Source organism: Pyrus communis, chromosome 1 (assembly GCF_963583255.1).
Source record: "Pyrus communis chromosome 1, drPyrComm1.1, whole genome shotgun sequence".
Classification (NCBI taxonomy): domain Eukaryota; kingdom Viridiplantae; phylum Streptophyta; class Magnoliopsida; order Rosales; family Rosaceae; genus Pyrus; species Pyrus communis.
This window is the reverse complement of record NC_084803.1, coordinates 26,726,522-26,798,610: the sequence shown is the minus strand read 5'-3', so window position 1 is coordinate 26,798,610 and position 72,089 is coordinate 26,726,522. Positions and strand designations below refer to the sequence as shown.

At 39.0% G+C, this 72,089-nt stretch overlaps 3 protein-coding genes and 1 pseudogene across 4 annotated transcripts; 2 read left to right on the top strand and 2 right to left on the bottom strand.

The window, feature by feature from the left end:
* Positions 1 to 25,697: 25,697 nt before the first annotated feature.
* LOC137730056 (uncharacterized) lies at positions 25,698 to 27,571 on the top strand. Of its 2 annotated transcripts, XM_068469125.1 has the most exons (5): positions 25,698 to 25,998; positions 26,114 to 26,160; positions 26,362 to 26,424; positions 26,941 to 27,073; positions 27,283 to 27,491. In XM_068469125.1, the coding sequence occupies exons 1-5, from the start codon at positions 25,842 to 25,844 to the stop codon at positions 27,297 to 27,299; spliced, it is 417 nt and encodes a 138-aa protein (XP_068325226.1). In that variant the 5' UTR covers positions 25,698 to 25,841; the 3' UTR covers positions 27,300 to 27,491. The 2 variants fall into 2 exon arrangements, with proteins under 2 accessions (XP_068325226.1, XP_068325234.1); XM_068469133.1 differs by lacking the exon at positions 26,362 to 26,424 and having other exon boundaries at positions 27,283 to 27,571.
* A 6,235-nt stretch (positions 27,572 to 33,806) lies between these two features.
* On the top strand, positions 33,807 to 37,330 carry LOC137725392 (cytochrome P450 71AU50-like; annotated as a pseudogene).
* A 2,261-nt stretch (positions 37,331 to 39,591) lies between these two features.
* Positions 39,592 to 42,927, bottom strand: LOC137725383 (transcription factor MYB90-like). Its single transcript, XM_068464048.1, has 3 exons — positions 42,801 to 42,927; positions 42,503 to 42,632; positions 39,592 to 40,177 (listed from the first exon to the last, which is right to left on the bottom strand). The coding sequence occupies exons 1-3, from the start codon at positions 42,925 to 42,927 to the stop codon at positions 39,592 to 39,594; spliced, it is 843 nt and encodes a 280-aa protein (XP_068320149.1).
* Positions 42,928 to 53,549: 10,622 nt separating this feature from the next.
* Positions 53,550 to 54,110, bottom strand: LOC137725374 (uncharacterized). Its single transcript, XM_068464037.1, has one exon. The coding sequence runs from the start codon at positions 54,108 to 54,110 to the stop codon at positions 53,550 to 53,552; it is 561 nt and encodes a 186-aa protein (XP_068320138.1).
* Positions 54,111 to 72,089: the final 17,979 nt, after the last annotated feature.

Below are 72,089 nucleotides of genomic sequence, written 5' to 3'. Positions count from 1 at the left end.
GAGATGGGAGATGCATGTGGCTGATTTGAATGTGTTTGCATGTGACTTAAAGCTAGGGTGAATGATGATAAATGCATGTGGATGGAAATAATGAAGGGTGAATGTGCATGTGCTGCAATGGGTTGGGAAAACATGTGAGGGAATGATTAAGGTGAATGAATAATGAAATGGGAAAGCATGTGCAAAAGGGGAATGCATGTGGCTGCAAGGTTTTGTGTTAGGTGATGGGTGCATGTTAAGTGATAAGTGATTATGATAAGTGATATGATAAGTGATGATGATAAGTGATATGATATGTGGTTATGATAAGTGATAAGTGGTGATGATAAGTGATAAGTGATATGATATGTGGTTATGATAAGTGATAAGTGGTGATGATAGGTGATGATATGTGTGAGTGTGGCTGAAATGAAGGAGTGGAATGTTGGAATGTTATGCACGGCTAAGGAAATTGGAAAGGTTTAAATGTCCTAAAACTAAAGGGAACAAGGTTCCAACACTTTGGTCTTCAATTAGGTCTTCAATTTCGTCCAACACTTTGGCGCTAAGCATAAGCTATCCATCCTTAGCCCAAAAGTGCTCCAAAAGTCTCCAAAATGCATCTTTTTGCTCCTTTAGCCCTTTGGACCTACAAACACACGAAAATAGCTTAAAGGACTAAAATAACTAAAGAAACATAACGTAAATGCACGAGAACAAGCCATTTAAGTCGCATGAATATGCTCCTATCATGGGCCAAAACTAACCTAAGGTTTATAACGAATATATTCGTTTGATTAATTAACATATTAATTAATCCTAGCCATAAATAATTAAACCATTTAATTATTCGCACTCATCTCCGTTGTTTCTTCAATCTCTACCTTACTCGATGTATGATCTATTAGGTTCCTTTTAGCGAGGCAGTGGGTGATTAGAACTCTTCAAATCGATTGTGAATTGAAACTTTTAGGGCTTCCATAAACCATGAGTGACACCTAGCAGTATGTCATGGCTACCTAAGTTAATCGGAAGAGGTGGAGAACCTATTTAGTTTAAGATTACAATGCAATACGGTCTTTCAATAATACAATACTCTTGACCACATCGTTTGGTTTAATCGAGGCATGCTTCATTCAAGAGGTGCAATACCCTAAGTGGATCTACAAAATCGTCATTGTCCTTAAGAAATCTGGACAAACACATGTTTGCGTAGACTTCCTATGAAGGAAGATTTGTGAAAAACAAGTTCATTTGAGCAACATCAACAACATGCAATTAACAATTAAAAGGCGGAATCATGTTTATATGCACTCAAAAACAAAACTTAACCCATGAACTTCAAAGCCTAGTAGATAGGTGAACCAAGACTCAACTCAAAACAAAGTGAGTTGAGAAATCAATACCTTTGTAGATTCCTCTTTGCATAAGCAAAGGCTAATCACCCAAAGAGAGGGCCTTCATTCCTTGCATCTTAGATCCATGGATTTGGATGGATGAAAAGGTTTCTCCAAGTTCCCAAAATTGAGAACCTCTAAGTCTCCACACCAAGGTAAGATTGGAGAAGAAATGAGTGACCTTGAGGAAGTAAGATTGCTAGATGTTTTCCTCAAGGGTGGCCGGCCATTTCTAGAGAGAAAGGAGAGTTTGTGTTTCTGCAATTTCCCCAAAAACAACCCTAAATGAATTTTGGCTATAAAGTCACACTTATACCTTAATTCATTTGAGTGGCAAACTTGTAAATAAGTCCAAAACCCACTCTTTCTCTAAATGGCCGGCCTTAGGTTATTCATTGGGCTATTTGGGCCTTTGTGAATCATTATTCATTAAGTTGTCACATAACTTAAGTCAATGGACTTGACGTTGGAAGCCCATTGGGCCTTAAGGTCCAAAACTATCCCGAGGTCTTTTAACGAACTTATTCGTTTGATTAATAATCATATTAATTAATCCTTGCCATAAATAATTAAACCATTTAATTATTCTTACTCATCTCCGTTGAATCTTCAATCTCTACCTTACACGGTGTACGATCCATTAGGTTCCTTTTAGCGAGGCAGTGGGCGATTAAAACTCTTTCAAATCGATTGTGAATTGAAACTTACTTTCAATTCTCCCGTTAGTGATAATACACTTTTAGGGCTTCCACAAACCATGGTTGACGCCTAGCAGCATGTCATGGTTACCCAAGCTAATCAGAAGAGGTGGAGAACCTATTCAGTTTTAGGATTACAAATGCAATACGGTCTTTCTCTAATACAATACTCTTGACCACATTGTTTGGTTTGATAGTTTATTCATGTCTACTATCCAATGTGAGTCTTGTGCTTATATGATTACCTTGAATGTGATTTGGAACACATTCCTAAATCTCATTCATACTTTGGCCAAAGATTCTTAATCATATCATAGAGTATTCTCCCTCAAACAGTTTGAAGGTTAGAGATCCCTTGTTGCGCATTCACTTGCCTCCATGGCTAAGTGGCTTAACCCCAACGATGCCGTGGACACCCTCCTGATGGAGTGACTTTGACATAATCAAAGATTAAGGACCTAACCACAAGACAACTGTGATGCCTCAGGTCAAAAGACTAATTTGCATTATCCCAACCATGAGTTCTCATGTGACATGAATAAGAGAACTCTTCGTTGATCGTGTTCAGTGAACTCATTCTCTATTGAGCACCTATGTACTTGTCTTGATGTCACACACACCAATGACTCGAGACTAGTCACTCTCCCTGAGAGAAGACATAGCACGTACTGATCTTAACGGACTGTCAATGCCCAATTGACAATCCTATGATCAGGAACGTTTAGGATGTGTCAACGAAAGAATGGTCTCATGAATCTAACTTCTTTAGATCGCATTCTTCCAATCACATATTCCTTGGACTTATCGTTTAAGCATATAACATTTATATGAGACGGCTCAAACAATAATCTTTGCCCTTTACATTTAAACTTCATTAGTTTAACTTTGTGAAATGTCCGTAAAGTATCATCATATGATTGGTTTTAGGGCACATTTCCAACAATCTCCCACTTGCACTAGAGCCAATCAGCTTGGTTATCAGTGATGATACCTCTTCTGTAATTCATTTCATAAATAGCTGAGTAGTAGGCCTAAACAAGATGGATATCTATATGTTATCCATAGAAGCAACCTTGAGAATAACGACGTCACCATTATTCATGATTCCTAATCATGTGGTTCAGTCTCTCATTTGAGTTCGGACCTTGATGAGACCTTGATTCCATGGCTTGAGCTATCGCCCCATTAGTGTCATACACTTTCTGGTTGGAACCGAATAGAGAGTTCATAAATGAACTTTCCCATCCAAACAACATTGTTGTAAACTTCTATATGGCAATATATTTTGCATTCATAATGGAACACACTAAAGTCATTACTTTAATGTTTCCATCCAAATATCCTTTTAGTCATAATAAAGAGATATCTGTTTATCTCTTCATTCATAATGAAGAAATATCCAATGATGGATTAGATTCATAATCTAATACATTTACGCTTCCATTACGTTACTCTAATTCTTTCTCAATTATTGAGTAATATATCCTTTAGTATTTCTCAAATACTTAAGGACTCACTTGACAGTTGCCATGGTTCTGATCCTGGGCTTGCACTGATATTGTCTTGTACCTTTCTAGGTACATCTTATATCAATGTTTTTCATACAATATGAAATACATAAATCACCTTTCTGCTTATGCATAAAGGATTCTATTTACGCATTATTTCTTTGGGAGTCAAAGGGTACATTCCCTTTGAGAAGAACAACTTCCTAGTCTCACTAGAATTGTCATTCTAATTGAAGTTTATCATCAAATGAGAAACTTCCTAGCATGTCTTGTCTATTTTAGGGATTGATATAATCCAATTATATCTTGAAATATATCATTATAGATTTCCATTCCATTATATAGACTATATCTCCCATATACATTCTATCGTTTATAGAATAACTTTAACGAAGAAGTACTCTTTTCATTTCCAAAAATTAATATATCATATATATATTTAAATTTAGGAATACGATTAACTCCCACTAATCTTTTGTTAACCTAGTAAACAAAAGATTCATTTACATCTTTATGAGAAATCAAACAATTGATCTTTTCTCATAAGACGCTTATAGCTCCCACTAGCTTGCTAAGATCCATGATGGATGGATCTCTACAACTAACCTGTCTTGTGATTTATAGTTTTAGACATATATTATCAAGACTATCTTAATAATGGTTTCGGAAACCCATATTATGTCCAAAAATTAAATCACCATTTAGTTGTAGCTAGCAATCTTCGAATTAATTGAAACCAAGACTACGTCAAAGATGGTTTCTTCAAAGTCAACCATTCTCTTTGAGTGTAGTCACCTTAAGCTACCAATTAGCTGTGAAGGTTTCATTATTTCGGGTCAAATGGTACTTTACCATTTCTTTGAGTATATATCGTATATACACTTAATGTAGTCATAAGGATTTTCATTCTTATTTCTTTCGAATTAAGAGGTGCAACTCTATGACATAGTCATAAAGTTCAAACCATTCAACTGAGACGGTTTATAAATCCTTCTGGACTACCTTGGAGCTTGTGGTATAGGAACTAGGTTGTCTTAGAAGTATATATCATATATATATGGGTAATTGATAATGTCCAACGAACTAAATCTTATTCATGTTCATTCTTCTCCTAATGGAGAAATTCATTATCTTACGATGCTACTTTCCTTGATATTTTTCAAGGAAATTAATCTAAAGTGTTACCTTTTCCTTGGATCAGATCTAAGGAGGTAAATACTTTAGACGTCTTACTCATCTACTTACATTTCTTGAATTCTTTGAAACCTTTTGCAAAGTATTCGGACTTGTGTTTATTCAAAATAAACTATAGTCCAACCGAGAGTGATCTTCGGTGAATGTCATACAACATGAGTAGTATTATGTTGTGGACAAGTGCCACTAACATCTAAGTGAATTAACCTCAACAACTTTGTGATTCTTTCTTCTTTCCAAAAGAATAAAGATTCGAACATTTCGCCTCTATACAATTTTAATAAGAAGGTATTGGATCCGGATCTAACGATCCAAAGCATCCATCTATGACCAACTCGTAACTTATGTTTTAGAGGTATCACAACTCAGTTGGGATTAGTCACTACCTTGCAACCTTTTGGGTTTTAAGCATCATCGTATTCTAAACAGTTAATACTACCATATCATCTCTACTATAGAGACAATTAATTTCCTTAAAATTGGAACATAAAGACAATCTTTGGTTTTTCCAATTTCTTTGGTAGTTCATATGAGGAAGTAAGTACAATCCGCTTTCGCAGAGATCTATATTCGATTCACGTTTGGAATGTAAAGTACTTTCTCTTCTCTCATTAATCTTCTACTTCTTATTAGCACACTTTTACAACAATTGTAAAACATAGTTACTAATACAAAATCATGCATTCAAGTAGAAGAACCAACTGTTATGAACTTTTCAAGAACATTTTACAACACCTTCAAAAAGGTGTGTTCTTGACACTTGCAAGACATTTCTTGCAAATACCCCTTCCAATGTCCATCCTTTCATAAAGAAAGTTTGTTCCCTTGGAGTTATTTTGCCTTCTTCATTTGACTTCTCCTTTGACTACAATAGTCATGGTCCCTAAACTCCCACTATCTCTCTTGAAACTTATTTCAATTATGTTATACACATCAAACAATTTGGAGAGGGTGTGGTTATTGTTCACTATATAGTTTACAATAAACTTAGTGAACCATTAGGATAGGGACACAAAGGTGAAGTCCTTGCCTAGTTTCCGTCTCGTTAAGTGTTTTGACACTTCAACATTCAATGATTCAAAATCATCATAAGTCCATGTTGATGGACTATTTTTGTCAACCAACCATTATGTTCTCAACATAATTACAAACTTTCAAGAGTTGTTCAAGGCAACTCTCATTTCTTCATACAACAATTTGTAAGTGAAGAATCATGGCACATAAAGTGTCCATGCCCTTGTGCTTTCTTCTCAAGTTCCTTGTTCATGTAACAAAGAAACAAGCACTAGTGTTTGCGTTGTCCTCTTTATGATAGACTTATCTAACATGTTCTTCCATTGATACATTATCAATAGGAAGATTGTGAGGATGAGACTACTTAGTTACATCTACAAGCCATTAAAGACAATCTATGGGATTGTAGAACTAAGTCCGGAAATTAAAGCATTCGGCTTTTCTTTGTCAAGTTTTGGATAGCGTTTGCAAATATATTGGTAAACAAATACATAACGAATATAAATTGATTGATATTAAGCCATTTGATTCGGGTCTTTAAATCAAATAGCACCACCCACTATTTTTGGCAAATTCCATATCCCTCATCGGAATTCGAGAGTTTTGTTGAACTCTTAGCGGGGTATGGGAGACTCACCATTACCAAGCCCACCTCACGATGATACGATATCGGTTAGCAAAAATAATGATGAGAGAATAACACTTTACTCATTTACAACTCTTGTAATTACCCATCTAGTTTGGCCTCTAGAGAATGTGGCCTCACGATGATACGATATCGGCACCATTGCACTTAGTTAAGTTATTCCCACCATGCTTAGTTCATGAAGGGGTTCAAGAATAGCCTCACAATGATATGATATCGGCCATCCTCGTTGCCTACACTTACCTCATCAAATGTAAATAAACTCCTCCTGAATATAAGCATGCACGATGCTCTTCCCCATGATAGGGTGAAGGTGGTGTACAAGTCATAAACGATTGGAGCCTATCACGGTGGAAGGCCACGAAGAGATATTCAAAGCATCTCTCGCTTATCAACTTAATAATGGTTTGTTGAGGGTTTTAGGTCTCATCACATATAAACATACATTTTAATCCAATTAAAACATTTTGGTCCTATTACAACTATTGGTCCATATGATTGATTTAGTAGTATATAATACTCCCACTATGCTTTTAAAACGGTTTTTAAAGCAAGACTATATGGTACTACTAACATAAGATTTGCATTCATTGATGGACTATATAGTTGCCTTAGGGCCTTAGGATGACTATGAACCTTTGATTAGATCCAACACGAGCCTTGTGTTGAATCTCGGTCTAGGGATGGTGATTGATTTTAGTTACGCGTTTAATCACATTAAGGCGTGTTGTCTTATTGGGCGTTGGACCCAACTACTCCAATTTCATGCATATCGAATAAAACAAGAAAGGAGTACTTCAAAGTAAATAAGAGCTTATGCTCTTTTACAACAATTGATCAAATCAAATTACTTTAAAGTAAAGAAGAGCTTATGCTCTTTTACAACAATTGATCATATCAAATTACAACCAAAATTTAATCTACACATTCCCATGGTTCAAACAAATTTGAAACGGCCTTTCACATAGCTCAATTATAGTAGGCTTAGGTTCATAATCACCCTTTCTTTAATTAATTAACGCTTTAACTAATTAAACTTGAATGCAACATTTTCATTTGGTTTTTGTATCCATAGAATTGATTTAAATGGAGCTAAATGAAATGAAAATCCAATTCTCATTTAAAGAGACAAAACAATTTTGTTCTCTACCTAATTTGGGCCAAAATGCTATGACCTCAACTTTTGGGCCATTTTGCAAAACTTAAACTTTTGGGGTCACTTTGTAAAAACACAAAAGTCCACTACTTCATGTAATTACAACTAGAACCCAAAAATTTCCACAAAAGCTAAAACTTCATTAAAGGAGCAAAACAATTTGTCTTTTTAGTGATTTTGGACCTTTACGTAAAAACGTAAACTTTTGGGTCAAAGTACAAATACACAAAAGTATCAAAACTTTATGTAATTGCATAAAAGCCCCACAAGGACCCTAATTGAGTAGGGTGGCCGGCCATTGAAGCAAAGTATATAAAAAAATTTCAAAGTTTTGTAAGTGGGGTGTGTGAAATGGAATAAATCATTACACACCTACCCACTAAAATTTCTTTAATTTTTCAAAACAAATATCTAAGATATTTAAACATAAGAAATATTTCAAAACAAAAACTTTATGAAATAAATCAAAACTTTGAATCAAAACACCAAACCTTTTGTTCTTGGCAAGAACATATCAAGAACAATGAAGAACATCCATGAAAACCCATAAGAGCTCCATGAACATTCTTCACCCAAAAACATACCAAAACCACTCAAACTTAAGGGAAATAACATACAACCATACTAGGGTACATAGGGGTTCCAAAAGTCACTTTAAAACACTTTTAACAAGTCAAACAAGAACCCAAAAATCCACCCTTTGGATTTGGCCGAATTTCCCAAAAAACATGGCACCAAAATTTAGCTCCAAAATTCATGCTCATATAAACTACATCTACAACATTTGAGATGGCAAATTTTCTAACAAAATTTACATTCAAAGAAGCAAGAATAAAGCTTGTAACAATTACAACATTCAAATCACAAACTATGAACTACAAAACCCAAAAGGATTCGCCAACTACTAGACTTAGGCTCTGATACCACTTGAAGGAAGATTTGTGAAAAACAAGTTCATTTGAGCAACATCAACAACATGCAATTAACAATTAAAAGGCGGAATCATGTTTATATGCACTCAAAAACAAAACTTAACCCATGAACTTCAAAGCCTAGTAGATAGGTGAACCAAGACTCAACTCAAAACAAAGTGAGTTGAGAAATCAATACCTTTGTAGATTCCTCTTTGCATAAGCAAAGGCTAATCACCCAAAGAGAGGGCCTTCATTCCTTGCATCTTAGATCCATGGATTTGGATGGATGAAAAGGTTTCTCCAAGTTCCCAAAATTGAGAACCTCTAAGTCTCCACACCAAGGTAAGATTGGAGAAGAAATGAGTGACCTTGAGGAAGTAAGATTGCTAGATGTTTTCCTCAAGGGTGGCCGGCCATTTCTAGAGAGAAAGGAGAGTTTGTGTTTCTGCAATTTCCCCAAAAACAACCCTAAATGAATTTTGGCTATAAAGTCACACTTATACCTTAATTCATTTGAGTGGCAAACTTGTAAATAAGTCCAAAACCCACTCTTTCTCTAAATGGCCGGCCTTAGGTTATTCATTGGGCTATTTGGGCCTTTGTGAATCATTATTCATTAAGTTGTCACATAACTTAAGTCAATGGACTTGACGTTGGAAGCCCATTGGGCCTTAAGGTCCAAAACTATCCCGAGGTCTTTTAACGAACTTATTCGTTTGATTAATAATCATATTAATTAATCCTTGCCATAAATAATTAAACCATTTAATTATTCTTACTCATCTCCGTTGAATCTTCAATCTCTACCTTACACGGTGTACGATCCATTAGGTTCCTTTTAGCGAGGCAGTGGGCGATTAAAACTCTTTCAAATCGATTGTGAATTGAAACTTACTTTCAATTCTCCCGTTAGTGATAATACACTTTTAGGGCTTCCACAAACCATGGTTGACGCCTAGCAGCATGTCATGGTTACCCAAGCTAATCAGAAGAGGTGGAGAACCTATTCAGTTTTAGGATTACAAATGCAATACGGTCTTTCTCTAATACAATACTCTTGACCACATTGTTTGGTTTGATAGTTTATTCATGTCTACTATCCAATGTGAGTCTTGTGCTTATATGATTACCTTGAATGTGATTTGGAACACATTCCTAAATCTCATTCATACTTTGGCCAAAGATTCTTAATCATATCATAGAGTATTCTCCCTCAAACAGTTTGAAGGTTAGAGATCCCTTGTTGCGCATTCACTTGCCTCCATGGCTAAGTGGCTTAACCCCAACGATGCCGTGGACACCCTCCTGATGGAGTGACTTTGACATAATCAAAGATTAAGGACCTAACCACAAGACAACTGTGATGCCTCAGGTCAAAAGACTAATTTGCATTATCCCAACCATGAGTTCTCATGTGACATGAATATGAGAACTCTTCGTTGATCGTGTTCAGTGAACTCATTCTCTATTGAGCACCTATGTACTTGTCTTGATGTCACACACACCAATGACTCGAGACTAGTCACTCTCCCTGAGAGAAGACATAGCACGTACTGATCTTAACGGACTGTCAATGCCCAATTGACAATCCTATGATCAGGAACGTTTAGGATGTGTCAACGAAAGAATGGTCTCATGAATCTAACTTCTTTAGATCGCATTCTTCCAATCACATATTCCTTGGACTTATCGTTTAAGCATATAACATTTATATGAGACGGCTCAAACAATAATCTTTGCCCTTTACATTTAAACTTCATTAGTTTAACTTTGTGAAATGTCCGTAAAGTATCATCATATGATTGGTTTTAGGGCACATTTCCAACATCCTAGACCTCAACGATGCTTGCCCGAAAGATGACTTTCCCTTGCTAATCATCGAAATCATGGCGGATGCTCTTGCTAACCTAGCCTCAAGTATGGCATTAGAAGAAGACAAAGTTATAGACGTGCCAGTTTGCCAAAGATGGGTGATCCCACTCGTTATTAAAATGCTACTAGACGACACAAACATCGTCTCACTACTTCCAGTCGACACTAGAGAATGGAGACAGCCACTGATCGACTGCTTGGAGTATGGAAAGCTTCCAGACTATCCTAGATGCCACTCTGAAATATGTCAAAGAACACCTCGCTTCCTCTACTACAAAGGAACACTCTACCGATGCTTTTTTTAATGAGTACTTCTAAGATGCCTAGGTGAGGAAGAAATCAATCAAGCCATAGAAGAAGCACACTTAAGCGTATGCGGAGCGTATCAGTCTGGACCAAAACTACACTTCTAGCTCAAGAGAATGGGTTACTACTGGCTCAGCATGGTGAAAGACTACCTGTAACACACCAAAATATGCCAAGCTTGCCAATTCCACGCTAACTTAATACATCAACCACCTGACCCATTACACCCTACAGTTGCTTCATGGGGATTGGACACAGTAAGACCAATTACACCAAAGTCATCTGCAGAAGAAGCTTACATCTTAGCTACAATAAATTACTTTTCCAAGTGGGCTGAAGCCATACCCCTAAAGGAAGTCAAGAAGGAAACTGTCGTCCGCTTCATGAAGGAGCATATCATCCACCAATATGGTATGCCTTGCTACATCATCATTGACAAGAAAAAATAGTTCTCCAACTGACTCATGGATGACCCATGTGAGAAATACAAGTTCAAGTAGCACAAGTCTTCCATGTATCATGCTCTGGCCAACGGTCTCGCAAAAACATTCAACAAAACGTTGTGCAACCTCTTGAAAAAGGTAATCAGCCGAACAAAAAGAGACTAGCACGAAAGAATAAGCGAAGCACTTTGGGCATATAGGACAACACATAGAACTCCTACCCAAGTTATGCTTTATTTTCTCGTATATGGCATGGAAGTTGTTTTACCACTCAAAACTCAAATCCCCTCACTAAGGATGGTTATACAAGAAGACTTGACTGAAGAGAAAAATACAAAGCTACAACTTCAAGAGTTAGAAGCACTCGATGAAAAAAAGCCCGAAGCTCAACAACACTTGGAATGCTACCAAGCACGGCTATCCAAGGCATTCAACAAAAAGGTCCACCCAAGGCCTTTCCAAACTGGAGATCTTGTCTTGGCATTACAAAGGCCTATCATAACAACTCACAAGATAAAAAGCATCACATCAAAGTAGGATGGACCTTACGTAATACAAGAGGTCTACACCAACAACGCCTACTTAATCATGGCAGACGACGGCTTAAAGATTGGCCCCATCAATGGCAGATTCTTGAAGTGCTACTACCCCTAAAACAAACACACAATGCTCCTCGCCTGCATGAACCTAAACTGAACATGGGACAATGCTCCTCGCCTGCATGAACCTAAATTGCACATGGCATAAAGCTGCTCGCATGCATGAGCCTAAATTGCACACAGCACAATGCTCTTTGTTCGCACGAGCTTAAAAGGCGACACTCAATGCACCTTGTTCGCACGAGCATAAAAGATGACACTCAATGCTCCCGACCCACAAGAGCATAAACTGTGTACAGAAAAACAAAAACAAAAACACCATCAAAATCGCCAAAACCCATCACTTATTTAAACTACGTCATGACTTGATCCTTTCTCAACCGAGGGTATGTAGGCAACTTGAAACTTCAAAAAAACTTCAAGTACAGTCACATCACCAACAAAACGCAAACACTTTGAAGAATAAAGAGCAAATTTAAAATGTGAATACTTTATTTCTTTAAAGGAAGAATTTGGCTACAAAACCTTATTACAAAGTAAGAAAAAAAAAAGAAGACTTAAAGCATAAAAATGGAACACACTACCCTAAAACTACAACGATGGCTTTCAAGCAAGTCGTCCAAAGTCTTCAAAGTCTCCATATCGGTGGGAGACAAGGTGGGCACTTTCATAGCCACGTACGCCTTTCCCTTGTTCTAGGCATAAAATCTCCTCTTAATGCCGGGAAAATGTAGATTCCTGCTCTGAGAGAACCCCTTGAAGTCATGATGCTTTGATTTCTAACTACTCTCGCTCTTGCGCTAACGCTTCCAGACACGCTTAGACGGAAGCTAAATAAGTCTTTGTGGCTTGGTAACCCTCTAAAGTAGCTTGCTGAGAATACCAAACTTAGGCAATTGATAAGTCTATTGCTGTAAGTTGCTGAGCTCTAACCTCTGGATTAAACTTCTTTAAAGAAACAACATGCAAAGAAGAATACTCAGTTGAGGTAGCCATAAGTTCGACAATCTTAACTCTCAAGAGTGAGGAATCAACATTAAGGTTTTCGATCGCAAAAATGAGTTTTGATAAGTCTTCCTTAAGCAATGCAAGGTCCTCAAATGGGCAATTCGCAATCTTCTTCCCAATATGGCTTTTGATATCTATAGTCGCGCGAAGGTTAATACGATAGATAAGCTGCTCAGTGCCACTAAGTTTCAGCCCTCTAAAAGAGATCTCGAAGCTAGCTAGCAAAGGTATTGGACGCATGAGGGGCTCCTGTATACCCACATCTACACACGGCAAACTTGGGTGACTTGGCGTATTTGTAGCAAATTTTGCACCAGGTGGATCCCCAATCTCCTCGTCCGTAGGTAGGTTGCCTCCAAATAACATCTCCATAAAGGAATGAATGTCCATGTTCGCCAAATCAAAGGAACAAGAGAGCCCAACCTAAATAAGACAAAGAAAGGTTTTAGAAACAAAAGCTAAACCAATGAAAGTAGAAAAAATCACAAGAAATAAGGAAATACATACATCTTTCTCAAGTGACACACGACCATCAAACTAAGAAGGCCTAAACACTTTCTTCTTCTTATGATGGAAATTAATGTCGCTGTCATCCAGAGCACCTTCATGCTGTCGCTTGTTCAAAATTTATGGACGCTACCACCAAACAAGTTCATCCTCGTGTGAATCAAGTTCGTCACCCGCCTCTTTAGAAGCATCCAAATGTTGAGAAGACAAGCATATGTGTTGAAGAGCTACACTCGCACAATCAAAAGATGCTAGCTGCGTAGGAACCATATAACAACCCTCTCTCGACGCATCAATGAGTGAATGAGAAGAATTGATGTCACTTGCCGTCCCCAAGTCTTCACAATGTACCTTTGACCACTAACCTACATAGGCACGAGTCACTGGATTACTCTTGAACTCGTTCTTGGCCAGTAGGGTGATAAAAGCATTTGTACATGCGCGGGTGCAAGACTCTCAATGCATATACATAGCTTGCAAGGATTCCAATTGTGCGTTTTCCTTTAGCTTGCCTAGCACATGTTGGACAAAACCAAACTGCCTGCTGAAATGGTGAAGACTATATGGCTGCCCTTGCAAATCATCAAGGCTCTACGGCCCTTGAAGAAAAATTTCATTTCATTCAAGATCAAGCCTCTACGACCTTTGAAGAAATTTTTCGTCCAAGAAATACACCTCAATGGCTCTTGATGAAATTCATCACTTCAACTCAAGATCAAGCCTCAACGGCCCGTGAAGAAATGTTTCGTTCAAGAAACACATCTCTACAACCCTTGAAGAAGCAAACTAATTCAAGATCAAGTCTCGACAACCATTGAGTTAGAACATTCACATTGCAGGACTTCAAAACACGTTTCCTACATGTGACAAACACATGCCTACAACGCACCTTGAAGTGCGGGCATTTGTAGACATGTAAATTTTGTTGCATACAAATGATGCATCACAAAGCTCCACGTGGCATATGATTCATCACAAATACACAAGTCATCAATGACATATGACACAAATCAAGCAAAGGAATTACAAAACCTTCCCCAAATTCGACAAAAGGGAGAAAATATCTTTTAAAATCAGCAAGGAGTCCAAAATCTCTCAAAAACCAGAAAGAAAGCGAAAGCATCTTCACAAAACAAGCAAGAATTGAAGATTGCTCACAAAATAGGCAACAAGCCCTATAGATTTCGGCCAAGCAAGGGAAAATGGCTGAAATTAAGACACAAAGCATGCCTAAATTCTCCCATGGATGAATCATGACACAAATCAAAGCCAAATCCATCCATAGGCAAGCTTTGAGAAGTCAATAAATACAAGGTCCCAAGACAAGCATAAGGTCGACAATTTCTACAATCAAGGCCGAAATTCTCACATTGAGAAGAGCCTCTGCCAAATCTTTGAAGACTAATACGCTGTCAAAGCTTTCTTTGAAGAACGTATAACCAAAGCCGAACCTTTCTATTGACCAAAGTTGAAGCATTCCCTTGAAGAAGTCAACAAGCACTTGTGCCAATTCCTTTAAGACTTTGCTGCAAGCCAAAAACTTGTAACGACGTTCGATTCAAGATCAAGTCATCAAGACCCTTTAATCAACAAAGTCCTACATCAACTCTACCTTTGCTGCAACCCTAAATCTAAGGTGAAGAATATCCACTCATTGTTTCAAGCTCAAAACTTGAATTCAATCATTTGTCTGAGATTAAGTCATCACGACCCTTGTCAATAATCTACACCATCTACATCAAATTTAAAGACTGAATCAAAGGAAAATTGTAAACAGAGATTGTAACCCTACAAATTCATCAATACAAATATACTTTGTACACGTGTTCTCATTTCATTCATTACAGAATTTTTGTGTATACAAGCCTTCTACTTAAGACATGCTTAAATAAGCCTTGGTGGCAATTGGCTTCCCTTTCCCATGAAGACTTTATTTCCAAATAAGGTGGAAAAACTACATCAATTGGGAAACAACTCTTTACACACCTAAGCAGCTTAGAATTTCTACACTTACTACTATTTTCTGCTTGCCCCTCAATAGGTAGGGCACTTGTGGAGCAAAAAATAATCCAAAAATCCAGAAGACGACATGTGGAGACCTTATCTCAAGAATGAAAAAAATTGCTCATTAAATGGGTAGGACTCTTAAATACTCCCATGCGCAACTCAGCATCCTTGAAGGTCCAAGCAGCTGTCTACGACTACTTAAGGCTCCCCTACTCATGGCATGGAAAAGTCAAAGGCATTAAAGATAGTTAATCACCAAATCCTATCTTTAATACATTCTTGATTGAAGAACAACTCAAACAAGTAAGAAATCCCCATCACAATCAGTTAGGGATACTTCCACCATTATCCCTAGATATTTTCTCCTAATTAATATCTTGGGAATATTCTTTTCTTATTCATCCAATGGATGACACACCTTGGCCAATAGATTGTCACCATTTGCAGGGCGAAAGCTTACCCCATGGCCAACCACCTCCTCCTATAAATACCTCAATCTCCACCAAATTTTGGTAAGCTTTTGCTATGCATACAAGCCCTAAACACTCACTCTTTTCAGAGATACTGACTTAGGCATCAGAAGATCCATTGGCCAACCCCTCCCCCTCATGAGCTCGTGAGGATTTGGTCTTTAATCAAAGGTGTTAAATGTTTTGTAGGTACAAATTTGTCAAGACTGAAGATGATGAATTTTTGCTTCCATAATCTCGATACACTTCTAAGTTCAAAGCCAATTTTCAGATGGCTTAAGTGCGAATGACCACTTATATCAATTTTTAGGATGTATTTTACGTATATTTTGTTTCTCTGTTAGATAACTTTGTTGAGTTTAATGTATTTTGTGCAAATTTTCTAGAAAATATGAATTGAGGACAAAACATGGATTATTATAATACATGCAAACCCAAAGAGTTGAAGAGGTGGAAACCTGAAGAGTTCAAGAGGTGGGCTGCTAGAAATATTAGAAATGCACTACTAATAATTTGGGCCATTGAAATCAGCCCAATTAATGGACATTGCCTAATCCAATTGATGTGGTGATACTTAACACTATGTTTGGATGATGGAAATAAACTTGAAATTTGGATAAAAATCAGAATTTATAAATTAACATGCTCTAATTTTCTTGTTTGGATTCATAAATATAGAAATTTAGAATTTCAGTGTGGAAAAAAAAAATTCGAACTTGAGACCTCCCATTATCAAGTTTAAATTCCATGTAAATAGGTGTCATTTCCCAATTTCTATGATTGAGAGTTTAAAAATAACAAATTCCGTATTCAATTCCATTGTTTATTAGGTTAACCGAACAAGAAAATTCAAAAATTCTAGAAAATAAAATCTTTCAAGTTCCGACAATTTAAAATTCCTTAGTAATCTTAAATTTCTTCATCCAAACATAGTGTAATATTTCCAGAAGGTTGGGTTATAAATTCTCCTATTTTTGGATTAAGGAAGGAAAAGATGTGTAAATAGGAAAGCAGAGGCACAAGTTAAAGTAGAGACCTCCCAGCACATTCATTCATATCATACACAGGGAGAGAGAAGCTGAGAGCAAGGAGGAAGGAATTGGAGAATTCAAGTTTTACTGTGGAGCGGAAATTGGAATTTCAGTTGTTTCTTTCTATGTTTTTGTGTATTTTAATTTTAAGAAAAACTAATGAAAAGGGTTTTAAAACTTTGCATTTTAATAAAAAATCATCTACTAACTTTATTTGATGATGAGGATAAACAAAATAAAAAATAAAAATAAAACACAAAAAATCCAACTCGCGCCAGACGCATCCCCCCACCTAGGTGTGGGTTCAAAAAACCAAAAAGCTGAAAAGAAAAAAAAAAAAAAGGGACCTAACACCAAATCGAAAGTGAAAACCCGAAAACTGAAAAAAGAACCGAACCGAAAAAGAAAAAACCAAACCAAACTAAACCTCATTGGTTTGGTTTCGGTATTGGAGGTTCGAAAACCAAACCGAACTGAATCCCTTTACACTTTATGAATATATGCCCATGATACTTTTTGTGAAACTTTGTGGCCAAGTTTGAAACTAACCTAGGGCTTTTTCAAGGAGCATACTTGGTTCAATTAGGGAGTATATTTCATTGGTTATAGAGGAAAGTTTTGGAAGGTTTTTGAACTTGGAAGAGCTTCTCTATTTGTTTGCTTTTTGAATGGATATGGTGATCATTTTTCTTTGCAATTGAGGTTGTTAATAGAATATGATTGGGTTATACAATCTTGTTTATATACAACTAACTTCACACTTTCCACTTTCCCCATTTTATTATTATTAGTCTACCAATGCAAGCCTCTTTTATAAAATTCCATATTAAAAAAGGATCAAGTTTTATAAAATAAACAAATCGAAACCGAACCGAACAAAACCAAACTGAAAAAAAAAAATGAATCGAAAAAACTGAAAGAAAATTGAACCGAATGAAATCAAACCCACCCCAACTCCCCCTTTCCACGCTTCCCTCTTTTCTCCCATTGTCAGTTGCATTAACATTTTTCTTTTTTTGCTTAGAATAAGAAAAAAAAACTTTAAATTAAATTACATTCCCCATTTTTATTTTTTTTGTGGTGTTGTGTCCCAATAGTAGTCAGGGACGAGAGATTTTTCAATGTGCCCATAACACAAGTACATAATAACATGTGGTGTACCACTTATGTTACGTCCACAAGGAAAAATTTCTCCAGGATGACACCTAAGATCAAGAAATTAGATGGAGAGCTACATTTATTATTGTAGGTATGTAAAAAATGTGAGGGAATTTTAATTTGGTAATTGAAAGCAGCTTTTTAAATATAATTACTAAGAACATAATCTTCTCAAGATTTTGATCTAAAGGATCACTTCTGGGTTCATCGTTTTCGGTGTAATAGGTGCTTTTTTAGGACCAAAAAGGGTCTAAGTTTCAAACCTTATAAAACTGAACCAAGAATTAGACACTATTTATAAAACTTGACCAATAAGTAGACACTATTTATGAAACTGGACCAATAAGTAGACATTATTTATGAAACGAAACCAAGAATTAGGCACTATTTCTAAAAATAAACCAATAGGTTGAAACTATTTATGAAACTGGACTATACACTATTTATGAAATTGGACTAAGAGTTAAACATTATTTATGAAACATGATGAAGAACTAGACACTATTTATGAAAGTGAACCAATAACTAGGCATTATTTATGAAACCAGACCAAAAAAGAGACACTATTTATGAAACTGTACCAATTACTATACACTTTTATGAAACTAGACCCAATAACTAGACACTATTTATGAAAATGGACCAAAAACTAGGCACGGTTTATGAAACTGGACCAATAAATAGTGTAGTACCGTTCAATTTTATAAATAGTGATAAGTCTCATAAATAGTGTCTATGATGGGCCCCGACCGTTATTTTTTTTTTAAAAAAAAATTTATATTAAAATTGTGTCATTTTATTTAAATTTTAAGTTCTTTTGTCCTTTTTATTAAAATTTAAGGGTTTTTCATTAATATTTAATTCTTTTTCATTAAATAAAGTTATAGCATGGTTTTTGGTTAAAATAAACTTAACCCAAGCCTTTTTCATGAAAGTTCTCTTAATTTTATCATGAACTAAATTCTTTTGCTTGGGCTAGGTTTACTCTTATCATGAACATCTACTACTCTTTATTTTACATTAATCTCATTTATTTTCCTAGTTGAGCAATTGTTATTGTGGTTTATTATTGTCAAATAACTAGCCATTATTTGTGTGATGAACAAAATTATGACTGACAGGTTGAGTTTAGTAAATGGCTTCTCATAACAATTACCATGAATTACATAGTCGAGTAGAATGTTGAGTATGATTTGTGTAGTTTCTTATAATGATTCAATTTGTGCAATTTCTTAATTATTCATTAAGCGTAAGGAGTTTCGATTATCTAAATCTTTGGCTAGACTTAATGTGGGTTGATGGTTAGGAACATAATTAGTATATTCTTACAGAAATTATTGGTAAACTAAGGGATAATTGCGAACAACATGAGAATAATTTGATATCAACATAAAAAAAGGGTTAGATAAGATTGAGAATGAGGAACTGATGTCCTAGTGCTTTCATACATTAATCTTTCATAATTTATTCACTTTTAATTTTTCTTTCATTCAATTGTTATATTAAAATTGCACATTTAATTTAATCATTAATTCTCATTTAGTTTATTTTTAAAGTTGAAATTGTTGCAACAATAAATTAAAATTAATCCAATTCTTGTTAGAGCAACATTGTACTTATCATTATATTAGTTGAGCTTGTCACAACAACGTAGTGAACGAGAATTTACAGTAAGAGATTGGGTCTTTTTGCACCTTTAACCATATTAACAATTAGGGACGAAGGGACCATAGGACCACTGTAGTCCTAAGCCTACCTTGCTTTTGTTTATTTAAAAAAAAAAATAGTACTACTTATTTTTTTTTTATTATTTGTATCACTTGTCCATGACTATTTCACTTAACCCATTCTAATTTCCAAGACAAAAGATCAGGCCCTCTTTAAATATTATAAGGAGATTTATGCAATATAATCTAACCCTAAAGCCTGCCAATTCCAACACTTCTATTCCTCTTCCCAATACTAAAAATTAGTAGTTTATTATTCCTCAAGTTTCTATAGGCTTTGCCGACTGCATTTTGCCTCTGCCAGTTTGGGTTAGGGTTGATATATGTGTATTGCTTTTTGGTCAATCTTCAATTTCCATGATCCTCAAATAGGATGAACTTCGAATCTCCAAAGTTGTCATCTTCAATCTTTTTTGCAATTTGCTAATTGATATATGTTGTCATCTACAATTGTAAATTAATTTAACAAATAATATTCTTTTGCAAATTAAAGAATTCCATTATTCCATCATTCCATCAAAGAAAAGACATTGAAGTTTAGTTAATTGGCCAACAACCCAAAGTATGCATTTTACTCTCAATTCCTCTTACAATTTTTTGTTTATAAATTATGATTAAATTGATGTCTTGCAATTTCTTTTAACTATTGCCTAATTTGTTTTAGTTTGTAAAATTAGCATATATGTTTACATTTCTTTTAATTAAAAGTTAGTCAATCTATGTTTTTTACTTTTCAGTTATGGAAAGATATTTCAAAAGAAAAACACAACCTGAGATATTAGAGCCGTCTTCAAAGAGTCCAAAGAATAATGAAAGTAGTTCAAAACAAACTTGTGTGGATTCTATGGAAATTAACTTGGAAACTCTCCAATATGGTCTTGGATTGCGTAGACCGATTTTGAGTTATCATCCTAATGTCTAAGACCAAGTTCGCAGAGCCTATCTCCAAAATAAACCTTGTCAACGACAAACCCATACATTTCTCTACACAAATTTTGGGACAAAGCCTAGAAGGTTCAATCCTGCTTGGTTTACTCAGTTTCCTAATTGGTTGGAGTATAGCACATCACTGGATGCTACCTATTGTTTATGTTGTTATCTCTTCAAACCCGATATTGGAGATCAATTTGGTGGGGATACTTTTGTTGGAGTCGGAAATTCACTCAACCAAGGAAATTTTCTTGAAATTGTATAGTGGCTATGTCACTATAATGAGGTATAAAGGCTGTCATGCTAGAAAATGCTCTTGAAAATTTGAAATTGACATCACATTATATTCAGAAGGACATATCAAGTGCTATTTCATATGAAATCATTAGTGCAATCACTAGTGATATTAATGATTCTTTATTTTCCATTCTTGTTGATGAATCACGAGACATGTCTTCAAAAGAGCAAATGGCCTTTGTATTGTGCTATGTGGATAAGAGTCATGTGATAAAGCGCTTTGTAGGTATTAAGCATGTACCTATTATATTGCGCTACTGTGGATGAACGATTGTTTGGTTGCTTATATTGAAAAGGATATTTTTAATAGTATAGAGGACGAGGCTATCATGCAATGGTTTCAAAATATGAAAACTCATTGAGGATAATTATTTTAATTATGGGGAATATGTAATATTTTCAATGCTATGTTATTTTGAATTTTGGTTACTTTTCATATGCATACTATGATGTTTTGGTTAACAATTTTGTAACTACTATCAATTTAATTTTTTTAATATTTGTGAGAAACCCCTCCTAACCCGAAATCTTGGCTCTGCCACTATTGACAGTGAGGACAACCGACAATGCCACAAACTCTCACCCAAGTACTATGCCCTTTTGAGATAATCAAGTGCATTGGAGTTGTGGCATACACAGTCAACCTACTCTCCTCCGCACGAATTCACCGTTCCTTCCATGTCTCTTTGCTCAAGAAGAAAGTGGATGCTTAAGCTGTAAATTCGGTAAACAGAGAAGGTGTTGGACAGCGGAATGATCAAACGAAAGAATGCTCCTGTAGTTCGCTGATTAAATCAATGGCGGGGTCTTCCTCAGGAGGATGATACGAGGGGTGAGAAGATGCTAATGACATTGAGAAGCAATTTCCAGATTTTTAGGTTTGAGGTCAAGCTTTAACTGATGGCGGCATGAGTTGTTGATGAAGCCTATTTTTGGTAAGGTCAATGTTAGTACTATATATTTCCTCACGTTTTTCCATCGTATTGTAGTTTAGTGATGTTTACCTTCACTTGTAAACAAACAGTATTAGCTTGAATATCGTAAATGACGAGTTTGACACAAAATTCTCCCACCCCTAGTGTAAACATATTGTTATATTAAAAATGAGAAATTAAGTTATCATCCTCCCTTTTGCTATTCCATTGATTAAAATCATTTTCCTTTTTATTTTTTGATCAACGTCCTTGGGTATTAATAACATCATTAATTATTTGAACAATAATTTTTTTTATTTCTAAATATATTCATTTAATGTTAAAAATGTTACAATTAGTATATTTATATTTATGACTAATTTTTTTATCAAATATTTTTAGTTTTAGTTTGTACCCATTTTTAATTTGTAATTCTTTTTTAATTTGTACCAATTTTCTTTTTCAGTTTTAATTTGTACCCATATATTAATTTCATTTTGTGCCCATATTTTTTAAAGTTTATTTGTATTTGTACCCATATATTTTTTTTATTTGTACTTTTTATTTTTGCTAAATGTACCCATGCTAATTATATGTACCTATTGTCACATTCCAGCCCGGGGCGAACCACTTCCCGGGCCCGCTTCACCACCGTAGCACGATATTGTCCTCTTTGGGCTTACCATTCCCTCACGGTTTTGTTTTTGGGAACTCACGAGCAACTTCCCAGTGGGTCACCCATTATGGGATTGCTCTAGCCCCCTTCTCGCTTAAGTTCAGAGTTCCTACGAAACCCGAAGCCAGTGAGCTCCCAAAAGGCCTCGTGCTAGGTAGGGATGGGAATATATATTTAAGGATCACTCCCCTGGGTGATGTGGGATGTCACAATCCACCCCCCTTAGGGGCCCGACGTCCTTGTCGGCACACACGAGACCAGGGTTAGGCTCTGATACCAAATTGTCACATCCCGGCCCGGGGCGGACCATTTCCGGGGCCCGCTCCACCACCGTAGCACGATATTGTCTGCTTTGAGCTTACCATTCCCTCACGGTTTTGTTTTTGGGAACTCGCGAGCAACTTCTCAATGGGTCACCCATCATGGGATTACTCTAGCCCCCTTCTTGCTTAACTTCGGAGTTCCTACGAAACCCGAAGCCAATGAGCTCCCAAAAGGCCTCGTGCTAGGTAGGGATGAGAATATATATTTAAGGATCACTCCCCTGGGCGATGTGGGATGTCACACCTATTCATGTAAAACTTTTTATTTTGTTATATTAAATTGTACCATTTTGTTTTATATAAAATCTATTCAATTTTTTTTAATCCATTTTTAAACTTATATGGGTACAATCTTTTTTCTTTGATTTTAAAATGTATGTCAAGTGTAATCAAAGAAATTTACTAATGTTATTAAGCCTAATATCTTTTTTATTTATTTTTTATTTTTTTTATTTTTTTTATTTTGAAGAATGTACCCATGTTTTGATACAATAAATTTTTTTGGTTAATTTTGATGAATGTACCCATGTTTATATATATATATAAACACACAGTAGTATATTTATATTTTAATATTTTTAATCCCAAAAATTATGGTTTTTTATTTAAAATCTCATTTATAAAAACAACTAAAATTTCTAATTTTTAATTTAAAAAATATAGTAACATATATAGAAATAAATTATCACATTGATTTCAAGGACCTCGATAAAAAATTAAAAACCAACAAGGTTTCAATCAAAGAATATTCATAGCTAAGGACCGCATTCAAAGTCTCCCTATTAAAAAGAGTAATGCTAAACTCATCATCAAGTTGTACCATTATTTGTGCTTAACTAGATGGTAAGAATATTATTTTTTTATTAATAAAAAAAAGGAAATAATGAAAATAGTTATAAATTAATACTATAGTTTAGTGATATTTTAAGTAAGATCTTAAATTCGACTATTAGACCAAACCCAACCCTAGGCTATTTGCCAAATTTCTCCATTTATTCCACCCCAAACCCAACCCAACCCAAGCCAAATGCTAAACTAAAGCCAAATACCCCCTAAGAATTAGCCCTGAAATGCGTGGACTCGCCTAAACCTAGCCCACTTTTGGCCCGATCACGCGCCCAACTCGCCCTATGTGGGCTGAGGCCTTCAGCGCCCAACAGGATGGGACCCACTATCAGGGCCACTGTCGGCGACCATCATGAGCCTAATGGCTCTTTTTATCATCCGATGGCTAAGATTTTTGGATTGTTGGTTGATCCAATGGTCTAGATTCAAATTTTGTTTTTTTTGTTTTTTTAAATGTAATTTTAAAATAGATTGAATCCAACGGCTGAGATAGAGTATAATCAAATATAACAGTAAAAAAAAAAGATCAAACGACCCAAATTTAAATCCATCGGCTAAAATAATTAAAAAAATTATTTAACTCAAAATTCACCCAAAAACTCTATAAATACCTATGTATGTGTTATGTGTGTTTTATGTATTTTTTGTTTATATGTAACATCCCACATCGTCCAGGGGAGTGATCCTTATATGCATATTCCCATCCTTACCTAGTACGAGGCCTTTTGGGAGCTCACTGGCTTCGGGTTCCATCGGAACTCCGAAGTTACGCGAGTAGTGCGCGAGAGCACTCCCATGATGGGTGACCCACTGGGAAGTTCTCGTGTGAGTTCTCAGAAACAAAACCGTGAGGGCATGGTCGGGGCCTAAAGCGGACAATATCGTGCTACGGTGGAGTCGGGCCCGGGAAGTGGTCCCGCCCGGGCCGGGATGTGTCATTATACATCTCTATTATGATTTTCATATTCTTCCATGTATTTATTTAGTGATTTTTCAATATTTATCGGAATTTAAATATTTTTGAATTAAGATGTTCATAAAATTAATTTACGATAGTCTACATAATTTTTTTTTTAAAAAGTAAATTTAAGGGAAAAAAAATTAGTCTAAGTTGATTATTTAATAATCTGAGGCTAAAATTTTATGCCAGAAAAGTTGGAGTAGAAAAGTTGTTTCTGAGTTAAAAACTAAATTTTTCAGGCTAAAAATGGTTTTTAGCCCAAAAATTAGAGATGATCTTATAAATGACAAATATCATCTAAATTATTATAACAAACTCATTGTATAACTTAATTCAGGTGGTCACACCATGATTGTATTTGTACCTAATAATTTTGTATTCATAAATAAGAAAAAAAATTTATCCTCTTTTTGTACAAACTACGTGTCGTATTGGAACAAGACGTCAATATCAAAATTCACAATCCGCCCATACAAATTTCTTTACCACCACAATCCCAGCATTCAAATTCGTTTGAAAAGTGGTCCCGCCCAGCGCAGCGCTGCAACTGCAACCGTGCAAGCTTCGGTCAACCCAATCGCCGACGGACTGCCAGTGGTTAGTACCCTGACTTTTCTTACTTTCATCAGCACTTCGATCTTCTAAATTGCAACTTCTGCCACTTCTCCTTCGTTTTCACTTGTAAGAATCTTTTGTTTTCTGCATTTTCAACTCACATTCTTCCTATTTTACTCTCGTTGTTATACCGCGTGCATGAAGTTTTTGGAGTTGTTGGATATAATAGCAGGCAAAATTTACCACTTCATCATCATTTATATGGCAAGGAAAAGAGGTAGAAAACCTGTAAAGCAGGTTGCCTCGTCGCTGGGGAACGATTTCAACCTTGCTGATGAAAAGGAGCCCCAGATTGAGAAGCAAGAAGCTCAATTCACAGACCTAGATGGTATAATTTGTGCATTTGATTGTGTTGCAAAATTATGTTTTAGATCTCAAATTTCATTGAATTTGTGTTTGTACTAATAAGCTCTGGTGATTACCAACTGTGGTGACCAAATGCTCCTATTGTTCGTTTCTTTTTTCGCAGTTGACCGACAAATATCAACCATTAGGGCTATGCGTGATGTGGAGATTGAACATCTGTTGACTAAATTGCGTTTGCTTCGCTCCTATTTCACCAAGGAACAGCTGCAAACCCCTTTATTGCATTTTTTAAAACACAACTATCAAAACCTGTCTATTGTAACAAATGGAGAAAATGGAATGATGGAAGTCCAATGGCTTGAAAAAGACGGAAATGTGTCCATCAATGATGGAATAGATTTATATGGGACTCTTTTCCGTAGATTGTCCATGGCTTATTCTGGTTGCTCAGCTGCAATCCTGTCTTTAGGTGGCCTTGAGTTTTCTAGTAAAGCAGGTATTAGCAAATTCTAATCTTTCGACATAAAGAACAAGAATCAGAAGACTTATTTTTGTATCCTCAATGTTCTTGCTTTGTTTATATCTCGCCTGACTCAGTTGATTTGTGGCAGCGAGAACAAGCATTCTGGGAGCTGATAATCTTCAGACCAGGGACCTTGTATGTTCTCTTATAACTGATGTCCCTCTAAAAATTTAGGGTATCATTTTTTTAATGTGTTGTGATATGCTTATGTTGCATTCACACGCTGGTAAAATTTCACTTTCGTATGGCACATACACACGCACATAAATTGATACTGACATCCATACATTCAGACATAGGCATACGTACGTAACCTTTTTAAACTATCTGTTGTAGGTTTCAGAGGAGCCATATAATTCTCTGATGCTAGGGAAGCAAGATACTCTCCAAACTCTTGGGGTTTGTGCCTTATTGATTGATTTTTCATATTTGGCTTATATTGAGCCACACTTGGTCTGATTACAATAAATGTGTAGTTCTGTTGATAGCTTTTAGTTTGACTCCATATTCTTCCATACCTGGGATTATTAGAAGCCCTAGACAGCTTATGAAATGCATGAGTTTCAAAAGTATCGGTGTGTCTATCTTCAGGACCTAAAAGAAGCGTTAAACTGATTATCTGTTTGTGGTAACAAACTACAAGGGAAACTTGTTGCTTTGGTGAATGTACGTGGATGTGCTGAAGAGATCTGGACTTAAAAAGTTCCTGTAAAAATAAACACTAATGATTTGTAAAGGGGAAAATTGGAGAAGAGTATCGTAATAATGTTTTAGTGACTTTAATCGTGTGAAGAATATAATAAATTGTTAGTAAAGATTTTGAGTTATGACTAGAGTACACGATAGTTGGTAGTTAGCTGTTTTTTAGCCAATAAGGTTGCTGAGTGCTCTTAAAAACTCTGGTTTATGCTACAGGTTAGTAGCCAAAGGCTGTCCATTGGGATGACACCCAAAACGGTAAGGTTCCCAAAGCCTGGGGAGATGCTCATATCTGTCCATGGCTCGCCTCTTGGTGTTTACAAGGAAGACAACATGGAAGCAATACATGGTATGAATTCCTTTTTCATGAACCTTAAACCCTAAACCCCAAGCCTTTGAATCTTCAGATTTACCTTTTCTCCTTCTGGTACACTATGTCACATTTAATCATTTTCGATGGACTAATCATATTTACGGGAGAGAATAATCTGTCCCTTAAACTTAATGCGTTCATCTTTTCTGGTGTCGTTCTAATTTATGGTCTGGTCTGATACACAGAGTTGGAAGAGGGATGACTGGCTTCAAATTGCTCAAGTAGTGAATCATTATTCAAGACTCCGCATTACTTGTCAATCTAAGGTTCTTTAGTTTACTTTCTAGTGTGTGCTAACAATCACTACTGTAATACCTCGTGAGCGCGTGAGGCTTTGGTCTTTGATCAAAGGTGTTGACTAGGGAATCATTTTAATTTGTGGAGTGAGTTGGAAGTTGTTCGACTGACAAGCCTAGCAAAAAGGTTTGGTGGAATAAATCAAATATGTCTATGCCTGCCTGCCGGCTTAATATACTTCAATCATAAGGACATCGTATCTCAATTTTGCCTTGTTAATTACATCCCTTCGAATATAACTAATTAACTACTTATTCACTAATCACAGGAAAACAAAGATTCCGACCCTTATTTATGTCCATTGAACGTTGATCGTGTGTTTATTTCCTTATATTTTGTTTGTTACAAACAAAAGTAGGGTTTCAAACTCTGTACCTAGCCTACTGCTATTCATCCCTCTGCCCACCGTCCCCACTGGGCGAACCACAGTGGCTGTTTTTAATTTCTTTTTCATTGCCGGATAAATGGTCAAGGAATGGTTGGCTTGTTAGATTTAAGCATTTAGTCCCAAACTAAGGTTACAATATAAACAATAAGATCATGAATCAGTGTGTATATATATATATATATACATACCTGCAGAAGCCATGAGGTAATGAAGTTAACAGAAAGTCTTCTACTCACACAGTCCTTATGTCCAATACTAGCGATAGTCTAGTGATCGAGTGAACTAGTTTTCTGGTGAGCAGGGACGTTCAGATTTATAGGCTATATTCCTAACATGATCCCAGCTATCATGGGATCAGTTAATACCTATTATAATTACATCAAATGAGACAAGGTTTAACTGTCCCACAATCCCTCAATTTCAGGAGATTAGTCTCCCACACTCCCTCAAAACCAGGAGACATGTTGCAACATGGTCATGACTTCCAATTGATTCAATCCACGTTTTTAGGTATCCTTATCATGAAAACGGGAGTTCAAAACCTAACATTCTCCCACTTTTGAACTTCCGCTTATCATGTTCCTTGTCCAACGCATTAAACCAATCCCTTCAGTGATCACTTGAATCATTTCAACCATACAACAATTCATATCTCCCATGAAGAGTTTCAAAGAGTTGAACCCCAGAAAATTTGTACGTTATAATTTGTACTAACACTCTGAGATCACATCCCCCAAAACTGCTCATGCATGATATTCACAGAGCAAGCAGACATATTCAACATGTCATTCATTCACACTCCCACTGATCAAGCCAAACATCATTGTCAAGCTTTTATTTAGCTCCAACGATAAGCCTTTTATAACGACCAGCTCATTAAACCTTGGTTTGATCAGTAATTCATCATTTCATAGAACTGCACATATATATTTGTACATATACACAGTAGTCGAAACAATCATATTGAATTCATTGTCATAAAATAAACCAACATATGAATACAATAACTCATGCTTATTAAGCTTTCATGAAAACAGAAAATGATGAGAGAAGTTAACCTTCATTCACGCATCAGATAAGCATCAAAAGATTCCACAACACCCATGCACGTAACATGATCTTTAAACACTCCAACTCCAAGAGGTTTTGTGAGAGAATCTGCCAGCATTTCCGATGTATTAATGTGCTCAATGGAAACTATCCCAGCCTTCACCTTTTCTTTCACTGACTGATATTTCACGTCCATCAACCTCGCTGCATAAGATTTTTTATTGTTTTTGGAGAAGAACACGGCTGCCTTATTGTCACAGAAAATGACAATTGGTCTTCTTATGCATTCAACAACCTGCATTCCAGTGATGAGATTCCTCAAGAAGCTAGCTTGTTGTGAGGCTTCAAAACATGAAATATACTCAGCTTGCATTGTTGAAGTGGCCAAGGTTTTTTGTTTTGCACTTCTCCAAGATATTGCACCGCCAGCCAACAGGAAAATAAAACCACTCGTGGATCTCCTGTCATCCTCACAACCTGCGAAATCAGAATCACAGTAGCCAACCAATTCTAATTTCTCAGATTTCCCATACACCAACATGTAATCTTTTGTCCTTTGCAGGTATCTCATAACCTTTTTAGCTGCTGTCCAATGCTTTTCTCCTGGATTTGCTTGAAATCTTCCAAGCATACTTATGGCAAAGGCTAAATCCGGTCTAGTGCACACTTGAGCATACAATAGACTGCCAACGATAGACGCATATGGCCTGTTAGCCATCCCTCGCATTTCAATCTCATTACTAGGGCATTGAGACTTGTTTAATTTATCTCCTTTGCTCACTGGTGCTTCACCCTTTGAACAGTCTTGCATGTTGTACCTCTTGAGCATTTTCTCAATATAGGTCTTCTGTGAAAGACCCAAAAGGCATCTGCTTCTATCACGAATAATTTCTATACCCAAAACGAAGGAAGCCTCACCCATATCTTTCATTTCAAACGTTCGTGACAGTAGTTTCTTTGTTTCCAGCAGGAGATTAAGATCATTACTTGCTAATAAAATGTCGTCAACATATAGAATTAGAAAGATAAACCTCGAGCCACATACCTTGAGATACAAACAATCATCAATTTTGTTTTCAACAAAACCAAAACTGGTTATTTTCTCATCAAACTTTAAGAACCACTGCCTGGAAGCTTGTTTCAGCCCATAAATCGACTTTCTCAGTTTGCACACCATTTGTTCTTGCCCCATTTCAACAAAACCAGGTGGCTGGACCATGTAAATCTCCTCATCTAACACTCCATTTAGGAACGCAGTTTTCACGTCCATTTGGTGGAGTTCTAGATTGTAGTGAGCAACTAGAGCAAGGATGATTCTGAGAGAATCCTTTGAAGAAACAGGTGAGAATGTCTCAGAATAATCCAATCCTTCCCTTTGAGTATACCCCTTTGCAACTAGTCTTGCTTTATGCCTCTGAACCTTTCCTTTTAAGTCTTTCTTTGTTTTGTATACCCATTTGCATCCAATGGGTTTTATGGACTCATTTGCTTCTGTCAAGACCCACACTCCATTCGAATACATGGAGTCCAGTTCTTCTTGCATTGCTATCTTCCATTGCTCAGCCTTTTCACTTGTCATCGCTTGCTTGAAGGTGACTGGATCAATCTCTATGCCTTCCTCATGTTCAGTTCTATCTTCATTTGCTTGCTGAAAATCAAGTGAGTCATCGACAGTCTTCTCTAGTTTCTCAGCTTCTCCCACATAAACAAGAAAATCTCCTGAAATTGGAGACTTTCTTGTACGTTGAGGCTGCCTCCTTGTTGCAGGAACCATTACTGATTGCATGGTAGTTGTACCATGATTTTCATCTCCATTATATTCCATGTTGCAGACTTGTGTATTGCTGCTGCTTGATGCATGCTGGAAACCAGTAGCCCTACCAAAATCACTTTGATAAAAATCTTCATGGACTTGGTTTTGCGTGTCAAGAGTTGCAAAATCAATTTTGGTTGATGACATTGGGGAAATTGTTGTCACAGCCTCTTCTTCTTCTTCAAAAATAAAATCACGAGCCTTATCTCCATTTGATTCTTCCGCTTCAATAAACCTTGCACTATTTGTTTCAAATATTCTCGTATGTAAGGTTGGAGCATAAAACCTGTACCCTTTTGATCTCTCGGGAAAACCAATAAAACTGCAGCTTACAGTCTTAGAGTCAAGTTTCTTTGCCTCTGGATTGTACATTTTTGCTTCTGCCTTACATCCCCATACATGAAGGTGATTCAAACTAGGTTTTCTTGAAGTCCAAAGTTCAAATGGAGTCTTGTGCACAGATTTACTTGGGACTCTATTCGATATATAATTTGCCATTTTAAGAGCCTCACCCCATAGAAACATAGGAAGATCAGTCCTACTCATCATGCATCTCACCATTTCGATCAAGGTCCTATTCTTTCTCTCGGCTACACCATTTTGCTGTGGTGTTCCGGGAGTAGTATACTGAGCTTGAATCCCGTTTTCTTCCAAGAACATGGCCATTGGACCCTTTTGTTGACCTTTCTCTGTGTACCTACCATAATACTCCCCTCCACGGTCCGATCTCAAGATTTTAATTTTCTTTTCTTGTTGTCTTTCCACTTCATTTTTGAAAATTTTAAAACAATCAAACACTTGATTTTTCTCGGATATTAGATATACATATGCATATCGAGAAAAATCATCAATGAAAGACACAAAATAGGCATTTTTGCAGATTGTTTGCGTGGAGAAAGGTCCACAAACATCTGAATGGATGACTTCTAAGAGGTTAAGACTTCTTGTGGAACCAATTTTCTTTGTGTTTGTTAATTTCCCTTTCCAACAGTCAACACAATTTTGCATATCATTAAAATCCAACGTTGGAAGCATTTGTTCTTTAACTAAAATTTCTAATCTTTGCTTGTTAATATGTCCAAGCCTTCTATGCCAAAGCATTGAAGACCCTTCATTAGTCAGAGACCTTTTCAAAGATAAATTTGATTCCACTGTCAAACATTTTGAATTTAACATTACTTGACAATTCAACCTCCAAAGATCATTGTTTAAAAAACAAAAACCAAGCAAAAGATTCAAATTACCTTTCTTATAAATCCTTACACTTTCATCATCCCCAACAAAAACATAACCGTCTTTTACAAGCTTTGAAGCAGAAATTAAACTTCTAGTTAACCTAGGAACATAAAGAACATCTAGCAACTGTAAAACGAAACCACTTGACAATTTGAGCTTTAGGGTGCCTATTGCCTTCACAGCTACTTTATTCCCATCCCCAACGTGAACATCATAGACCTCATTTCTTGAAAATTCTTTTCTTGTGAACCCCTGCAAGGAATTGGTAATATGCACCGAACAACCAGTGTCAAACCACCAAGAATTTGGAGGGATTTCAACAAGATTAACATTAACACAGACAAAAACATTTTCAATTTTATTACCTTTCTTAGGTGCCCATTTCTTTCGTTTATCACAGTCCCTCTTCAAGTGACCAAATTCTTTGCAGAAATAACATTTTATATTTTCAATGTTGCCTTTAAAACCTTGAGATCCCTTGGAGGATGATGGAGTATCATTTCCAGCAGCATGAGAATAGGAAAAAGGTTTATATGGCTTACCAGATGTCGAGATAGTTTTTCTCGTAGTCTCTGCCTTTATGAAATTCACTGTTTCATTTGACACCCTTTTGATCCTGCTTTCTTCTTGAACACATATGGAAATGAGATCATTCAGACTCCACTTCTCCTTTTGTGTGTTGTATGACGTCTTCAGTTGTTCATATGCATCTGGGAGGGAATTAAGGGCCATATGAACAACAAAAGCATCATCAATGGGAACCTCCAGGTCTGTGAGCTTCGCAGCAGCCTCCACTAGCTTCAGAATATGTTCTCTGACAGTGCCTTTCCCATTATATTTCAGAGTTGTCAAGGTAGTCATGAGGTTTCCCATCTCTCCCTTCTCTGAAACCTTAAATTTTGCCTCAATTGCCTCCAGGAAATCCTTCGCTTTGTCAGTTGCAGGAATGCCTCCTCTAACAGCTTCACTAATGGATCGTTTAATCACCAATAGTGCCATGCGATTCGCTTTCTCCCATTTTTCAAGTTTCAGCCTTTGTTCAACGGTGCTATTGTTATCCAGTGCTTGTGGTTCATCTTCCCTCAGTGCCAGATCGTAGTCCATTAGTCCAAGAATAATCTCCACATCCTGTCTCCATTTTTTGTAATTTCCTCCACTTAAAGGCTCAATAGAGGAAAAATTCATTGAAGTGGGATTCACTGCAGAAGCCATGAGGTTATGAAAAACAATGAAGTAGGGAAAACACAGTAAGATACAACACCTTTGGGTGAGGAACATTCACTGTAGGAACTTAATCCATGCATAGCCATTTAGTTATTTGTTAAAAAATATTTCAAAACTCAAGTCTTTAGACAAGAATCCGAAACACAGTTAACCATTCACCAAACTATGCCCTATTCCATTAATCGAACCATTCATACGTTGCCTTCTTTAGAAGATCTTATATGCATGTTATGATTAAATGAACTACGAATTCCCATACTTCTGATTTCTTAGTTTAACATTTCAGTATGAACCCATTTTGATGTAGTTCATACGATCAATTATACTAAGAAAACAAATCCACACACAATCCTCCTTTATTCTGCTGTTACTGCAGAATACTGCAGAAGCCATGATACATATATACAAAAACTTGAATCTCAGTGAGACTAAAAAGGCTCTGATACCAATTGTTAGATTTAAGCATTTAGTCCCAAACTAAGGTTACAATATAAACAATAAGATCATGAATCAGTGTGTATATATATATATATATACATACCTGCAGAAGCCATGAGGTAATGAAGTTAACAGAAAGTCTTCTACTCACACAGTCCTTATGTCCAATACTAGCGATAGTCTAGTGATCGAGTGAACTAGTTTTCTGGTGAGCAGGGACGTTCAGATTTATAGGCTATATTCCTAACATGATCCCAGCTATCATGGGATCAGTTAATACCTATTATAATTACATCAAATGAGACAAGGTTTAACTGTCCCACAATCCCTCGCATTTCAGGAGATTAGTCTCCCACACTCCCTCAAAACCAGGAGACATGTTGCAACATGGTCATGACTTCCAATTGATTCAATCCACGTTTTTAGGTATCCTTATCATGAAAACGGGAGTTCAAAACCTAACATGGCTCCCTACATAAGAGCTTGAACTTGCTCCTACTCAAGTCAAATATTATAAACAAACACAACCAAGAAAAAGAAGGAAAAAGAACAAAAAAGAACAAGAAAAAGAAAAGCATGTCATTGATGCTGTAAATATTTGCACTGCTATCGAACCAGCACACTAGCGAGTATCATTTGAGTACTCCGCCGTGTATTGGGTTAGGGCAGTTGTTGGGTTGCTAGCACTTGTTTATGTGCTGCAAGCATGGACCAAAAGCAACAACAAAAAGAAGATACGGCCTCCCGGTCCTAGAGGGTTTCCGCTGCTTCGGGAACCTGCATATGCTAGGGGAGTTCCCTCATCGGGATCTGCATTGACTAGCTCAAAAGCACGGCGGCATCATGTACCAGCGCTTAGGGCTTCCACCTGTCATTGTTGTCACATCCCCTCAGGCTGCTGATCAGCTGTTTCTGAAAACACATGACCTTAATTTTGCAAGTAGGCGAACACTTGAAGCTCCGAAGTTTCTTGGTGGAAAAGGAACTTGTCCTTCGGCGAGTATGGCTCTTATAGGTGAACAATACGTAAGATGTATACCCTCGAATTGCTTAGCGCCCATCAGTTCTTTCAAATCGATGAGGAAAGAAGAGCTTGCCCTTTTGATTAACTTTATTCAAGAGGCTGCTTGCGGTCGTCTTACTGTCGATCTCAGTGCCAAGCTTTCGTCTCTCAGAGCAGATATTAGTTGCCTGATGGTGTTTGGGAAGGAGTACAAGGACAAAGAAATGGATGAGAGGGTTTTCAAGGCTGTGGTACAAGAGGGCATGCATTTAGTTGCCACCCCTAATTTTGGTGTTTACATCCCTGGTCTTGCTCAACTGACCTCCAGGGTGCTTATTCTGGACAACAATTTCGTTGCAGGACTTGCTCGCAGGATGGGCACTACAGCAACAGCAACTGAGTGGACACTCTTTGAACTCATCAAGCATCCGCAGGTGATGAAGAGGGTCCAGAAGGAGATAGAAAATGTAGTCGGCATGGAGAGAATGGTGGAGGAATCAGACCTGGAGAAGTTGGAGTATTTGGACATGGTATTGAAGGAAACAGTGAGGCTTCATCCAGTGGCACCATTGCTGCTTCTCCACTCAGCCATCGAGGACTGCAACGCTAATGGCTTCCACATACCCGGAAAATCCCGTGTTATGATCAACATATGGGCAATTGGGAGGGATCCTAATGTCTGGACTGATGAAGGAAAGTTTGTACCGGAAAGGTTTGATGGAAGAAGTATAGATTTCTGCGGACGTGACTTTCATTTTATTCCGTTTGGCTCCGGTCGAAGAGGTTGCCCCGCAATGCAGTTAGGCATAACGATGCTACAGCTATTGGCGGCACAACTTGTGCATTGTTTTGATTGGGAACTTCCAAATAATATGTTGCCAACTGAGTTGGACATGAAGGAGGAGTTCGATCCAACATTTCTACTTATCGCCTTCGTCAGCTCAGCAGATATATATATATATATATATATATATATATATATATATATATATATAATTTTCAATTAATTAACTGTTGGCAGAACAATATACGCAAGTTTGGGAATAATTGTACACTGATCAACTTGTTTCAGAGAGGCCCAAAACCTAACAACTATATTTCTCTGTTGAATGAGTGTAACGTACGTACATAGTTATGTGTCAGTCTATTACTCTATTTTGTTGTCTAGGTGAAGAAACTCTATGTTGGAAAGGATAATCTTTAGAGATACTCTAAACGAGATGTTATAAAGTTTATATGGGCAGTAATGGTAAAAAATATAATATTAGAGTATGTTTGTTTGGTCTTGTTGAGGGAAACTGAACTGGACTACTTCCTAGTGTAGTCTCATGTTTGATCCGTGTCGGAACTAAGTTAAATGAGATTAAACGGGATTCACGTGGACTATCGGCCTCGCTAGCAGTTCTTAGCGAGACCCTGCCCCAACCATGGGACTCGCTAAGACCATCTCTGCTTCGCTCTTTCCGCTTGGTCCCTTCCGCTTCGCCCCTCCCATCTACTTCTTCTTCCCCACAGCTTGCATACAGACAAAGAGAGAGAAAGAGTAGAAGGAGAAGAAGAAGAGCCGCAGAAAGAGGGCAAGGGGGAAAAGGTTTTGTTATGGGCTACTTGGTGAGAAGAAGATGGAGGTCTGATTCTCCAATTTTCCAATTTGTTTTTTTTTTTTATTTATGGGAAATTTATTAATATTTTTGGATTCTGAGAAATCATTCAACCCTTTTCGCTAAAGTTCTAATCCTCTGTTTGTTTACACCCATATGAAATTGCAGAATCTAGGGCAAGCAAGGACAGCCGTCATCGATGGATCTAAAGTCGAACTGGGTGACCTCGAAAATAACTTCATGGGTATGTTTATTTTTTGTTTTGGTGAAATGGGTATGTTTTGAATAGTTGTTTTCGTGTTTGATTACTGTTTTTTCAGTGTTTTATGCATTTTGGTTGTCAGATTTTTGGTAGTTGATGAATCCAGTGTTGGGAAATCGAAAGTGAACTGTGTTCGCCAATTTCTCCAAGAATTGCTTAAATTTAGCTTTGTATCTCGATTTTTCGATTGTGTTCTACCACGAAGATCGTGAATTTTGTGTGTAATTTTAGTTTTCTTGGGTCAGTAGTGGCTAAGCGGTACGAGCGGGTGGTAGGTGATTAGCGCCGTTGAAATTGTTTATGTACTTTGCAATGGCAGTAGTCTGGTGTACTGAGCTGCACATTTTATTCATATTATTATCAATAATAATTCGGTGTCCTATGAGAAAAGTAAAATGATAATTGAGGTGCAAATTTTGATTAGAAAAGTAGTATGAAAGACAGAATTGTGTGCCTCAGCATGCTCGTCTATTTCCTATCAAGTGTTTTTCCTAATGTTACTACTTTGTGAAGTGATCAGTTGAGGATTACTTCCTAATGTTATTACTTTTAATACACTTATAAGTGGTCTTTGCAAAGAAGGAAAATTAAAGGAGGCTTGCTACGTCCATGAAAGTATGCCAAAAATGAAAGTTACTCCAAATCAAATTTCATACAAAATAATTATTTAGGGCCTGTGTATTAAAGGAGATTTTTAGAGCTAACAAGTTTCTTTTTCGTATGCTAGAGAAATCAGTGGTGCCTGAGCCCCTGCTTTGGAATTGTACTATTGATAGTTATGGAAGATATGAGGATCTTAGTACTGCACTCTCCGTAAAGGATCAATATGTTCGCTTCTGGTGTGCGTTGATCCATGCACAAGAAGTAAATGGAGGAAACATTGATCATGCTCTTGCTCTAAAAAAGGAGATGGTTATCTGATCTCTGTTCTGACGTGGTCTCGTATAATTTGTTGTTGGGTGCTGCTTTTAAGTTAGGGCTCCGGTTATGTGATGAAATTCTGAGAATAGGATTTGATCCAGATATATTTACTTACACTGCACTAATCAGAGGGCACTGCGTGAGAGGTGACATGAAGGAGGCAGGAGAGCTTTTTACAAAGATACATAAGTCTGGTTTACCTATCGATCATGTTCCATATCGTATATTTTTCAAGGAGTACTGCTAAATTAAGGAGCCTGACATGGCATTTGGTGTTTACCAGAAGTGGCTGGGAAGGGGATGCAAATATCTGGAGCTGAACATGAGGTTGATTCAAAAGTGATATCAAAGCTGAAAATGATGTTTCCCCAATTAACTAGCTTTTTGTGAATCATGGGAATCTAATTTTGAATGATAATATTGTAGCTAGCTATTGCAAGTACGTTGCAGATTATTGTAACTAGCGTATATTGTAGTTATTGTAAGTATGTTGCAGATTATTACTTGTTTTCTTGAATTATGGTATTTCTTTTGTGCCAAGAAATTTGGTTTGTCTTTTTATTGAGTCTTGCTCATCCAATAATATTAATTTTGATAATATTTTTAATAGAAGAAATTAAAATTTAACATAAATTTAGTCCATGTCCGAGCAAACACCAGACTGAATATAGTATTATTTTCATTATCCAGCATTTTAGTCTGACACTGCACCAAATGTTTCACTAAGTTAGTCCAGCTTAGTCTAGTCTAAGCCATTCAAGCTTAGTCCCTAAAATTAGTCCAGTTCGAGATTGTTCAGTGCAACAAACATATCCTTAGTGTTTTCTAACCGAAATGTTAATTCTTATGTGTCATGACGTGGATTGGCAGTAAAGTTGGTTGCTGTTAAATTTAATAGCAACTTTAAATTCGTTTTTAATTCATTAATAAATGCTTTTATCATTTTTATTATTGTTGTTAGTTCAAACAAATATTTATTACAATTATAAAAAGTAAATAATAAAATAAATAATAATTTAATTTGATACATCGGATAGAGAACAAAATTTAAAAAATATCAAAATGTCACATAGTCTTTTAAAATTAAATTTTATATTTACAATTTGAGAAGATGCTCCGATTATAATTGGCTCCTTATAAGTTGTAACTGGGTCACTTGAAGCATGGTGGTCAGTTCTTTAGGCCTCAGATAGAGAGAAGGTCTCTCACGCGGAGAGAAAAGTTTGATGACTTGTTTTTCGGTTCAAGATAGACCTTTGTTTGGAGATATGTATGCTGGAATATTTACCGAATGCCACACTTATTGGGAGAAATATCATAGAGTTAATGTGGGGCATGAAATTTTCTGGGCTAGAATAAGGCAAATTGGAATACAAACACCTCGTAAGTATGGTCATGGACTAACCAATTATGATTGAGCTGAGCCATACAAACGGACCAACGGTACCACTAAAAATTTGGATGACTAAATAATTTCTGATTCGAATAATTTTTTTTGTAAAGATGATTTTCAAATGAAGATTAAATAATTAAACGTTATGGATTATGAAATTTATATGGTGCATTATTTGAAAGAAGTGGGATATATGCATTTCTTATGAAAGAACCCAAGTATTTTCCTAAACTAGAAGAAATGGAAAAATACTTGCTTTCTCCCTTTGAGGCCTCTTTGGGAGATGAGCTCATTTTTCTATTTGCAAAAACGCATTTTAACCGTAGAAATCTACAATCAAAATCGTTCAACATCTTCATCTTCATTTGAAGATTATTCCTACAAAAAATAATTCGAACTGAAGATCATTTGTTCATTCAAATGTATCAAATAAATCAACAATATAGATATCAAGTAACATATTAATAATGAACCGTCTATTTATTTGATATATTTGGATGACTAAACGGTCTCTGTTTTAAATGATTTTTTGTAAGAATGATCTTCAAATAACGATTAATATAAAAAACTATTATGATTATGAAATTTTTACGCTAAAAATACGTTATTTACAAGTGGAGGAATGAGCTCAAACCCTAAAGAAGATGTAAGTATCATTCTAAAAAATGATAGTACATACAATAAGGAAAAAAAAAAACATATGATTAGAATAAATTATTTATTCAACCACCATACTGAAAAATGATAGTACATAACACACTACAATACAAACAAAAACAAAAGAAAAACACACTACGATACAATGTAAAAATTTCCAAATAATAAAAAGCAGGAAAAAAAAAAGGCCATACACAAATAGTTTCAATATTCAAATACATGCTTTTAAGTTATTCCAAATATCCATATCATCAAAGGAGGAGAAGTAGTGATTCCTACTCATCAAGCCTCCTTCTTCATGTTGAGTACTACTACAATTGACACCTATTGTTGTTGCTGTTGTCGTCGTATCTGCCATAACATCATATTCTTCATCCCAGAAGTTTGTGAAGAGATCATGTTCCTTCTCTAACTGCAAACCATAACATAATAGTGCTCTTTCAACACTACTTCTGTCTTTATTTTTATCACTTAACGAGGTTTCCGTATTTCCATTAATTTCCGTAGGCGTTGATGAAGATGGCATTGGCGACGGGTCTTGTAATAGTACTTGAAAATTATGTTGTTGTAAATTAGTTGTAGCTAATTTACGGCCCAAACAATTCAAATTTTTGGAGAAGGTTCGTGGTCGAGGTCGTAGTATGACGGTCTTTATTGCTTCTACTTGTATTTGTTGTAAGGGTTTCTGATCTTTTTCCCTGTCACCAGAAGCTAACTTCTTCCTTAATCGAGTACTCCAGTAATTTTTCACATCATTTGCTGTTCTTCCTGGAAGTCTTCCAGCAATCAACGACCAACTAAATTACGTACATAATATGGAGAAAAATTAGAAATTCATTCTATATATCCATCCGAAAAATTGCTGTTCCACAATTAAAAGAACATTGCATTTGCTTCTAATACATACATACATACATACATACATACACACATACTGAATTTTAATGTGTCTCACAACCTAAAGAATTCAGAATCAAAATAAGGACGTACACACACACACATGCATACACGAATGCATGCATACATACATACATATGCCCTTCAACAAAGGGATCTCAATTTGCCGAAAGTTGGGATCGTTGTGGAACCCCTCCGCCTTGTTATTGATACAATTGTTCCACCACCAACATCATCGATATTGTACTCAACTTAACCTTCTGTTACTAGGTGCGATGTTTTTACAAAAAATCTAGGTGATATTAGGAGTGGAGTCTCTTATCCATATTTTTTCTACTCCATTGATTAAAACCTTATTCATTTTCAATTTTTAATCAAGGTCCTTAGGTTTTATTAACCTCATTAATTATTTCAATAATAAAATATTTACATGTCAAGATAATTAAATTGTATTTCTAAATATATTCATTTAGTGTTAGAAACTTTACATTTGGTATATTTATATTTATGGCTAAACTTTGTATAATATATTTCTATTTTTAGTTTGTACCCATTTTTAATTTGCAACCTTTTTTTTTATTTTTAAATTATACCAATTTTCTTTTCAGTTTCAATTTGTATCCATATATTAATTTTCTTTTGTGCTCATATTTTTTAAACTTTTATTTGTAATCATGAATTTTTAAACTTTTATTTGTACCCATAATTTATTTATAATCTACCCATTTTTATTTAAAAATGTATCCCTTTGCTATATGCAAAATGTACCTTTTTTTTTTTTGTAAGTACCATTCGTTTTATGTAAAATGTATCCATTTTTAATATAAAATCTATCTATTTTTTCAATCTAAGATATACCATTGTTTTTTTTAATAAAATGTACCCATTTAATATAAAATGTGCCCATTTTTTTGTATAAAATGTACCATTTTTTTGTATGTGCAATGTACCCACATTTTTATATAAACGTACCAATTTTTTATATGTAAAATGTACCCAAAATTTTATTATATAAATGTACTCACATTATAAAAATCTAAAATTCACCCATAAGCAATTTGTTTTTGTTGTGGAAACCCATAAGAAAATTTCAATAATTAAATTGGTGGTGTAAATTAAAGAAAAATAACGTTTCAGTATTTATTGATATTATTATGTAACATCCCACATCGTCCAAGGGAGTGGATCATGTAAGCCTTATATGTATATTCTCATCTCTACCTAGCACGATGCCTTTTGGTAGTTGGTAATTGAATTATTACTTGAGTGTTAATTAAGGTAGTTATTTCCTATTGGTTAAATATCATTTGGTTTACAAATTTGATTCCCTAGCAGTATCCCCCAACTTAACACCTATTAGTAGGCCTTGGTAATATTAAAAGTTGAATATCACATATATAAATTGTACATATTTTGTTATATTTCCAACATAAGACCATTATCTTACCATTATATATTCAATCCAAACCTTCTATTTGTTCAAGTCTCGTTTCAAAAGAAAATCGAATATTAACATCCAGATAATATGACAATGATTATATATGTTAAAAAGTTACTAACGGATGTACATGTTCTAAAGCAAAAGAAACTATATATTGTAACAGAAGAAAGTGCCATAAGAATCTTTATGTATGTACTGGAAGATCTATCGGTCTTTGGCATGGTGGATATTAATCTATTAAGTTTACTTGTCAAGCTTAGACAAATTTAAGTCCAAGAAAAACAACAGAGGTCCGGCCGGTTTTCATTCCTATTATATGGATAATACATACATTCCTTTTGCACATATCCCTATTTGCATTTAATTTATTTTAATTGAATAAAATCAGCAATGGGAAAAGTTTATTTTATTAATCTTCATTTAAAGATCAGTCTTATAAAAAAAATCATTTAAATTGGAGATCATTCAAATGTATCAAATAAATAGACGATCATTATGAATAAGTTACTTGGTACCTACACCATCGATATTTTTTATACATTTGAATTAAATGATCATCGATTGAATTAATGTTCTGTAGGGGTGATCTTCAAATGAAGATTAAGAAATTGAATGGTTCCGATTATAAATTTGTACAATCAAAATGCGTTATTTACAAAGGAAGAATGAGCTCATCTCCAGATGGAGAATGCAAGTATTGTCCTATATATATAGGAAGGGAAAATTAATTAACTACTAGAAATAATCATCAAACTAGAATATATATGTAATATTGCATGCTTGCCTGTTTCCTAAGAGCATCCGAAGCCTGATCATTAGATCTATTTCATCCTCTCTAAAGTTTCCTCTCTTGATACTTGGCTTCAAGTAGTTTAACCACCTCTGTCTGCAGCTTTTCCTGCATCTGTTTAAATCTGCATACAGACATACATACACGTTTATACTGCAAATTAAAACCCTAAAGCCCTCTCTCTCTGTATAAAACAAATACGTAAGTTGTAGGAGTATGAATCTAAATAAGCAAGCTGACTCTCTCAACCGATTACTCTATACACTTAAGTATATGGTTGTTTAATAATTACCCACTTTGAGGGGAGCCTGGTGCCATTTTCCTTCTCCATTTTGTTGAACGAAGTGCCTGAGACGATCGTCTTCCTCTTTAGTCCATGCACCTTTTCTCACTATTCCAAACGAATTACCCTCCTCCATCCCTTAATTTTTAATTTGGTGGTACTGTTACGTCTGCGGTTGCTTGCTTCCAAACACGACTTCCTGTCCGTCTAATAAAGGGCATCTAAAACCCAGGTATGCACGTGCATTTTTACCATCCACACAGATTAAGGGAAGATAAAACTAACACTTACCCTCACTCGGAAACAATTTTTTTTTCTCTTATTTTGGTTCTCTTTCCAGACGGGCTATGGAAATGTTTTGATCGGGTTTTTTTTTTTTTGGCCGTTTGGACGGAAATAACTGATAAAATTTCTCTATATTTTGAATATAAAAGATAGTTTGGCTTTATTGAAATACTAGTCTTTATACACACGCTCACATAAGGCATTTTTTGAATCACAACGTGCTACACGCGAGTTACACGTTTTAAATGTATTTATATGCGTAAATTGACAAAAGGAAAGTCAAATATTTGAAGTAAATGAATAATCTTAGATCATATTAGAAGAAACCCCCCATAAACAAATTAAAATAGCTGAATCCACATAATAAAATTGGTATTTATAGAATTTATATTAAGAATAGAGAAAATAATATTTAATAAATAACTGATTGAATCACATTATTGTTAGCCCATTGTGAAGCTAAGTTCACTCCTTTCCCCCTTAGTATAGATAATATCATTTGTTAAAAAAAAAAAAATCATTTGACAACTAATTTAACCACATTATTATTCGTGTGTGAAAGACTTTTTTTTATAATCGGCATTACATACTTCTTAAGATGTTTTGAACATGTTTAAAAATTGAGAAAATAATATTTAATGAACAGCTAATTGAATAAATAGCCTATTGTGAGGTAGTAATTAAAAAAAATTAATTATTAGAAACCACTATTAAAATGACGAAAATACCCCTACCAAATGGATACATTATTTTGGGCTGTTTTTGAAGTTTTTTTGTTTGAGAGGCATTTTTGTTCATTTTTTTTGGTGAAGCTTGTGACACCAAAAAATACTATTCATTAGGCTTGTTGGCTTTATATATAAGATTATTTTTATTACATTTCCAAGAGGAAAATATTATAATTGAGTTTATGCTTCATGGGATGTCTCAACATATTATTACGGGCCATAAACTTGAAAACATGAAACAAAATACTTCCAAATGCAAAGATGATCATACTTAGGAAATTTAGAGGATTGTTGCCAAAAAGGTGAGAAAACCAAATTGCAGGTTTTGATTTTGTTAAGAGCAAAAGTGCTGATAGGGAATAGAGAAGTTCTTGGTGTGTTACACTGTGAGGCATAACCACCTTTATATAGTAGTGTGCCTATAACCACCTTAAGATACCTTAAGATAGTAGTGCATCTATCTTGACAAATTACACAAATACCCTTAATTCAATAGTGGAAATCAATTGCCTAATTAATTGAGGAAATTAAGGGCCAAACAGTTACAACAGTTAATTGAGAAATAAATGACCTATTTGAGGTATCAATAGCTTATTCATCACCAAGACTTAATTGATATATCAATGACTTATTCATCATTGACAGACATAAATATCATGCAACAATATTAAAATTTTAAATAACAGCTCAAAAAAAGATTTAAATAATAATTATAATAATAATAATGGCAATGACCTATCGGTATTAAATAATAATAGCAATTTACTATCGTTATTAAATAATAATGATGGATGTTGATTGTTAATAGAAGGTGATTTCTTTGCTTTGGCTGATGCAGACTACAGTGGTACTGTAGATCCATTTTCCTTTCAATGTTTCACACTTATGACCTGCTTTTTGGCCCTTTATTAAGTTTTTCTACGTTTTATTCTGAATTCAGATTCTTTGTTGCGAGGATTTCGAAAATTTGTAAATTGTGTCTATTTATCGTATATCGTGTAATAAAAAATTATTTTAAAATTATTTATTTAAAATTAAACATAAATAGTACTTGACAAAAATAATCGTACGATGTATGATGAATGAACACAATTTACAAATTCCAACAATCTTTACCAAAAAAATCTGGAGAAGATCTATGTTGGTTTTATTCCCTTTGGGAATTGAGAGCTTTTCCCTCCTTTGCTCTGTTTGTAATCGTCGGGGTCTCCCTTTTTAATTAGAAGTTCTTCCTTTCGACCAAAAAAAAGATTGTAATCTTTCACACTTATAACCTGCAATTCCCGAGCAAAGACACCACCCTGGTACTGTTAAATCTTAAATCGGTAAGAAATAAATAAATTAGTATGCTTTATTTAAGAACAGTAGTGTTAAAGAGATTAAATTTTGTAATTAAATAATATGAAAATTGATGATTAAATTACTATTTAAATATTAATTGATATGTTTATTTTTAACTAATAATCATCTTTTAGTTTATAAATTTAATTTACAAATTTAATCTAATTAACCATACTCATTTGAAATGCAATGTCAACCGAAAGACAATAAAATGTAAATTCTCTTCTAAGTTTCCTGCTTGAGAGTACGCAGTTACATAAAATGTTACAAAACAAGACCTGTGGTCGTGTGGTCGAGTGTCTAATCATTATCCATAAAGATCAGTGGAGCAGAGTGATCTTATTGGCACTCACTCAATTATTAGGAAGGCCGAGAACCTTCAAGGCGTACTGGCAATGCAATTTCCATGGCCCTATATGGTGACTCCGGCAAATTCTTTTTGTGAGAATTTCAAGATTTCGTAAATTATATATATTTACTGTAAATTATGCGATCAGAAATTATTTTAAATATTTTTATTTAAATTTAAATACAAATAGTACTTAACAAAAATTAATCGCACGATATACAACAGTATTTGATAAAAACTGTTCGCACGATGTACGATAAACGGACATGATTTACGAATCTCCACGATCCTCACAAAAAAATCCTCCTTACCAAAAAGATCTGGAAGAGGATCCTGTTGGATATATGGTATGTCCGCAGTCCCACTCGTGATCTGTAAACATTGTCTTGGCCCTGGCACGTTCTATTGGTGCGTGAACTATACATGTTTATGAGAGGGCCCTTCCTGTACCTGTGAATCCACTAATTTGAAAACCAACTTATGATATTTCATGAAATATGTTGAGGTTTTAATATAAATTAAGGACAATTTTTCACTTTATTATTTTGAAGTATTGTGATTTTTTTACTTTTATACATTAAATTTTTTTTTCATTCTATCGTATACCTAAAGTGAAAATTATGAAACACTTTCGTACATCTGTTAAGTTTTCTTTCAAAATCTTTGTTAATCTGTGATGTAGCGCTCATGTGGATAATAATTGCACGCCATGTATCAATCTAACCCACATGTAAATTTAAAAAAATAAAAATTAAGAAAAAAATAAAAGAAGAAAAGAAAAATAAAACAATTTGTCGTTCATCCCCACGATGCCAAATGAAAAGAACAAAGGCTTGCTGCCTCTTTTGGTCAAATCACAGCTGCCCAACCAAAAAGGTGAAGCAATTCCTCCTAAAATTCATGTTGGACATATTAACCACCCAAAAGTGAAGGGAAAGAAAAATATTTGTAAAATTGTGGAGAAACAAAAAAACTTGATGCATGAAGGGTGAAAAACTACGATACTTCAGAATAATAAAGTAAGAATTATTTTAAAATTAATTGGCATTATGGAGAGTAATCTAATTACTTATAAACACATGCAATGTTGCTCATTTTTCCTGATCTACTCTCAATATTTGCTTTGTGAAATCCTTAATCCACAACCATTGTTCTAAAAATCCGTATAGTCACTAGGTGGCTGGCAAGTGCCTCTGCGAGCTAAGAGGGGAGGTCACAAAGTCAATTGAAAAAAAAAAGAAAAGAAAAGAAAAAAAAAGGTGGCAAACAATTAGTTTCTTGGGGTTTCTTTTTCTCTCATTCACGAGTCGACCTCTTTCTCTTAGATAATCAGTTTACTTAATTTTGTATTAATTAATATACATGTAGTTGTTGACTCTAAAAATTACAAAACCTACGTGGCGCGCAGGCCGAGTAACTAATAAGCTAACTACGTCCTTCGGTCGAATACGGGGTGTGCCAACTTGTCGGCCGAGCTTGGCCGAGGAGTAAAATTTGTTGATGTAGCTTTGAGCGCGTCGTTGACTTCTCTATCTTGCGATTGCGACCGAGGAAGGAACACTCTCGGTCTCTGGGTTCTACAGCCTGAAGACAAGGCTGCTAATTCTGCGGAGTTCACAAATCGTCGGAACCCGATTCGGTCACTGTGATTATATTCGTAAGAGTATAAGCACGTCGAATCGAGACCAAACTATATGGGCACAGGTACTCGAACGTGATGTATATCTTGATGGTGAACGTAGTTCGGCCGTCGGAATGCCGAACCCTGAAACTCACTTGCGAGTATCCAATCATAAAACCACTCGGCGTCCAGTACGCCGAGTAATGCAATTCGTAACACCTAACTATGCCGAGAAGGCTAATAAGGTGACCTCTGCCAACAAAGGTTCGAAAACCCTTCTCGGCCGAGACTTAGATAGATAACCGGTCGACCTCGACGCAGTGCTGTTTATCCAAACTGAAGGTGCTTCTCGGTCGGCTGATTCTGCGGCAGCAGTGCTGTTTATCCAAACTGAAGATGCTCACCGGGTGCTTCCACAGTGCTGTTTATCCAAACTGAAGGTGTGTCGGCAGGAAAAGAAAAGGAAAAATCTCAAGGTGTTTGAGAGGTTTTGCGCAGGGCAATTGTATGCTGATTTTTGAAGGTCCTTTCTGTTGCATGATTTCTTGTATTTATAGTGCCCCATTCCTTGAAACCAATTCTGATTTGGATTGGGAGTCCTTGTCCCATTTCGCCTCTAACTCGAACAAACCTACTCCTACCGGGATTCTGAATTCTCCTTCTTTTCGGGACTCCATTCCTTGCCGGTCGAGAATCCTGGTCGCACCAGGACTTCCTCGACCTTTTCTATTCATCCGGACTACTTAGGATAGGATTTGGCCGACCCTGCCAGCTGGCCCGGGATTTATTATTCGGCCCATAGTATTTATCATTACCTTGGGCCAAGCACATCCTGCTGCTCGGCCCAACAATCATATTTTGGGCCCAAACACTGCCCTCTCGCTTCTGAGGTCGCCGACTGTTAACTCTTGGTCGGGCCTCGGCCTTGAAGAAGCGAAAACATTTATTGCCTTTTTGGACTTTACTTCCTTAATGACCATTATTCCTGCGCATTTATGAGACATGATTGCACTTTCCTCGTTGCCCTCGACGCGTGGCCACTTGTCGATTCTCTGCCGCTCTTAAAAGCTTTCAATCATGGGCCTCGAAACCGTCCACTAACTGAAACGCCTTATCCTCATTAATGCATTAAAACTGACACCGCACGCAATCGTGCGTCCTGGATTTTCGACTCCTCGATTCCATCTTCGCAGGTTCCCAAAATATCCGAAATGATTGGAGACTTTCCCGGTTAAATTTCCCCCCAATTTGAACCAGTGCTTTTCGAATTCCATTGCTTTTTCGAATTCCAGACATTTGATCTTCACTCTGAAAACCCTATAAATACCCACATTTCTGCCATTCGCATCTTACGCTTTCAGAAACTCCAAAATCCCAATTTTATCATCCTTGTTCGTTCAAACCAAAACTTCTAGTTCTTCCTTCTGCAATATTTTCTCCAGTTCTTCCTTCTGCAATATTCTCTTCTTCCGAATTATCTCCTATCATCTCTACTAATGGCCTCCTTTATCTCGAAACTCTCTGATGAAGTCAACAAGTGTAAAGATTTCATCGTTCGGAGCGCCGTCAAGACGCTGCGATTCGAAAATGACATGGCCACCAGCCACCAGATTCTGGGTCCCCTCTTCAGAGACGCAGTGCCGTCGTCTGTCACTAACCTGCTCAAGGAGCAGTGTTTAACACCCCTGCTGCAGGGGTTTGACTGGTCAAAGTGGATTCTGGCGCGGCCTGAGGGAGCCTGGCCCTCGACCACCACGGCTTGGGCTGCCTGGGTCGACCGAATGAGCACATTATTTGGCAAGGAGTGGAAGGCTCTCGGCATCTACGATGCCATTATTCTGTTAACCATGGAGATTGCCATGATTAAGGAGCTGCTCATGGCGGCCCTGAGTTTATGGTGTTCGGCCACCAACACCATGGTCCTGCCTTTCGGCCCTCTCGGCCCCACAGTCCTCGACGTCTCGGCCATCCTTGGGACTTCCCCGACCGGCTTACCTATTGACGCCGCCCTTTCCGGATATCCTTCTCCTCTCGACCTGAAGGCACTGTTCGACGAAAGGGCCGTCGAAACACTAGGCCGGGGCGACCGGGAGCCCTCAAGGGAAGAAGTTCAGAAGCTCCACAAGAACTTCTTCAACTACAACACTCTCATCCTTCATTTCGCCGGCCGAGGCGAGGAAGGCCTTAGGAAGGGAGAGCACAAGGCCTTCCTCTTCTACTGGTACAACAAATTCATCTGTTGTACCAGGTCAAACAAATGCCTGGTGGAGAACATGCCGGTGGCCCAGGCACTGGCTAATGGTCGCTCGCTGGCGCTCAGTCCAGCCATACTCGCCAACCTCTACCGTTGCCTGGCCGAGGCGACCATTGGCAAGATTGACCCGCACCAGAACGGACCCCTCTGGGTGTTCCAACTCTGGTTGCAGGTTTACTTCTCCACCCTTCGACCGGAGGTTCCTGCCTTCCAGCGAACGGCTGCCCTCGGCCTTCAACTGGCCTCTCGACCGGCGCCACCTCACCGAGCCGACGAGGTTTTCAAACACTTCCTCAGCCTCGACGTCCTCTCGGATGACGAGTTCCTGGTATGCCGGCGCCAGGAGTACCCTTCCTCGCTCAAGCTCCCTACGACAGCATGGGCCGAGTCCGAGGATGCGGGCAGAGGCAATGCTGGGGGTCGTTCATTCTGGCTCGCGACCTTCCTCTTGGTTGCGATGCCCGCCGAGCTACCTGGGAGGTCTACCATCCCCATTTTGTCGCCCGGCAGCTCGGCTATCTTCAAGGCTGCCCCGTCCCCCTGCTCGCCTCTCGGTCTCTCCTGAGTCGGGGGCGTCTTACCGCTTCCTCCGAAAGGGAATGTAAGACGTCGGACCAGGAGTTCCAAGAGAAGTGCAGGAAATTTCGGCTTCGGCCGACGGTTCCTGAATCTTTGGGAACCGACACCTTCGGGGACTGGTGGGAGGAGTACACCGGCGACTTCTTCGGCGCCCCGGCCGAAGATCTGGTGAGGAAGATCTTCGGCGACAGTCCCAGGTCAACGTCCTCGGCTCAACCTAAGGAGTCGGACCAAGGTAGTCTTTCCGCTTTTCTTTCCTTTCCTCTTTTTTTATTTATTATTTTTGTTATTAATTACTTTGCTTTTCAAGGGGGCGCGGGTCGAGGACGGGTTAAGTGGTCGCCGCGGTGGCAAGGGCAAAGAAGGTGCCCACGAAGAGGACCCTTGTCACCGAGCGGACGGTTCCTACCAAACGCCCCCACCGAGGAGCCGAGCCGGCGGATGAGGCCCCTCGCCCTTCTAAACGCGTCAAGAAATTGGCGAAGAAGGGCGACCGGGAAATTCATGTCGTCCCTAGTGATACTACTGGGACGCTTGCTCCTGCCGGCTCTCCATCTGTGCCGGCTGCCTCGGCATCTCCATCCCCGATTCCTCCAGCCGTCTCTCTGGCCGATCCAATCGTCGCACCCGCTCCAGCTTCGGAGCCGGTCGTGGCGCCTGCAATGGGGAAGTCGGCTGCGCCTGTCGAAGCACCCTCGACTCCAACGGTCGTCTTGGAGGTATAATTCTACTTCCACTTGTTTCTTTAGGTTTCTGATCGTAATGTTAAATGTTTTCTCTTTGTGTTCAGGATGTCGAGAGCGAGAGTGACGAAGTCCCGCTGGAACGCCGTCGTCGACCAGTCAACTCTCCTCCCGTCCATCCTCCTCCGGTCGTCGAAGCGACCGCTCGACCGCGTTCTCCTGCGGCGGATCGTGGCAAGAGACCTATGGCCGATCCTGAGGCCACGGCCGAAACGCCGATCCATCCGCAGGATGAAGACTCTCCAATTCCTCCACAGGAAGTCTCTTCGGCCTTTGTAAGTCTCGTTTCTTTTGTATTGATTTTTTCGTGACACATGTTTTTTTTAAAAAAAACTATTAAATGTCAGGTGCCTGAACATTCATTTCACCGGCAATTTTATGCGCCGAGGGGCGTTGTCTATATTTCCTGGCCGCCGTCGTGGCCATCAAATGTAGATGACCTCTATCGGCCGTGTGAATTGCGTAGCGGTCTAAGGCACTGGGCTCGGCCATTAAGTTCCCTGGGTTCGAGCAATGACCTAGAGGGCATGGCCGAAGTCTCCTCTCGGCAGGTCTAAAACAATCCCCTTTTTTCTTTATGCACTATATCACGACGTCTTTACTTTCCTTCACAAAGTTTTCCTTTTATGTGCAGCCATCGTGGGAAGTGGAGCTTGACGCTCTTCTTCAAAGCACGACCGGTGAGGCCGGCTCCTCTGCAGCTCCGGCCGAACCGGCGGGAGCCATGCCCGAGGCCGAAGTCTTCGTGAAGCTGCACGAAGTCTTGTCTCTGACTGCCTCCCAAGCTCTCCGGTGCAAGGGCCTTGACTCTGTTGGAGAGTGTCTCAATGACCTCGCCAGCGGTGGTCACCTGAGCCCGGAGGGTATCTCTTTCCTCACCGATCTCCTGGAGCGGACTCGGCAACACTTCCTCATCTTCGAGCGAGCCTTACAAGCCGAGGACGACTTGAAGGTGGCTAAGGTCGCGCATGAGGCTGGTCGAGTAGAGATGGAGGCAATCAAGGCGAAGAAAGAAAAGCTGACCGAGTTTGATCGTCAGATCTCTGACCTCCAACGTCAAATTTCTGACCTTCAACGGCAAATGTCGGCTGCTGCTTCCGAGCTTGAGAAGGACTTTGAGGCCAACAAGGCTCGGCTGACGGCCTTCGCTGCCGGCGCACAGCGTATCTAGCAACTGCAGTGCAACAAGAAGACAAGGCAGGCTGAGATTATTCTGAGCGAAGCGAAGTGGCTAGAGCTAAAAGCTGCCCTCGAGACTTTCCTCCCCTCGACCCCTTAGGAATCCATCATTGTATTTGTATTTGTTCTTCTTGTAATGATTCTTTTGATATCAATACAATGGTCGTTTTGCTATTAATACAATGGTCGTCTTGCTATCAATACAATGGTCTTACTCTTGCATTTCCCATGTAATTGGATAGTACTTCTTTAAAAACTTTCCATTAATCGGCAATTTGTGAACTGAACCCGTCCGATCTCTTAGATGATATGCTCCATTGCCGAGGACTTTGTGAACGATGAATGGCCCTTCCCAATTCGGCGACCACTTACCAATCTGGGTCTTTAATCCCAATAGGCAACACAGTTTGCCAAACCAATTCTCCTTCACCGAACGTTTTTTGTCTTACACGCTGGTTATACGCTCGCTCGGCAATTTTCTTTTGTGCAATCAATAAGTTACCCGCGTCGATTCGACTTTCTTCTAAGTCTTCTAATTCTTGTCGCATCGCTTGACTATATTCAATACTGAACAGATTACTCTGCTCGATTACTCGTAACGAGCTTATACTCAACTCGACCGGTATCATAGCATCGTGTCCATAAGTTAACGCGTAAGGAGTGGTTCCAGTGGCCGACCGGGGTGAAGTTCGGTATGCCCATAATGCTTCATTTAACTTCAAATGCCACAACCCAGGTTTCTCTTTTACCATTTTTTCAAGGATGCCGATCAACACTTTATTGCTTGCCTCGGCTTGCCCGTTTGCCTGTGGGTAGTACGGCGTAGATTGCTCAAGTCGGATATTCAATCTTGCCGCGTATTCCTTAAACCTATCGGCTGTAAATATAGTGTCATTATCAGTTATGATCGTTTCTGGCACGCCGAATCTGGTCACAATATTCTCCTCTACGAAGTTGCATACCTCTTTAGCAGTTAATTCGGCGTATGACCTTGCCTCAACCCACTTAGTGAAATAGTCAGTTGCTACAATTATCCACGCGTGTTTCGCTGCCCCCGATGATGGCGTGATTTTGCCAATTACGTCCATTGCCCAACCCCTGAACGGCCATGGTTTAGTAACCGAGTGTAGTAATTCGGTCGGGGCTCTCTGCACGGGTCCATGAATTTGGCATGATACGCATCTCCGTGCATATTCGATGCAATCCTTTAAAATATTGGGCCAAAAATAACCGTGTCGTCGGAGCAACCAGCGCATCTTTCATCCAGACTGGTGTGCCCCACAAATTCCTTCATGTACTTCGACCATTGCTTGGGCAGCCTCGTGTGGGCCGAGGCACAATAGTAGTAACTCGTCCTCGCCCTTGCGGTATAATTCATTTTGGTACGACACGTAATTCGTGGCGAGCACCTTCGTTCTCCGGTCGTGTTTCCCATTGGGGTTATCGAGGTACCGTAACATCGTCTTTCTCCAATCATCTGGTTCTACTTCGACGACACATACTTCTACGGGATCTCCTCGTTCTAGTAGGGATGGGAGTGACATTACCCTTGTGCGTATTACTTGTGTGCGCTGGAGAATTTGCTGATTGATCAAGGCGGGGTACGAGCGTTGACCCGTGGTTGCAATTCCCACAATTCGACCTAGTTTGCCCCCCGTGAGTTGTGCTCCCGAGGCGATCTAGGCGAGTTCATCGGCGTCTGTGTTGTCGACACGTGAAATGTGTTCAAATGTGATCCGTTCGAACGACTCGGCCAGGTAGGTGGCGACCATGTGATAGGGAGCTAAAGTACAACTCATGCAACGAAACATGCCGTTCAGTTGGTTAATCACAAGTTCGGAATCACCAAGGACGAGGACGCGGGGGGCTCGTAGATCGTGTAAAACGTGGAGGCCGATAATGAGGGCTTCATATTCGGCCTGATTATTGGTGCAGCTGAAATCTAACTTGAGAGAAAAATACCATCGGCAGTAGTCAGGCGACTGAATAGCGATACCGACACCCGCCGAGGTCGAAGTACTGGAACCATCAAAATGCATAGTCCAATGGCTATCGCGTGTGGTGACTAAACCGATGTCGACGTCGCCTTCCTCAGAACCATAGGGGGAAGGATGTTGGGCCAAGAAATCGGCGAGAGCTTGCCCCTTGACGGCCTTTTGGGGTACATACTGAAGGCTGAACTCGGATAACGCGAGCGTCCACTTCCCAATTCGGCCTTTGACAATGGGCCGAGTGAGCATGTATCGAATTACATCCGTTTGGGCGATGACCTGTGTGACTGAAGGGAGCATGTAATGTCGAAGCTTGGATGAGCCGAAAAACAAAGCTAAGCAAAGTTTTTCGACCGGTGATTAATTGAGCTCTGGTGAATTCAGATTTCGGCTAAGATAAAAGATCGCTTGTTCACGTCCTACATTGTTATCTTGCGCGAGGAGACAACCAATGGATTCAGCGGCTGCCGAAATGTATAATTTAAGAGGTTTGTTACAACGAGGTGGAACGAGCACTGGTGGAGTGGAAAGGGCCACCTTGATTTGCGTAAATGCAGTTTGATGCTCTTCGCGCCATTCAAATTTGTCGGTATCCTTAAGTTTCAAGAGCGTAGAGAATGCCTTCATCTTACCGGCCGAATTGGCGATGAAACGACAGAGGAAATTTATCTGCCCGAGTAACGACTGGAGCTGTTTCTTTGTCGTCGGAGGTGGGGCGCTAATGATGGCGCGGGCTTTATTTTTGTCGACCTCGATGCCGCGGTGGTGCACCAAAAATCCTAGGAAATTACCGGCCGAAACACCGAAAGCACACTTGGCCGGGTTCATTTTGAGGTTGTTTTGGCGCATGCGAAGGAACGCTTGCCGCAGATCGTCCAGGTGCGTTTGACGGCGTTTAGATTTTACGACCACATCATCGATATAAACTTCGACGAGTGTACCGATTAAGTCGTGGAATATCATATTCATGGCTCGTTGGTATGTGGCGCCGGCATTCTTGAGGCCGAATGGCATGACTACCCATTCGTAAGTACCAAGTGCCCCAGGGCAACGGAAAGCCGTCTTGTGGATGTCGGCTTCGGCGATGAAAATCTGGTTGTAACCCGCATGGCCGTCCATAAAAGATAGCAGTTCATGATTAGCTGCGGCATCAATTAATAAATCTGAGATAGGCATTGTATATTCGTCCTTAGGAGTAGCCAGATTTAGATTACGGAAATCGATGCAAATGCGAAGTGCACCATTTTTCTTCAATACTGGGACGATATTGGCCAACCATTCGACATACCGAGCAGTCCTAATAAACCCGGCTTTTAGAAGCCGAACTAATTCTTCTTTAATGCCGAGCTGTACTTCGGTCGAAAATTGGCGAGGGGGTTGTCGAAAAGGCTTACATCCTTCCTTGATGCGTAGCTCATGTTCCACAAGGTTTCAGTCGAGGCCTGGCATTTCATGATAGCTCCACGCGAAGCAATCTTTAAATTCGTGGAGTAACTTCCGGAGTTCGACTTTCATGGACGGTGGGAGTAACGCGCTAATAAACAATGTTCAAGGATCATCGGCCGTGCCTACGTTAACTTCTTCTAACGGGTCCTTGACTTGAGGCCGATGGTCTTCGAGTTCGGCCGGTGCAGCCTAAACTTTATCGAAAGATAGAACGGGGCCGTTATCTGCTTCGGCCAAAAATTCGATTAAATTGATGCCAGAATGTGGTTGCTTGGTAATGGCGTACCAATGGGCCAGCAGACGTTCCATTGTGGATGAAACCGCAGCCTGACGCCGTTCTTGCGTGGTGTGCTCAATCATCGGCATTGATGACTAAATCTGCCAAACCAAGTCTCGCCGAATCCTGTTGGACAGTCTCGGCGCCGACCTCAATCACTTTCTGTACCGAAATTCTCGTCGGCCGCCCATCCTCGTTAAGGCCTTGGAGGGTGATGTAGCTGACGTGATCATCGTAATAGCGAGCCTGAATCATGTTGGTTTCAAATGGTTGGTTATCGGCTGGGTGGACTACGACCGATTTGCCATCCCAAAAAATGAGGACTTGGTAGAGTGATGAAGGAATGCAACTGGTTTGGTGGATCCAGTCGCGGCCAAGTAATGCGTTATAATCGGTCTTGGAATCAATGATAAAGAATGCCGTCATGTGTTGACGACCGGCAATGCTAACTTCCAACGGGAGCACTCATTTGGTCTGAGACTTATCACCAACGAAGCTGCTCATTGTGATCCCTGACGGAATGAGTTCATTATCAGAACGGCGTAAAGCCTTCATGACGGATATTGGCATAATGTTGACTGTGGCTCCACAGTTGACAAACACTTTAGAAATGGGAAATCCTTCGATGTGAGCCGTGACATACAACGGCTTTAGGTGTTGGAGATTAACCGAGGGGGAGCGGGGAAATAGCTCGGCCAAAGCTGCCTTAAGGTTGTCCCCGCTTCGATTTTCTCTGTCGTCGTCGTTTGCGACGAAGTCTACTTGTGTTGCTTCCTCGGCAACTACGTCCCTGTCCAAGAAATTCGACTGGTGGGTACCTGGCTGGAATTCAGCTGGTAGGATGTGGACCATACTGATCTCCATATGTTCAAGGACCGAGGGACCCATTGGATCGTGGTCGTCGTCTTCTGCAGAACTAACCTCAGTAGTAGTCGGCGGAACATCCTCGATTAAACTTTTGAGTTCCTTGGTAAGAACCGGTATCTGAGACGTGGGAACCAAATCGAGTGCGGGTGGGCTATTTCCCTCGACGATGTTGACTGCCGAAGATTTACGTTGGTCATTGGCTACGCAGGCTCGTTCTTCATAGGCAATACGGGCGTTCCTCGTGTCTAGATATGTATCCAACCGTGCTATCCGTTGTTCCTCGTCTGCCGTGAGGTCGAAAAGCGATACAGCCGAGAAAACTTCGAAATGATAGCGTAAATGCTGGAGGTCTTCAAGCGAAAAGGGTAATTCGGCGGTGTCGATGTCTGTATAGGGATCGACCTCAAAACCAAGGACCCGAGCCTCCCGTATATGTTGGAACCTAGCTTTAATTGCTGGGTCGGAAGTTTTCTGGATAATTTGCTCGGCATCAGGGCAAGTTAAAGCTAAGTCAAGGGCTTCCTGACACGCCTTGGGTAATCCGTACAAGTCATTGGCGGAGTATTTCTTATGAAACTCTCGCATGTATTCCAGGGATTCACCGAGGAATGGAGGGTGTAAGTTGCGCCGTATTTTAATAAACGGCTCGCGCGGTGGTAACGGAGAAAGTCTCTTTTTGGCCTCTTGTCTAAAGTACTCTAGACGAGCTCTCGTTTCCCCAGGCCGGAGAAGGATCTTAATACGTTTCTCAGATTCCTTAATGGTGGTTTCGAAACCGGTAGCTGCTACTTTCTTCCCTTCGGCTAACTCGGTTATGATAGTCGGGGTTGGCCGTTCGCTAATGTCTTCCACGGCCTTCTTTGTTTGCCACTGGTTGGCCGGGCTGGCCTGTGCTTCTCGTCGCCGAGCCATGCAATCTATCCGTTGACGACGACGTTTTTGGGATTTGGACAGCGCCGTATATAAGCCAGTCGGAGAATTGTAACTGTACCAGGGTTGATCCGATGTCCTGGGTGGTTTGAAAGTTTTGCGATCGGCTGGTGAGCCCGAACTGTTGGTATCGGTTTGAAAGTTTTGTAACTGTACCAGGGTTGATCATTGTAGAAAGGTGCGTCGAAATCCATACGCCGCCTGACCGAAGTCTGGTCTTTCGGCCGTACTTGTGGGCCGAGTCGATCAAACACTTGACGTCGTGGACCGTTACCAAGTCCCTTCGGTGATGTTACAGGGGCCGTGGGGGGTGTTGAAGATGTCTTCTTCCCAGGTTCAACTGGTGTTTTACAATGATCACATAAAACTGTTGATTCATGAGTTCCGTCGGGACTTCATCTCATCATAGGATCATCGACGGGTGGCCCTGATTGTTCCACAGGTGGTGCATTTGAAAACAAATCAAGCTTTAGTCTTGTTCGACCATTCCGTTGATGGATATGCTGCACCAGGACGTATTCGGCCTTCCCTTTGTTTTTAGGAATATGAGCATCCACCATACCAATTGTTGTTGAAGGGAAGGGATTGACGTCGACCGCCATCTGCTTTTCCGGAAATTTCAACTTACCTTTCTCGATCCAACTTTGAATTGTGTCTCGGAACACAACACAATTATTGGTTGCATGCTTATTAGAATTATGATACTTGCAGTATATCTTTCCTTTTAATTCATCGGCCTTAGGGATAGTATGTCCCGGCCGAAGCTTGATGATTTTTGCTGCCAATAATTGATCGAAAATTGCATCAGCTTTGGTGATATCAAAAGTATATACTTTCGATGACTTACTCATTTCCTCAGCGGCCGAACGGGTTTTGGTGTCTTTGGAACTCACTTGCGCCAAAGCCTTGCAAACGTAGGGTTTGTCTATTACTATCTCGGCCGCATCCACACTAACATACTGAGGGTCTTCACTTTCGGCTGATGCATAGCTAACCGTGGGATTCTTATACAACGTCCCTCGGGATGGTGACTTTGATATCTTTTCTTCTCGGAGCAGATAATCATATTGTTCAACCTGTTGAGCAAGTTCGTACATATCTCGGATATTTGCCCCCAAGAACTTCTTTTTGTACTCCACGTCTAATCCGTTGAGGGCAATCCTGATGAATTCCACTTCGGGGAGTGGTACTCGACACCAATTCCTGGCCGACTTAAACCTTGTTAGGTATTCCATTGGAGATTCGTCGGATGCTTGAGCCATCCTGGCCAACGATGATACAGACATCTTCATCCCTGGCCGATAGAATTGTTCATGGAACTTTTCGACCAACTCTTCCCAACTCTGCACAGAGTTGGGTGGAAGATTAATGTACCAGGCGAAAGCTGAGCCTGTCAATGAAAAGTTAAACAGCCGTAATTTGTAGAAGTCGCTATTGACGTCTCCACACTGCGCTGTGAACCGAGCCACATGTTCCAACGAGGATAAAGACGACTCCCCGGCGAAGAGGCTGAAATCAGGGATCTTAAATCCTCGTGGGTATTCAAACCTTTCTACATAAGCTGGGTATGGGTGGATGAATTTTGGAAACTTCGGCCCTTTTTTCAGGGCCGAATCAATCATTCTCTGGACTTCGGTCATGTTCACGGAAGCGGCTTCTTCTCCCTGGCTTGGTCCCTCGGATCTATTTCCTGGTCCACCTCTTCTTTCTAAGGTGATTGGTTGCGGCCGGGCAGACCCTCTCTCGGCTGGTATTGGCACATTCGTCGAAAGCTGCCGAGGTGGGCTGACCTGGCCATCTTCGAAGGCTTTACTAACCAATAGTTCAAGCATTCTGGTCTGCGTATCGTTATTACTTCGTATTGCTTCTAGCAAATCATTCATCTTTTGACCAATCGACTGCTCGACCTGACGATATTTTTCATCCAGTCATCTTCGAAGGAATGTCCTAGTTGGTGGATCGGAACCTTCCCCACCATCGTCGTCGCAATCTTCTACGATCCCTTCTACAAACATGCCCGCCGTTTGATTCGGGATCGCTGAGTTGTGAGGTTGTCCGCCGAGACAAATTTCATTTTCTCGGCGTGTCACACTTGTGGCCTCGGGCGGCGCAACAATGATCGGATTTTTTGTAGGGTGCAAATCCTGCCCAAGGCCTTGCACTAGAAAGTCAGTTGTTGACTTTCCCATGGTTGTTTTCTTCTTTGTAGACCGTGTTTCAACGGTCATGAACTCCGAAGGTTTAGCACAAAGGTCCCACCGGGCGTGCCAAAATGTTGACTCTAAAAATTACAAAACCTACGTGGCGCGCAGGCCGAGTAACTAATAAGCTAACTACGTCATTCGGTCGAATGCGGGGCGTGCCAACTCGTCGGCCGAGCTTGGCCGAGGAGTAAAATTTGTTGATGTAGCTTTGAGCGCGTCGTTGACTTCTCTATCTTGCGATTGCGACCGAGGAAGGAACACTCTCGGTCTTTGGGTTCTACAGCCTGAAGACAAGGCTGCTAATTCTGCGGAGTTCACAAATCGTCGGAACCCGATTCGGTCACTGTGATTATATTCGTAAGAGTATAAGCACGTCGAATCGAGACCAAACTATATAGGCACAGGTACTCGAACGTGATGTATGTCTTGATGGTGAACGTAGTTCGGCCGTCGGAATGCCGAACCCTGAAACTCACTTGCGAGTATCCAATCATAAAACCACTCGGCGTCCAGTACGCCGAGTAATGCAATTCGTAACACCTAACTATGCCGAGAAGGCTAATAAGGTGACCTCTGCCAACAAAGGTTCGAAAACCCTTCTCGGCCAAGACTTAGATAGATAACCGGTCGACCTCGACGCAGTGCTGTTTATCCAAACTGAAGGTGCTTCTCGGTCGGCTGATTCTGCGGCAGCAGTGCTGTTTATCCAAACTGAAGATGCTCGCCGGGTGCTTCCACAGTGCTGTTTATCCAAACTGAAGGTGTGTCGGCAGGAAAAGAAAAGGAAAAATCTCAAGGTGTTTGAGAGGTTTTGCGCAGGGCAATTGTATGCTGATTTTTGAAGGTCCTTTCTGTTGCATGATTTCTTGTATTTATAGTGCCCCATTCCTTGAAACCAATTCTGATTTGGATTGGGAGTCCTTGTCCCATTTCGCCTCTAACTCGAACAAACCTACTCCTACCGGGATTCTGAATTCTCCTTCTTTTCGGGACTCCATTCCTTGCCGGTCGAGAATCCTGGTCGCACCAGGACTTCCTCGACCTTTTCTATTCATCCGGACTACTTAGGATAGGATTTGGCCGACCCTGCCAGCTGGCCCGGGATTTATTATTCGGCCCATAGTATTTATCATTACCTTGGGCCGAGCACATCCTGCTGCTCAGCCCAACAATCATATTTTGGGCCTAAACAGTAGTATATATCCTTTTATTTTGTATTTGATGTTTTCCAATACTAGTATAGTTTTTTGTTTGAATTATAAGTAGCCACTTATTTATATGTTATACAATAAGTTTAATTAAATTATAAAAAACACATAGACAGCATTTAGAACATTGTCCACAACTTTTAAACCCAAATCCTGAAGAGCACATCTACTAAATTTTAGCATCGTCTATTATTCGGAACTAATTCCACTCTTTTACAGTTGATGCAAATGCAATTATGAACCAAATTGCTTTTTATACAATCATCAATATTTAATTAGTCTTTCTTTTCATTAGCACATTATGGCTTTCCTCAGCATCTTTTTTATAGTCTTGTAGTTCTCAAAATCTCAATTATAGCGATTGAGTTCTACCATGTTGTCAAAATTCTAGAATCATTTTTCTTTTCATTGTATAATGCAGAAATATTAAGAGTTCAAAGTATTCTTGGCTCCCCTGGTTAATTATTTTAGTGAAAATGGGAAATATACCTGGATTACCAGATAAAACATAGTGCCAAATTTTGAATGAAACCATTTTCTCTATCACAACCTCAAACTGAAATATTTTAAGAATATTTACCACTATCATGAAGAAAAACTTTCGTTTTTATTTTCTAAAAAAAAAAATTATTGTTGTCCATACAAATGATCTTATTTGGGTTGTAGTATATTATTATTCTGTTAAAAGGAATAATTAAATTAAAAAAGCAAAGCCACTAGGACATTGGGTACAAACAGTATCTAATTTTTACTATACTCAGTAACTACAGTCATCCAAACATGATGAGAAGAGATGGAACAAACCAAAATTGACAAGGGTATGAGCAAAGAAATTAGTTTCTCGGAACTTTTAAAAATCCAGCTCTCTTAGCATGCACAAGACCCATCCGAAGGGCCATAGCCTCGGCCGTCATCACACCGCACGGGAGCAGCACCGGCAACAAGAGGGAGACCGTTGGAATCTCAAATGATGAAACCTGCAGCGGCACTGTTACCACAAACTGACCCATCAAAGTTGAGATTTACAAATCCATGAGGTGGGGGCTTCCAGTTAATAATTAATATTAGGTTGATGGAAGGACCTATTTTGAGCATGGGCACTAAGGTCGATACAAACCGTCGTACGAAAACGTTTCGAGAAATCAATTTGTTTCTAGGTGTTTCTCCGTTTGTATCATTCACTGTATGCATCATCTATGCATTTATATGGAAAGCGTGGAACCCACGGTTGTTACTTGTCATGAACAATCCAAGTAGAGAAAACAGTAAACACCACGACGAGTTTATTCGCCATCTGCTCTGTCAGGACTCGAGATCGGTGTGCGAAGCTGAGAAGGCAATGTCGGACGGACAACCAAAAAAGTGGTGGTTCCATGGTTACTACATTTGCTACTTGGCTGAAACGGACACATCAATCGCGTGTCTGATGTACCCTATATACACGAGATATTTCCTCATCTCGATAAGTTAGCTCGAGCCAGTACATACTATGTCTTATCTCCTAGAAGAGTGACTGGTCTCGAGTTATTGGTGTGATGACACCAAGACAAGTGTGTAAGTGCTCAATAGAGAGTGAGTCTACTAAATGCGATCAACGAGGAGTTCTCGTACTCATATCACATGATATGATTGGGATAATATAAAGTAGTCATGTGACCTGAGACAATATAATTATCTTGTGGTGAGGTCCTTACTCTTTAAGTATGTTAAAGGCATTCCATTTGAGGATGTCCACGACATAATTGGGGCTACTTAATCATTCGGGCATGTGAATGTACAACAAGGGATGTCTAACCTTCACCCTGTTGAGGAATATACTGTATGATATTATTAAGAATCTCTGACTAGAATATGAATGAGATTTAGGAAGTTATTCTAAATCATATTCAAATTAATCATATAGATAAGAGAATCATATTAGATGGTAGACATGAATTAACTATCAACCAAACAATGTGATCAAGAATATTGAATTAGCGAAGGGCTATGTTGCATTGTAACCCCAAACTAAATAGGTTCTCCAACCTCTTCTTATTAGCTTGGGTAGCCATGACATATCACTAGGTGTCACTCATGGTTTGTGGAAACCCTGAAGATGAATAATCACTAAAGGGAGAATTGAAAGTAAGTTTCAATTCACAATCGATTAGTAACTGTTCTAAATGCCCATTACCTAACCTAGTGGATCACATACCGTGTAAGGTAATGATTGAAAGATATAATAGAGTTGATTAAAGAAAATTAATAGTTTAATTGTTCATGGTTAGGATTAATTAATATGCTAATTAATCAAATGAACAATTCTTTTTAGACCTTGGGTTAGTTTTGGGTGTCGGAGCCCAAATGGGCATTGAATAGTCAAATCCATTAGCTTAAGTTTTATGACAACTCTCTAGCTAGAGAGGTTGGGCATTAAGAGGAAAAGTGAGGTTTAGTCTTTATTACAAGTTATGCCACTCAAAGTAAGAGGCTATATAAGTGACTTTATAACCTCACGCTTCATTAGGGTTTCTAAGAGGCAAAGAGAGAAAACACAAAGCTCTCTCGACCCCTAAAGAAGCCGGCCACCATGGGAGGAACTAGTTAGTAATCTCTTCCTCCCATGTCACTCATCTTCTTTCTTCCATCATTCTTGGTGTAGGAACATAGATGCCTCCAACTCAACAAGAGGAAGATGAAAGGCATGGTGCAAGATAAAGATGACACTTATGCAAAAAGGAACTTTAAAGGTATAAAGGAATCAACTCTCTTTGTAATTTAGAGTTGAGTCTTGGTTCACCACCACTATTAGGCTTTGAATTTCATGGTTTAAGTTTTGTCTTATAGTGCATACAAGCATGCTTCTGTCATTTAATAGTTAAATGCATATAATATGTTGCTCAATGAACTTAGTTTATAAAAATAAAAAAAATAAAAAATCCCCTTCATTCTGCTCCTTCGAGTCTTCTTGAATTAGGGCTACACTGACCACACAGTTTGCGGTTCACTACTCGCTCCAGGAGTGGTGGAGGCACTTGGCAGGGGTTTATCCGTTCTTGGAATGACAGATGCATCAGAAGGTGGGTTGTATCCACCAATAGGGTTAACCGACCTCTCTTTAGTAGACATGCTTATAGTAGAGTGATCTGGCCGAAAGGAATACGAGTTCACTCTCAATGAAAGCACAGATTGTTGGAACCAAATTTGTGCACCATCGCGGATGGTGGAGGCACAAACTTGAGCAAAATGTAAAACAGAAAACAACCTTAAACAAGCCTAAGGATGGTTGGGAGGCAACCAAAGGCTCTTCGACGGTCAAGTTAATAAGCAATTTTTAGATTCAAGCAGTGGTTAAGAGAATTAGAGTACTGAGATTGCGTTACCAGAGACGAACCCTAGATGAGTGTATTTACACCATTGGGAGAGACCTTTTTATGATACAATCTTTGTTCTAAGTCAGGAGAATCCTAGAGGATATCTAAAAGTAGATATTGTATCCTTTTATGAGTTGTGATTACATGCGGCGCATGCCAATTCTTCAATTGTTGGAACTCCAAGACTTATGAGGAATCTAATTGTGTCCTCATTCGGATTAGATCTTGTGTCCTGCGGAACAAGCATGGTCATACTAATAAAATCACTTGGACTTTGCCTATTGCCCCGGAACAGGATGATGGTAGCACCGTTGCTCTGTCTAATCCACCTCTGCTCGAAACTATTGAGTCTATGGTCTAACTTCTAAGTTATTGATATTCGGATCAACCTTACTCCCGCTTTGGAAAATCATGATTCCACAGGAGAAAAACCCATAAACTAAGGAGAAACGTGAGAAGTTTGCATAATGTCAAAACTAAACGTCATACGGGACAAAAGTAGGAAGGTATGACCAGCCCTGGATGGCTGCCTCATTAATCGTAAGAACCCAGTGGGAAAAATGCTCTTAATCGTAAGAAAAAATAGTACATTAAGATCAAATAAGTATACTTATGGATACTCCCCTTAAGTTTAACAAAACTTCCAAAGATGAGAAATACAAGCTATTCAGGTAAGAAAATTTATGCATACCAATTCCTTGGACGAGCTTCTGGAAAATATCACATTCTTCTTTAGATTTTCCCCTTAGTTTATGTTTCATTATAATATAGGTCAAATACGATGAACTCAGATGAAACATAGCAAGGGCCAAGTCCTTTAAATGTAATTATTAATTTTCATTTGTAGCATAGATACAGTATCTATTGTACTACATAAATAATCTGTACCTAGTGATTTGATCAAAGAATAATATTTCTATAGGAAGAATTCCCAAGTGATGGAAGAATGACTTTCACGAACGTCGCATTTTTATTTTTTATATTTTTTTTTATCTTTTCTTCTATATTTTATTTATTTATATGTAATTTATAATAAGTGCTACTAGACTCACCCCAGTGTCCTATTTTCCCATCCACATGATAATCCACCCACCATAAAAAATTTTAAAAAAAAATATTATTTCCCCTCCCACCATTATTTCCTAAATAACCCTAATATATTTTGGTTTTAAATAACTCTAATATATCTTTAAATAATATTAAAACAAATAAAAAAACGGAAAAGTAAAAGAAAATGCATCCCTTTCATAATCTCTCTTCCTACTAACCTTGAATTTGCCACCCCAATCTCTTTCTAGATCCCTACCCTCTATTTTCACCGAATTCCATATCTATGGTCCAATATCCACCCCCGGCGGGGGGAAATCCTAATACTCACACTTATCACCGCCCCATAGAGACCCGGGATTCCAAACCACCCTTCTTCCTTTTTTTCTATCAAAGCCTCAAATCTCACCGTTAAGTCACTTTCTCCTCCATTGAAGTTTCTCGCCTCCGTCTAGCACACACCCATTCCTTCCTTCAACTTTTCTCCCGATTGTAACCCAAATATTTCCCAGCCTCTCTCCGTCGCAGATCACACCCCATCCACCATTATTTATCTATTATTTTAAATTATGTTTTGTTTTTTTCAAAATTTTATTAATTAAATAGGGGTTTAAAAGTCTTCTTTTAGAAGTATAAATCTCATCAACATTTTTACTAAATGGTGGGTGGGAAAATAAGACACGGGAATGGGAATATCAGTACTCTTTATAATTTATTATCTATTTTTTCTTGTCATTCGTAAATTTTTTTTGTTTTACGGACATTTTTGTTCAAATACTTTTGTCGAAACCTATTTCACCCAACCCGGCCCTGGCTTTATAACAACATAGATATAGATATAGAGTTAGCCAAATTGATTATAGCAATAGTGTAGATATCTTTAGGCCTCTCGCAAAATAATATCAATCAGTCCCTAAAATCTCATAATTTGTCAAAGAAATTATTTTCTTTTTGGGTAATTTCTTTAGCAAGTGCACCAATTTGCATGGGACAACTGACTCGCCAAGTAGTGTTTTTTTTTTTTTCTTCAACAAAGTAGTCGGGCAGGGAAATAGCTTCTATGTTTGCCAAGTACACTATTCCTTTATATTAGAGCAGTTCCAGCCCACGCCGAATGGACCGGCACCAAGTGAAAAAAATAGCCTGGCACCCAGTCCACACCCTCCAGCCCGTGAAACAGCCTGGCACCTAGCCCAAGCCAGGTAGCAGCCCAGCCCATTTCGGACAGACCCAGAAGCCGGTCCATTTCCCTGGCGCATGCACAACACGCGCTCCTGGGCGCGAGTAGCCTACAACGCTGCAGCGCGCGGGCCCCGCATGTCAGTGCAAGTGGGTTCGATCCGGTGAAAGCCACGTGGCCATGGTCAGAGTCGTTGGATTTCCAACGGCTAATTTTTGTAAGCCGTTGGATTTCCAACGGTAAAAAAAATTTAAATTTGACTTTTAAAATGGACCGTCCGATCACAGATCAACGGTCCACGTTTTTTTCACCAAAAAAAAAAAAAAAAAAAAAAAAGGCCCAACGGTCAAAATTTTGACCGTTGCCCACGTGGCAGCTTATTGGCTGTTGGATTTGATTATTTTTCAAATCCAACGGTCCAGATTAATTACAACATTAAATTTTATTAAAAAATAATTAAAAATTGTGAAATTTTTTTAAAAAATACAGAAAAATTTTTAAAAATTATTATTTTTTCTATAAAAGAGATGTCGTGCGAAGGAGGCGTGCAAGAGATGCCGAAACAAGTCAAGGGGGTTCCAGCTACAGAAATCCTAGCAACCAAGATCCTAGCACCACATATCCTAACTCCACAGACTTTGTATAATTTCGCATTTATTTGTACTACTTTATTTAATTTCTTATGTAATTTCTTATTTATTTTTAGAACTTTATTTAATTTCTTATGTAATTTCTTATTTCCTTTTAGAACTTTATTTAATTTCTTATGTAATTTCTTATTTATTTTTAGAACTTTATTTAATTTCTTATGTAATTTCTTATTTACTTTTAGAACTTTATTTAATTTCTTATGTAATTTCTTATTTACTTTTAGAACTTTATTTAATTTTTTATGTAATTTCTTATTTACTTTTTGAACTTTATTTAATTTCTTATGTAATTTTTGTACTTTATTTAAATATTTGAATAAGATTACATAAACTCACCAAATAAACATTTAAAAAAAAACACCAAATAAAATTACATAACCTCACCATTTAAACTTAAAAAAAAACAAACACACTAAATAAGATTACTTAAAAAACAATACACTTTATTCTTCAACCACAAGCCTTATTTTAATTATCTTCGCCTTCGTGCAATCTCCACTGATGGTCAATCAAGTCATTCTGGCGGGTTATGTGCCAGTATGGCTCTTGCAATGAAGTGTACCGTTGAACGATCAATTCATTGTAACGTCCATCCCGTTCCAACGGCTCGTGTTGCACTGGATCTTCGGTCCGGTCATGAGCATAGTAGATTTGTGTTCTTGAGTTGTTCATCGGATCCGGCTCGTATTCATCGACGGCTTCATAATCATACTCGTCTTCAACAATCATGTTGTGGAGAATAATACACGTCATCATGATGGATCGAAGAGCCTCGACATCAAACATTCTAGCTGCAGCCCTGACAATGGCCCAACGAGCTTGCAGGATATCAAAACAACGCTCAACATCCTTCCTACACCCTTCTTGACACTTTGCGAAGTGTTTCTCTTTTTCACTCTGCGAATGTGGCACTGTTTTGACAAATGTTGACCACCTTGGGTAAATACCATCTGCAAGGTAGTATGGTCCCTCGTATTTATTACCATTAACCCAATATGTGCATCTCGGCCCATTTCCTTGTAGCAGTTCGTCAAACACTGGAGATTGGACAAGGACATTTAGGTCATTCTGAGCTCCTAGAACACCAAAAAAAGCATGCCAAATCCATGTATCAAAAGAAGCCACCGCTTCCAGAATGATGCTTTTGGCTCCTTTTCTGTCGCCATAAGCTCCTTGCCACGCACTTGGACAGTTTTTCCATGTCCAGTGCATGCAGTCGATGCTTCCAATCATGCCAGGGAAGCCTCGCATCTCACCCTTCCTCAGAAGCCTTCGCATGTCCCTTGGCGTGGGTTGCCGAATGTACTCATTGGTGTAAAGGGCTTCAATTGCAGAGCAAAACCGCATCAGGGACTCCAGAACTGTTGTTTTTCCCATCCTTGCGATCTCATCCACTTGATCTGCAGATGCTCCATATGCAAGCATTCGCAAGGCAGCCGTAATTTTTTGCTCAGGAAGAAGACCTAGAACATGAAAAGCATCCTCTTTTTGCACAAAATATGGATCATGGTTGCAAACATCACTCATGATTTTATCGAACAAACTTCGTTGCATTCTAAAACGACGTCTAAAAACATGATCAGGGAAAACGCTGTTGGGAATAAAATAATCTTCCAAGAGATCTTTACCTCGTCTTTCCCTTCTTCTATCGATGTTTGCCGCACGTCTGGGTTTGGCTATCTGACCCATAGCTTCCATGATACGGCTGGAATGTGAGGCCCTCCGCCTTCTATGGTGATCATCCTCATCCTCCTCCATTGCGAAGGCCTCATCTCCACCTCCACCTTGGTCAAGATTGACCAATTCTTCATGTTGTGCCAACAACCTTTTCTGCTGCTCTTGCAACTGTTTATACGCTCTCCTTGAAGAAGACACTGTAAGAACTCAAGATTTGAAAACGATAAAGAACAATTCTGAGCTAAAAAAAAAGGATTGAGTTTAGTGTGAGGATGGATGTAGGGATGTAGGGTTTTGTTTGGGCCCAAAATATCTTGGGCAGGCCGAGTAGTCATATGTGCTCGGCCCAAGGTAATAACAGATGCTGTGGGCCGGATAATAAAACCCGGGCCAGCTGGCAGGGTCAGCCGAATCCTATCTCAAGAGGTCCAGATAAATAGGAAGGATTGAGGAAATCCTGGTGCGACCAGGATTCTCGACCAGCAAGAAATAAAGCCTCAAAGGGAGGAAGATTCAGAGTCCCAGTGGGAGTAGGTTTGTTCGAACCAGAATCGAAATGGGACAAGGACTCCCAATCCAAATCAGAGGAGATTTCAAGGAATGGGGTACTATAAATACACGAGATCATGCAACATTCAAGGGACCTTCAACTCAGCATACAATTGCCCTGCGCAAAACCTCTCAATCACCTTGAGATTTTTCCTTTTCTTTTTCCTGCCGACACACCTTCAGTTTGGATAAACAGCACTGTGGAAGCAACCGGCGAGCACCTTCAGTTTGGATAAACAGCACTGCTGCCGCAGAATCAGCCGACCAAGAAGCATCTTCAGTTTGGATAAACAGCACTGCGTCGAGGTCGACCGATTATCTATCCAAGTCTCGGTCGAGGAAGGTTTTCGAACCTTTGTTGGCAGAGGTCACCGTACTAAGCTTTCCCGGCATAGTTAGGTGTTACGAATTACATTGCTCGGCGTACTGATCGCCGAGTGGTTTTATGATTGGATACTCACAGGTGAGTTTCAGGGTTCGGCATTCCGACGGCCGAACTACGTTTACCATCAAGACATATATCACGTTCGAGTACCTGTGCCCATACACCTTGGTCTCGATTCGACGTGCTTATACTCTCACGAATATAATCACAGTGACCGAATCGGGCTCGGACGATTTGTGAACTCCGCAGAATTAGCAGCCTTGTCTTCAGGCTGTAGAACCCAGAGACCGAGAGTGTTCCTTCCTCGGTCGCAATCGCAAGTTAAAGAAGTCAGCACCGCGCTCAAAGCTACATCAACAGATTTTACTCCTCGGCCAGGCTCGGCCGACGAGTTGGCACGCCCCGCATTCGACCGAAGGACGTAGTTAGCTTATTAGTTACTCGGCCTGCGCGCCACGTAGGTTTTGTAATTTTTAGGATCAACATTTTGGCACGCCCGGTGGGACCATTGTGCTAAACCTTCGGAGTTCATGACCATTGAGACACGGTCTACGAAGCAGAAAACAACCATGGGAAAGTCAACAACTGACTTGCCAGTGCAAGGCCTTGGGCAGGATTTGCATTCTACAAAAAATCCGATCATAATTGCGCCGCCCGAGGCCACTAGTATAACACGCCGGGAGAGTGAAGTCTGTCTCGGCGGACAACCTTACAACCCCACAGTCCCGAATCAAACAGCTGGAATGTTCATGGAAGGGATTGTAGAAGATTGTGATGACGATGGTGGAGAAGGTTCCGATCCACCAACTAGGACATTCCTTCGGAGACGACTGGATGAACAATATCGTCAGGTCGAGCAGTCGATTGGTCAGAAGATGAATGATTTGCTAGACGCAATACGTAGTAATAGCGATACACAGACCAGAATGCTTGAACTACTAGTCAGTAAAGCTTTCGAAGATGGCCAGGTCGGCCAACCGCGGCAGCTCCCGACGAATGTGCCCATACCAGCCGAGAGAGGGTCCGCTCGGCCACAACCAGTCCCCTTAGAAAGAAGAGGACCAGGGAATAGAGCCGAGGGACCAAGCCAGGGAGAAGAAGTCGCCTCCATAAACGTGACCGAAGTCCAGAGAATGATTGATTCGGCCCTAAAAAAAGGGCCGAAGTTTCCAAAATTCATTCACCCGTACCCGGCTTATGTGGAAAGGTTTGAATACCCACGAGGATTTAAGATCCCCGATTTCAGCCTCTTCGCCGGGGAATCATCATTATCCTCACTAGAACATGTGGCTCGGTTCACAGCGCAGTGTGGGGACGTCAATAGTGATTTTTACAAACTACGACTGTTTAACTTTTCACTGACAGGCTCAGCTTTCGCCTGGTACATTAATCTTCCACCCAACTCCGTGCAGAGTTGGGAAGAGTTGGTCGAAAAGTTCCATGAACAATTTTATCGGCCAGGGATGGAGATGTCCGTATCCTCCTTGGCCAGGATGGCTCAAGCATCTGATGAATCTCCAATGGAATACCTAACAAGGTTTAAATCGGCCAGGAATTGGTGCCGAGTGCCACTCCCCGAAGTAGAATTCGTCAGGATCGCCCTCAACGGATTAGACGTGGAATACAAAAAGAAGTTTCTGGGGGCAAATATTCGAGATATGTACGAACTTGCTCAACACGTCGAACAATATGAGTATCTGCTCCGAGAAGAGAAGATATCAAAGTCACCATCCCGGGGGACGTTGTATAAGAACCCCACGGTGAGCTATGCATCGGCCGAAAGTGAAGACCCTCAGTACGCTAGCGTGGATGCAGCCGAGATAATAATAGACAAACCCTATGTTTGCAAGGCTTTGGCACAAGTAAATACCAAAGACGCCAAAACACGTTTGACCGCCGAGGAAACGGCTAAGTCATCAAAAGTATACACTTTTGATATCACCAAAGCTGACGCAATTTTCGATCAATTATTGGCAGCAAAAATCATCAAGCTTCGGCCGGGGCATACTATCCCTAAGGCCGATGAATTAAAAGGAAAGATATACTGCAAATATCATAATTCTAATAAGCATGCAACCAATAATTGCGTTGTGTTCCGGGACACAATTCAAAGCTGGATTGAAAAAGGAAAGTTGAAATTTCCGGAAAAGATGGCGGTCGACGTTAATCCTTTCCCTTCAACAACGATTGGTATGGTGGATGCTCACCTTCCCAAAAACAAAGGGAAGGCCGAATATGTCCCGGTGCAGCATATCCGTCGACCAAATGGTCAAACAAGACTAAAGCTTGATATCTTTTCAAATGCACCACCAACGGAACAATCGGCGCAACCCGCCGATGAGCCGATGACAAGGTCAAAATCCGACGGAACTTGTGGATCGAAGGTGTTATGTGACCATTGTAAAACACCAGTGGAGCCTGGAAGGAAGATATCTTCAACACCACCTGCGGCCCC

Bases quoted from the DNA above. Each gene is read 5' to 3' on its own strand.
- LOC137725374 (XM_068464037.1), bottom strand. From the start codon at position 54,110: ATGCTCACTCGGCCCATTGTCAAAGGCCGAATTGGGAAGTGGACGCTC.
- LOC137725383 (XM_068464048.1), bottom strand. From the start codon at position 42,927: ATGGAGGAGGGTAATTCGTTTGGAATAGTGAGAAAAGGTGCATGGACT. The intron at 42,633-42,800 runs GTAATTATTAAA...GTCTGTATGCAG, and splicing joins CCAGGCTCCCCTCAAAGTGG to ATTTAAACAGATGCAGGAAA. The intron at 40,178-42,502 runs GCAAGCATGCAA...TACGTAATTTAG, and splicing joins CGGATGCTCTTAGGAAACAG to TTGGTCGTTGATTGCTGGAA.
- LOC137730056 (XM_068469125.1), top strand. From the start codon at position 25,842: ATGATGGAAGTCCAATGGCTTGAAAAAGACGGAAATGTGTCCATCAAT. The intron at 25,999-26,113 runs GTATTAGCAAAT...GATTTGTGGCAG, and splicing joins TGAGTTTTCTAGTAAAGCAG to CGAGAACAAGCATTCTGGGA. The intron at 26,425-26,940 runs GTTTGTGCCTTA...TTTATGCTACAG, and splicing joins ATACTCTCCAAACTCTTGGG to GTTAGTAGCCAAAGGCTGTC.